This window comes from Colias croceus, chromosome W (assembly GCF_905220415.1).
Source record: "Colias croceus chromosome W, ilColCroc2.1".
Lineage (NCBI taxonomy): Eukaryota > Metazoa > Arthropoda > Insecta > Lepidoptera > Pieridae > Colias > Colias croceus.
Window position 1 is genome coordinate 1 of NC_059567.1, and position 72,089 is coordinate 72,089.

The following is a 72,089-nucleotide window of genomic DNA, read 5'->3' on the forward strand; positions in this document are numbered from 1 at the left end:
CGAGGTTCTATAGTGGAATGGAGATGGTGGAATAAGATTGTGCAGCTCGGATGCACATTCACCAAAGTGCAGCCGGTAAAAGATAGAAAGGCAGGCTATTCTTCTACGGTGTTCTAGAGATCCAAAACTTTTGGTTATTAGTTTAGGTTCGGCTATAAGTCTTTTCGCGCGTTTCTCAATTGAATCTAGAGCTTGAAGGTGGGTTTTTGCAGCGCCAGCCCATATGTGGCAGCAATATTCCACACAGGACCGCACTTGAGCATGGTACAGTCTGAGGAGTTGGTCAGGTGTGAAATATTGCTTTACTTTGGCCAGAATTCCAAGCTTTTTGGCAGCAAGTTGAGCTTTAGATTTAATGAAATGACCGTAATTAAGATTCGATGAGACGGTATTTAAGCGAAGCGGTATTTCGATCTCAAAATTAACTTTATGATGCTCCCTATACTCCCCTTTTTTACAATAATTTAATTCTAATATTAAAAGATAACATTTATTAAATAATATTGAGAAACTAAATCTATACATTGAACATAACACTAAACATGTAATATTTTTCATACAATGAGTGTTTAAAAATACAACTAGCCAATAGATGTTTAAATTGAACAATGGGAAAGTTTGGTAATAACACGTATAATATATTTTTGTAAGAAGAAATTCACGATATAATATTACGTATGTTAAATAAGGATGTATTAAAACATGGCTGGCCGTTACATGAATCATTAACGTAATAATCTTACAACGTTTGCACGATTTACATCTAACGCTATGTATAATAATAACATAATGAAATATTACAAAAAGAACGCGTAAAATACAGCTATATGCAAACCACAGAAACAAACAAACTGAAATCATGAATAGCGATGGATAGGTAATTACTTTTAAAATACATATTGAGTATCAGTAAGCCCGAACCTAGCTTTGACCAAAAACCTCATTTATATCGCCTTCGGAGGATATTAAATGGTATTTAGAGTGCTGGTCGCGTCTTGCATATATGTATATGGCCACGCCGGGTCCAGACATAACTCCAGCCTTTGGCGCGTTGTTGCTCTCGCGCCAGATGGAATAACCTACGGTTATTGCGCGTTAGGTGCTCGTTGATATAGAAGCGGCGCGGTTCACCCGCTACTAGCCCGCCGCTATCAGCGCCGCGGCGCACGCGCGCTGCACGCAATAACTCGTTACGCAAATGGTGCCGGGTCAGTTTCACTATGATGGGGCGCGGACGCCCAGATGATGAGCTACGATCGCTACTCATATCCAATCCGTTTTGACGACCGACACGATACGCATTTACAATATCCTTCTCTTCCAAAGACAGACCAATTTTATGTGCTATTGTTATAGTCAAATGTAATAGGTTTTCGCCTTTAGTTTCTGGGAAGCCGGTAATTTCAATATCATTCATCAGATTACGCTGCTCAGAATCGTTCAACTGATGCTTAAGAGATTCGATGCTTTCAACTATATCATTACTAGGTTGATTAATCGGATTGTTTACTGGGTAAACTGACTCCATTCGCTCCAATCGCTCTTCAAATCCGTCGAGTCTCTTATTGTACTCTGCCATAACCATTGTGACCTTCGTCATTTCCTGACGAAAGCTAGAAAGTTCGGTGCGCAAAAGTTTTATTTCCTCTGCAAGGGAGCTGGAGAGGGAATCATGGGCCTGCATCGGGGCGTCCACGTAAATATCACCGTTCCCCACATCTTGCGAGCGTTCAGGTTCCCCTGAATTAGGAGACGAGTCTTTGCATGTTTTGCATAACCATTTTCCATTGAGTCGTGATTTGGGGCTTATAGTTATACATTGTTTGTGGTACAGGTGACTGCATTTAAAACACTTAGCGCCATCTGTTGTCGGAGAGTAAAATTTACCGCAGCTAGGGCACTTGTTGTTAGGCATCTTAAACCCCGTATCGATCAATGAAGATAGTTATTAATTAGTGCAATAGATGGCGCTATACTTAATTTAAATCACTATTTTATTGCGTTTGCAATGAAATTTTCAGATATTATGTTATACAGTTATTGTTGTTTGATTTTATTCACTCACGTATAGAATCGATTAACTTTCTGTGATAAACAGAGATCACAACCACTATCCCCCGTAATTTACGCGTAGATTTATTTACTCACAGTCACTGCAGAGTTGTCGGTAGTCGTAAAATCAGCTGTTACTCAGCTGTTTTTTATTTACGCTTGTTAATCACTAATAACGTCTTCAATCACTTGGATAACACTGACTGTGATAGTTTTTATAGGATACTACTCAAAGAAACGCTTAAAAATACTAATTAGACACTTTGACTATTTTTAAAGTAAAAGAAACTCGGGAACCTAAACTGTCACTCCAACCGTCACGACTCGAATTCCCTTCAATATATTTCATACAAGTACCTTAATGTAAGGGAGGGTTTGAAGATATTTTTTTTTATATTTCTCGATTTATTTTTAAAAATTTATTTCGGCCATTTTACTCATTAGGCTGATAAGTAATTTCGATATCAGTTTAAAGTTTTTTGTTATCTGTAATACTTACGGAAAAATCGTCTGTGCACACTTAAGAATAAGAATAAGAAGGTAATGTTTATTTTTTACACCATATGAAAGTAGAGATTTCAATGAACAAAAGGCTCCCCAAGTTTTTGAAAAAAGCCGATATTTTGACGGGTGAGTTTTCGATTGAGAATTAGGTTGTTTTTTTGGTATTAATTCAAAATAAGGCGATAAAATAAATATTTTAAATCAAATAAATTACAGTGTATTTGGGACATAATAAAGTAACTTTCCACCAAATTTTAAAATAAAAAATTTAATAAAAAACTTATTAAAATAAAAAAAACCAACAACTTGGTTTTTTTCAATTTTTGACCTAAATTTTGAGGTTATGTGAAAAAATTGAAAATACAAAGGTTGTAGATCTTTTTATTACCTACAACTTTGCCGTTGAACTTTTTTCCGTAGGACTTGTAGTTTTGTCGGAAATCGCGAGAAACCATTTTTTATCTTAAAAGCTCCCCCCTCCCACTTCCCGAACTCGGATTGACCGTAATTTATTTTTCCTTTTATTTTTCCTTTTCATCCTATTGCGATTTTTTTTTGTTTCAAAAATTATCTATCCTGGTCTAATAGGGTACTTTTTATCGTGGGAAAACTATCCAAAGTCAATTTTCCACGCGGACGAAGTCGCGGGCACAGCTAGTATAAAATATTTTTCGCAACACACTTAATTACAATGTCTGAAGGTTTTAATTTAGAATTTTACAAAATATGCTTCCACTTTACCTCTAGTTTTGCTGACAAAGTGCGGACAACTGAGTATATCGTGAAAAGAGTGTTTAAACGGCTATTACCAGGAACTTTCTGGAAACTTGTAGGGTTGCTACACGTGACAAAATAAAATTCTCTTTTGCCTACGTCTATGTACTTTAATCTTATTTTACTAGCGCCTATTGGTGCAGTGTTTTACGTGTGAGCGTACCACCGAAGGGACCTGGGTTCGATTACCGGTGGACAGGATGAAAAAAATGTCTGGCAGGATACAGAAAGCTGATTACCTACTTTTCTTTAAAGAAAATCGATCAGTGAAACAGATGTATAAATTATGCCTCTTACCACACTAGTGACCGCGGTTCCTAACTTATATGTAGGTACTTTATACAGCTACAAAATACGAAATGTGTGAACCCTATTAAACACCAATAGCCAATAACGTTTCCGTCCACCACGGATCACCAAATGACCAATATCTCTTTGACAGAAATACAGTGAAATGCCAACACTGAACATATTCAAAATCAGCTCTCAAAATATAAATCTGCATCAAACGCGTAATTAAAGGTATGCTATACAGTTACAAACACACTCGGCTTGTTTGTAAAGCCTTAAATTGCTGGAAGCTGTTTCCGCTACGAGGTAAAATGCAATATTGATTTTGAGTATTTACTCGCTACGAATTCCCGGGTCAGTGTGAGGTGTATAGGATTCTAGGTACATATATATATTATGTAGACCGCCGTTATGATAATAATTTGGACATCGTTTCATCTTTTAAGTACTGACTTATTTTATAACGTAATTTTAATTTGATTTGTGTCTCTTATAAGGATGGTGTGTAAAGATAGCGTAGTGAAAACAAAATTGGACATACACATAACATATAGCAAAATGAGATGATAATTAATTAAAAATAAGGATAGAGCCATTACCTGTAATATTTTTACACTAAAAGCGAATACAGATAGAAACGCTCAAAAGATTTATTCAGACATAATCAGATTAATTATTTTTTCGTTTTATGCTTTTTATCATATTGTTAATGGACTATTTTTAAATACGTAAGCTTCTGCTTATAATGTACATATTATGTGCTTAAATTAAAAGTTACCTACAGTTATAATTAGATAATTAAATCGGGCGTTAGTGAAAATTAGTAGAGTCTAAATCGAAACTATTTTTCGGTATTCCTTTGGCTAATAGAAATAGTTTCAGCTTGCACACAATGTTACTTGTGTTCAAGGGTATAATCACACAAACAAGAAACACACAAAGTATAATAAGAACATTGAGATAACATTACCTCGTATGGAGGAGACACCACGAACAAAATCTGTGCGCCATTTTTTTACTCTAACTAAGTTTTAAAAATTATTATCTAGTTAGGTACTTACCGACGAAAGTAATTCCTTTGCACTTTTCCGTATTATTTGTATTATTTGTGCAATATCGTAACACACACGAAGGCATATTTGATACGTTTCTCTTTAAAACAAATAAAAAATGAGCGCGCAGTTACGCCATATGGCGTATGTTGAGCGGAACATAAGTGATGTAGGCGGTGTCGTCTCCATATGTATATCTCAATGAATAAGAATGAAATGCCTTACATAATTCTAGAAGGTTCTCTGTCATGTTTCGAGTACAATATGCGCCCACAGTTGAAGCATATTAAAATCATATCTTGTACAGGTTAAATAAATATATACACATAATATTATTCTAAAATCTAAAGAAATATCTCAAATCGTACCCTTATTACAAGCGACAGCCAACTGGGTCAAGTTCGTCTTAGAAAAATTTTCCACGCCCGTAAAGGAAATTTCTATTACAGTGATTCAATATTATTTATTGAATTGAAATTGAAAAACATGATTTCATTCGTTAGTTAGAATATAATAAAGCGTATTTGCTATTGTATACAACTACAAGAACAAGTCATAACTGCGTTAAAAACAACCGACTTCAAACTTGCTCTTGCAACATTTACAAATACAGACAAAAATGCTCATAAAATAAAAACCACTGGGCCTATCCGAATAAAATTTTTATGGGACTAGTTCGACACCATCCCGCATCGAACAAAAAAAGAATCACGTAAATCGGTTCAGAAACCTCGGAGTAATCGGTGTACCTACATACATAAAAAAAAACATACCGACCGAATTGATAACCTCCTCCTTTTTTTGAAGTCGGTTAAAAATAACATAATGTTTGTGTAAATAGTACTTCTTAAATGTGTCGTTAATCGGTTTTAATTATCTAGGGGAGAGGTTATTCATTGGTCTTGGTGCGATTTCTAAGCATCAATTTTATGTGGACAACATAGCAAAGATGTAAAAATGATTCAAAAAGGTAAATCCATCTACTTAGAATTTTAATATGTTCACATCATGTGCCCTTATAAATTTTATCACAACATAAATCCCACCCTTAGATCCCACCATTAAAATTAATTATAATCTTACATCGTCAATAGAGACCAAATTGAAAGATAACTCACACATACACCGTCTATGTGTGTATTCCCGGAATGGAGCTCACAACAAATACAATACTGAACAATGCAGCCAGCACGTTATTTTGTAACGCAAATTTTTACAAGGCAAATTCGCCCATATCCCATGCATGTAAATGCAACTTTCGCGTGTATAATTTGCACGACGGATTACGTTTTGGACACTCGTATCCAGGGTTCCTAGAATCAGGGAGGCAGATTCGCGTGCCTGGGGTTGCTATGGCAACGCCTGGGATGCATTTTCCCGGTCACCCCGTAGCTCACCTGTCTATAATAAAATTGTAAACTACATTATCGAATATGAATATTGTCGATATTTCGAGAGCACTCTGTTAGCTGGGATTTAAATATCCGCTATTTGATGGATTTATTTATTTATTTATTTATTTATTTATTATAGAATTTCCAACAAAGGACACAGTTCACGTTTATTACATCTTATTAAAATACATAATCTACTGTACCTTTAATTACAGGAAATTACAGCGTTCAATATTCATTACAATTCAATTACAATTTGTCATTTTATTAAAAAATGTTAGGTATATAACAATAATAATTAAAGAACCATTATATAAATCAAACAAGCATTACTATTACAGATTTTAAATTATATTAGTCAATTTAATAAAAATATTATCTATACATATAACAAAACTGCAGAAGGGTCAATTCAGTACATTAAAAATATTGAAAAAATAAAGGGTGTTACTGGATCGATACCAAACTTAAATATGTGATTAAAAAAAAAAAATTTGTCTGTCTGTCTGTATGTATGGATGCGCTAAATGATAATTACTTTGGGATGGATGTAGGATTATTGTGTATGTATGTAAGTAGTAGATAAGTACCTTATCCATTGTTTTGTTTACACTTTGACCTTTACATTGAAAGCGTATCTTGCCGTGACAATGGGTGTTATAACAAAGAACCCATCCTTGGATTTAATAGATGTTTTCAGCATGGTTTACAGCTAGCTTTTAACTTGCCTAGACGTTTTTAATTTTATCATAGGTTGACAAGGATCTAGTATCACATTAGCAATACCTTTGTGCAATTTTTAAATATTTCTCTAATAATATTATAATTGTTTATGATATTTCAATCTTAGAGTTGTTAGATTCCTATTGATTAACAATAATATTAGATTTCAGTTTCTAGCTCAGGTTTCAGAAAACGCATTGTTTTCTTAGTTCTTACGAACTTAGTCGGTTTTACTTTACAAACAAGTTTCCAGCCTTTGTCTATTCTTTTTTTGCTTTTCCGTCGAATATTTGTTTTCTCTTTTATATTTCTATCGATATCGAATTCACTATTGTTAAACTAAGATAACTGGAAAGTGCAGCGAAATTTTTAAATATGATATGGCTTCTTAGTATTTTAAGTATTTGTAATTATCTCGGGATACAGATATTAAAATTTCGAGCTGACTTGAGCTGGGTGTAGTGTTGTAACACTTGAAAATGCGTTATTAAAAATATCTTGCTAAAATATTAGTGTAATCTTTATACCTTACCTACGTTTTGTAATAAATACTAATAAGAATATAATATTTATTCAATAACTATATGGATTTCTTACCCTTATTTTTAACCGACTTCAAAAAAAAGGAGGAGGTTATCAATTCGGCCGGTATATATTTTTTTTTTTTATATATGTACACCGATTACTCCGAGGTTTCTGAACCGATTTACGTGATTCTTTTTTTGTTCGATGCGGGATGGTGTCGAATTGGTCCCATAAAAATTTTATTCGGATAGGCCCAGTAGTTTTTATTTTATGAGCATTTTTGTCTGTAGGTATTTGTAAATTTTGCAAGTGCAAGTTTGAAGTCGGTTGTTTTTAACGCAGTTATCACTTGTTATAGTATTATTTGTTATATACGTGTCTGAAATATTAAAGTTTCTATTTTTCTTAACTTCTTTTTATTGAGATTTGTTTAATAATAATTGTATCTAATTAACAATGATGATAGAATGTAACATCTAAAATGAAAAAAAGAAAATAGAAAAAATAAATAAATTAAGTATTAGTAATTAAAATTAAAGTTAAGAAATAGTGTATTTTTTATATTGAAAACAGCTATAAGTATGTAAACTATCTGTATCAAAACTTTTCTTGTGGATTGGAAATAAACGGGCTTTTTATTTTTTTTTATTTATTTATTTAACAATGAACTAATTGCAGTTGCAATATCACGATATAGATTTAATCTATCAATATTCAATACAGTACTAGTTATCAATTACTTCAGCAATTGAGCCGTTAATATTGAAACTCGAGTTGAACTTGCCTCCGGAACGAAGCTGATCTTACAATATTATGTGATTTACTGAACTGACTTCACTTATAAAGCCAGCTTCAGAGATTTCAAATTCAAATTCAAATATTTTATTCCATGAATATAGGTACAATACAAGGTGTTATACAATAATGAGGTCCAGCCATATCCTACCCGTCAAGGCATATGGAATTTATAATGAATAATTTTATCCTAAAGTTCAGTATTAAATATTAAATTATCAAATTCATTAATAAAAAAATACACATCAATAAGTCCTTAGTTATTATAAATATTAAATGTCAAGTGATTTTCATTAATATAGTCCCTTACACAATAATAACATTTCTGTACTAAAAGTTCTTTTAATTTAGATTCAAATGTAACTGTATATATCCACGTCCATGTCGTTGCCTTAGGTAATCTACTATACAATATTGGACCCATTCCAAAAATACTTTTAGAAAAGTGTCTTGTTTTACTAGTTAACATACATATTTTATGATTATTACGCTTACTTTAACACCTTTTGATGTATATTTTTATGTATAAGGTATTTTATATTCTCGGTCTTTGTTATTTTAGCTTACATAATAATATAAGCTAACAGGTTAACATGTTAGACGTTCTGATATTATATACCTAGGTGTTCAGTTCATCGTTTTTAAGTCCCTAGATATTATCTCTAATACAGATTATTTTACTTTTTATTCTATTGAGATATATCTATTGAGCTATCAGTCTAATCATCTATTCAAGTTGAAAACTATTACAGTACATTTACTAAACCTCAACGTATCTCTCAAATAGCTGGATCATTTTCTACATAATTTAATGTCTGCGTTCAGTTCCCGTCGAATAAATCTCGGTCAGACCATCGGTGATTTGTATCGATCATTGGAACAGAGTTATCACCACAGGGGAGGGCTCCATTAACAAGGTGCTAACATGAATGGGCAGGGGAAATACGAACCTCCGTAAGACAGTCTGGCTGTTAATATTTTATGACTTTAATGATTAATGGCGGTGTGTAAACGTTGTTTTCTCCATGTGTATGTGTGTGTGTGCTCTTGACATTGAGGTTTTCATTGCTTTATCACTTACAGATAATAAGAATGAAAAATAAGGGAATTCTGCTAGAAGAAAAGAGAGACTGACGAAGGATTCTCATATTATAAAGATATGAAAATACATTATAAGAATGGTAGTTTGGCAAAATAAATCTGCGTGATTTAATTTAACATTAATACATAATTGATTCATTTTTTCAATCTTCAAACGGTGCGAAAATGCACTCTCTTAGTGATAAATCAAACAATTTTACGATTCAATCAACAAAAATTTGCATCTATTTGATTGGCGATCTAAAAAATGTTCCAGGTGTCGGCGTGGGATTACACAATTATTTGCGAAGTAGCGAGTGCAAAGCGAACCGTAGAACATTTTTTGCAATCATTTTTTGATGGTTTCACGTTGTCTGTGGCGTTTGTACGTGCATCGAGATATTCGATATTTCAGCTAGATATATTAATATTGGTAGAAGATTTTGTAACTCAATCAGAGTGAACTGAATTGAATATTTTAAAGAGTTTCTTCGCTTTTGTTGTGCGAAGAAGCATAAATGAAATATTATTTTCATAGCAAATTCAGAACCAATATAAGTCATAGTGAATGTTAAAAGTATTGTATTTTAGGTGCAGCGTTGGTGACTCTATTAAAAGCTCTTCCTTTGTTCAGACTATAAATTCATTATTAAAGTTTTAAAACAGAGATTTCGTTATTGATTTTTGGTTTTAAATGATAGATCCGAGTCAATATCGATACTTACAATTTATTTTAAAATAAATAGAATCAAATCAAACATTTGAACTTTTCATTGAACAAAGATATTACTTACTTACATCTTCAGTCTTTCCGCTTAAAGTATTTTAATAGATCTTGTTAATATATGTCGAAAAAAAATTTTTTCCAGGAAATCAAAGAGACCGACTTGTTTATCTATACATTCATGTATAAAATATGGCATGTTGTCTGGCTGCGCACGAAAGCATGAGTAGGAACACAATATAATACTATATAGGTATATGGAAAGCCAAATCAAGGGTTTCTCCATAGTGACATCCCTTACAATAGTGTCTTGAAGCGTTGTGGTGTCAACCTTAAATTGAATTTTAGTGACGACTTGTAGGAGGACAGAGGACACTTGGCAAGTCCTAATTGGATGAAATTTGTATAATATTTTGTAGTTGCATAAAATATTCTTTTGTTTTCGTAAATATTAGATTAGTATACTTATTTTCGCTTAATAATAGAGGCATAATATGTGTTTTTACAAGAATATAAGACTCAAGTTTCAACTCAACTACGTCAGTGGCTTAGAAAATTTTTATGTGTAATTCAATTCAAATTAAATTATTATAATTATATATATTTTCTATGCATATGCACAAGGTGATAGTGCCTATAACACCATTGTATTATATACTATAGCTGTACAGCTACAGTAAAGTCACAGATAGATATTTAATTCACTGAAACAACAATTATTATCAAATTGCACCACCCCATACAAAGCTAATAAAACAACAACTAATACATTCGATAATCCCCACCATATTAAAAACGGTACATGGAAAAGGGAATTACGAACAGAGATTTGAGTCGTCAAAACAATACCCTTAATTGATAGTCTCTCTTTCTCCCACTGGGAGGGTGGCCGGTGGTGGTTGCCTACCTGTTGCAACAAGTTGCCCGGTTATACTTGCAAAGTTTTTAAACAAGCTTTTACACTAATAGATGGAAAATGAACGCAGATTTTACAAGGGATTAAGGATTAACGTTTTTGTAATTAGCGTGTTGAAGGATCATCGGGGAACAATTTGATTTATATAGAATTTTTATTTAGTATATTAATAAGTTTTTTTAATACTAGTAAATGTAGTATAATAGTGATGTTATTGCAATTATAATTGTTCGTGTGTGAAACGAAGTTCGCGCGTCATTTACAGATTGAAAATAGTTTTATTATCTGTGCTTGCGAAGCGTATAGCTCGCGCTTTACTTTTTTCCTTGTATTACATTCTATTCAATATGGCTGTCACCTGTCGATTGTGATACGGATACGATTAAACGATGTGAATAAATCTGCGTTTTAGTTCTCTGCCCAACAGGTTATGGGCCCAGTGTTGATTGTTAAAAGTGTTTTGAGTTTAATTCTACATAATTTAAAAGTAAAAGTTGAGATAAGTTTCAAAAGTATTCATACTTTAAGAAGACAATGGTACAGCGTGCGTTTAATTAGAAGATTTCGATTCGGCGAAAAAAAATAAGTACAAATACACAGTTTATTTGGTGTATTGTAATTGAAGAAATTACATACATATAAAATGGCAACGTCAATTAAAATTGAGCCTCTTAATGGTGATAACTACGACACGTGGAAAGTGCACATGCGCGCCATTTTGAAGAAAAATGATTTATGGGAATATGTTTGCGGGATGGTCCCGCGCCCAGCGCAATCTGATGCCAAATATCTGGAGTGGTCGAAGTTGGATGGAAAGGCCGAGTCGGACATTTTGTTAGCCGTAAGTCCAAGTGAGCTCATTGCTTTAGATGGTTTAGAAACATCCAAAGCCATATGGGACAAACTTAAATCGATGTATGAATCGAGTGGGCCTGCTCGCAAAGCCTCATTGTTAAAGAAACTTGTCTTAACGCGCATGCAAGAAGAAGATGACCTGCGCAAGCACATTGCAGATTTCTTTGACGCCGTCAAGAAGTTAAAAGAAATTGGTTTAAACATCATTGACGAATTACTTGCTATTTTGTTGCTTTATAGTTTGCCAGATTCCTTTTCTATGTTTCGTACAGCTATGGAATCACGAGATGATTTACCATCAACAGATATTTTAAAGGTAAAAATTGTTGAAGACTATGAAGGACGTAAATCTAAAACTATAGATCAAGGTGCAATGTTGATTAAGCCTCGTCATGTAAAGAAGTATACTCATGAGAATAAACACCACAATAATAAGTTTCAGATTGAATGTTATCGGTGTGGTGGTCGTGGATATATTGCGAGGGAGTGCAAATCTAAAAACATTAATAAAAATATTCATAATAACAAGTTTAAGCAGAGCGTGCAACATGTAGAACGAAACTCAGACAAGTCAACTATTTTGATGAGCACTACCGAAGAGGTGATGTTAGGTAATGGAAGAAACATTACTTGGTGTATCGACAGTGGATGTACGGGCCATATGTGTAATGAAAGAGACATTATTAAGGGATTTTCAAGGCTAGATTCAGAACTTCATTTAGCTAATAATGAGAGCATTAAAATATCTGGTACAGGCAAGGTGAGTCTATCTGTTGACACAGGCTGCGAAAAGCGCCAAGTGGATATTGAGAAGGTTTTATATGTGTCCGAGTTGAGAACAAATTTATTGTCCGTGGCGAAGATAACTGACCATGGTTTTGAAGTTCGTTTCAGAAAGAATGATGCAGTAGTCATAGATAAAAATGATCGGGTCCATATGCGTGCGGATCGGATAGGTAATTTATACCATGTAAGACTAAGTGAAAACAGTGCAAATAATGCTGAGGCGGTTAAAAAGCCTATAGATATGTGGCATGAACGCCTGGGGCACTTAAATGAACGTGACCTAAAAGCAATGGCTAAGCACGGCTTAGTAAATGGTTTGAATTTAAAAGATGGTGAAAAACTGTCAGAATGTGAAGTTTGTATAAAAGAGAAGCAAACATGTAAGTCCTTTTCTACTAGTAACATGAACCGTACAAGTGAACTATTAGAGATAGTACATACAGATCTATGTGGACCGATGAGATGTCAGTCTTTCAGCGGTAAAAGATATTTTGTAACTTTTATTGATGATAAGTCAAGATGGTGTGAAGTTTATTTTCTTGCAAATAAGAGCGATGTATTAAAAGCTTTTAAGGAATATAAAGTGTATGTTGAAAAATTTACAGGAAAGCAGATCAAAACTTTACAATCCGATAATGGTCGAGAATATGTGAATAATGATTTTGATGACTACTTAAAAAGGGAAGGAATCAGAAGAAGATTAACAGCACCATACACTCCACAGCAAAATGGTGTTGCTGAAAGGAAGAACAGAACACTTGTTGAGATGGCACGTTGTATGATGCGACAAGCTGGGAGTCCTCCTTCATTTTGGGCTGAAGCCATTCAAATGGCGAATTATATAAGGAATAGATGTCCTACTACTGCACTTAATGGAAATATACCATTCACAGTTTGGAAAGGGAAGAAACCCACTGTTATTTATATGAATATATTTGGATCGAAGGCATATTATAAGAATAAAGGTATTCAAAAAGGAAAGTTTGATTCAAACGCTGAATTGGGAATTTTTGTGGGTTATGATTTACAGTCAAAAGCTTATAGAATATATGATCCAAAAGTCAGAAAAATGGTTGTGACACGTGATGTTAAATTTATGAATGAAACTGCATTTAGACATGAATATAAAGAAATACTGGATGATGAAGAGAATATTACAGTCGATTTATTTGAACCGAATGAAAGTCATAAACAAGATGAGGAGAAAGAAATAGAACCCATAGTCCCTAGACCAAGAAGAGTGAGAAGAGATGACACAATGTTAAGAAAAGTACTTGAAGCTGAAAAAGAAACAGATGAAGATACAGACACGGTTATAACTAATAGAAAAAGAACATCAACTATGTTTTGGGAAAATTTAGTAGAACCACCTTCAAAAAGAGGTAGAGGAAGACCAAGATTAGCAAGAACAGGATTAAAAGTACAACACCAAAAAGTACCACACAAAGACAAAGAAATAGAAGATAGAGGCTCTGATAACAAACAAACAAACAAACAAAAATTCTTTATTGTGCACCACAGAGAAAAGTACAAATAAGGATACATAATATATAAGTAACAAAGAGCACAACAGGCGGTCTTATCGCTCAGACAGCGATCTCTTCCAGACAACCTGGTGGACAAGGAGACGCAGTGCATGAGTAATAAAAAAAACAGGGCAAGGTGCACTAAAACAGAAAAAAAATAAATAAAATATATACATATATTAATATAAGCATACAAATTTACATATACATACACATACATACATAATAATATAACAGAATAAATAGATACATACATAACTATTACAATTTTAATATATACATAGATATATAAATATACATACATAATATATAAAAACGCACACTGACACAACTGACCCTAAATTAAGTTAAATAGAGAGAGTGAGAAAGAAAAAAATAAATAAATTAAAATACCTAAAAATGTATTCCCAACTAATTGGATAAATAAAATTGCTTCAGTTAGTTTTTGAACGTAGAAAGAGATTGAGCTGCTCTTATGTCTAACGGTAAATCATTCCAAAGTTTAATGGCACGCACAGTGAACGAAGAGTTATAAACATGGTTGACATGCGGTGGCATTACTAGACGATGCTTATTAGAGGAACGCGTCGGGTTAACCTTAGAAACCAGGAACTCAAATCTCTCTTTTAGGTATCGCGGAGTTCTCGGATCAAACAGAACACAGTACAGGAGGTGAAGGATATGAGTATTTCGGCGAAGACGGATGGGAAGCCATTTGAGCTTAGTGCGAAACTCGGAGACGTGATCGTATTTGCGCAGACCAAACACAAATCTTATGCAGAAATTCTGAAGGCGCTCAAGGCAGTCTAGGTGGTATTCGAAGAGGTCAGGATAGCACGCATCAGCATAATCTATGATAGGTAAGAGGAGTGTTTGGACGAGCGCAATCTTAGTCGGTATCGGCAGAAAGTTACGTAAGCGACGGAGTGAACCAGCGGCAGCAAAAACTTTTTTACGAACCTCCTTTATTTGGTGATTCCAGGATAAACACGAATCAATCCAAATCCCCAGACATTTAATTTCCGTACTATACGGTACAGGAATCCCATCAACTATTACCCTAGGCAAAGTAGAAAGTTCTATTTTGGATATGAAGTATTTTGTACCGCATATTATACTTTGCGTCTTAATTGGGTTGACGTTCAGGCCGTGACTGTAACTCCAGTTGACAATAGTGGATACGTCGTCGTTCATTTTGGTTACAGCATTCGGTAGATCTTCAAACGAAGTGTGACGATAAATTTGAAAGTCGTCGGCATACATTTGATAGAGAGAAGTGATGTTGAGGTATATTGAATTAATGAATACTAGCTGTGCCCGCGACTTCGTCCGCGTGGAATAGCGACTGCATAGTAGTTACTACTTTACATACAATTATTTAGTAAACACGTACTACCATAAACAATTCATAGAATTGTTAATAGAATTTATTACTAATCTAAGCTAAAAAACTTACGTACTTTCCGGAAATCCGGGGCATTTTCCGGGGATATCCAGAAAATGCCTGTAAAATATCTGGAAAATCCCCCGGAAAATGTGTGAAAATGTCCGGGAAATACCCGGAAAATATCCGGAAAATGCGTGAAAATGCGTGAAAATGTTCGGGAAAAGCGTGGAAAATGCCTGAAAAATCGCCGGAAAATGCCTGAAAAATCGCCGGAAAATGCCAGGGAAATGTCTGGAAAATATCCGGAAAAAGCGTGGAAAATGCTTGGAAAATCCCCGGAAAATGCCTGAGAGATGCCCAGAAAATGCCCGGAAAATATTCAAAAAATGCGTGAAAATGTCCGGAAAAGGCGTGGAAAATGCCTGGAAAATTCCCGGAAAATGTCTGGAAAATGCCTGGAAAATCCCCGGAAAATGCGTGAAAATGTCCGGAAAAAGCGTGGAAAATGCCTGGAAAATCTCCGTAAAATGTCAGGGAAATGTCAGGGAAATGTTCAGAAAATGCCTGGAAAATATCTAGAAAATATCCGGAAAATGCGTGAAAATGTCCGGAAAAAACGTGGAAAATGCCTAGAAATCCCCGGAAAAATGTCAGGGAATGTCCGGAAAATGCTTGGGAAATGCCTGGAAAATGCCTGGGAAATATCTGGAAAATATCCGGAAAAAGCGTGGAAAATGCATGGAAAATCCCCGGAAATTTCCTGGGAATTACCCAGAAAATTCCCGGAAAATATCTGGAAAACGCGTGAAAATGTCCGGAAAAGCGTGGAAAATGCCTGGATAATCTCCGGAAAATGTCAGGGAAATGTCAGGAAAATGCCTGGGAAATGCCTGGAAAATATCTGGAAAATATCCGGAAAATGCGTGAAATGGTCCGGAAAAGGCGTGGAAAATGCCTGGAAAATATCCGGAAAATGCGTGAAAATGTCCGGAAAAAGCGTGGAAAATGCCACTTCAAATTTGCGAAGTAATTAAAGCAGACAACCAAAAAAAGAAAAAGAAAGCTAAAATCTTTCATATTAAATGTATATGGGATATTCATATTTCATATTATGTACTTAATGTATGGGAGGGTTTAAAGATATTTTTTTTTTTGATATTTCTCGATTTATTTAAAAAAAATGATTACGGCCATTATTAGGTTAAGTACTTTCGATATCAGTTTAAAGTTTTTTGTTATCTGTAATACTTACAAAAAAAAATCGCCTGTGCACACTGAACGATTACACCTTGTACATGAATGCCTTAGCAAATGTTCGCCGTGATTATTTAAATGATCATAATTTTTTTTATTAATGAACCAATTGACATGAATTAAACACTAAATGACAAAAAAAATTAACTACAGTTTTGGGTTCGGGATCAATTTAATAATTACACCTGCTAATATTTTTTTACATATTTTCATTGTATAAAATCGTAACATAATTTCCTTTATGTATTGTTCTATTAACACATAGATAATATCTTCCCAAGGTACTAAATTTTAATAAAAAAGTTGTTTTTGTTATTTATATCTAAAAAAGAGTATTTATATTAGACAGAAATAAACATAAAATTTTTATAAGTTTTATGGAAGCTGAATGTAATGCAAATGGGCAAATATAAAAGTAAAATTAGGTATTTAAAATAAATAAATGAAACAACTACCAATTACAGAAAAACTTCTTTTTCGGTTGAAAATTGCTGGATCATGAGTATAATTCTTTATCTCTTACCTTGGGCAGTCTGGAAGAGATCGCTAGTAAGCGATAAGACCGCCTTATGTACATACCGTGTTAATCCATTTGGTATGATTGTAAATATTTTACTTGGTGTGGTACGTATATTACCACACCAATTGATAAATAATATGTACTCTGATCCCAGTACGATCTGTACCGCGATAGCCATAACGATAATAAAACAATCAGATGACAGTAAAGCACGATTAAAAATCATACTTGTACAGTAGTTGTGAGTGCAATATTTACGTTTCAAAATAACATTTTTTTTGGTACTAAAACGTAGGTAGATTCTCACGCACGCACGCTGATACGTGGTTGGCTGCCCCTTTTCTCATTCCCGAAAAATATCCTCTAAAATTACCCAAGATTCTTCCAATGATTGTACCATACGTTGGAAATTAACTTTAGGCAACAATTGACCACGCGCCAGGATACTTATTTCTACTACATCCTCACGCAAATCGTTAATTTTTATGAATATTGAATCTGTAAATAAAAAAAAATGAAAAGATTACTTAACCTAATTTTATTAAAAAGCTACTAACAAATAAAATTCTACCAAGAACTAAAGTGACCTTCTTTGGGCGTTTAATATAGTCTTGTAAAAGTTATACATAAAAATAAAATTTCATCATTTTCTTATTTTGTCGTAACTTCAATTCTAATTAAAAACATGAGTCTAACTATATAATTAATTAATAAAGAATAAATATAAAAGCTACAACTTACCTTTTGTGGGAACGCAAGAAGGATTTTTAAAATGTCACAATTAACTGTTAATAGTGTCTTGTTTGACATCAAATAATAAACATCTACCCTCACTTGTAAAATTTTATTTAGTTTATTCACATAAAATATAAGCACCTGAAGTGGACTCTGGGAAGACATGGGTTAAAAAGTTAAATAAATAAGTACAATTAAAAACCCCACCAACATCATATTATTTAATTTTAATTATAAATTTGCAAGAAGCGTTAAACATGTAAATTGATTTGATTTTAATGAAGTCTCATAGATGGCGCTGTTTCAAATTTGTCTTTATACTACTAAGATTCATTAAACTGTTTCTCTGCCAAAATTACGTAAATGACGTAGTTTTTATAGTGTAAAGCTAGATAATAGCGTGGCTTACCCAAAAACAACATTTAAACATGAGTCTTTAGATTGTACGCTGTGTAATACACGGAATACGTTAGAAAAATAAAGGTTCACAGCTCCTCCCCCGGAGGTGATAGCATGATAATGTGTATATAAAAGCCTCACCCGACCTGTTAGTAATATTCATGCAAAATTTGAAGTCAATCTATGCGGTACTTTTCGAGATTAGCTCGGACAAATATACAGACAAACAGACAAACAGACAAACCGACAAACAGACAAACAGACAAAAATTCTAAAAACTATGTTTTTGGCTTCTATATCGATTATAGATCATGGATTATGTATTCTTTTAAAAAAATATTCAATGTACAGTTTTGACTTTCCTACGATTTTATTATATGTATAGATACTAAAAAGAAGAGGGGAAAGCACACCGCCTTGCGGAACACCAGCAGTAACATTAGCCCACGAAGAAAAAGAATTATCAACTTGGACACGCTGCTGGCGTTCCTGTAGATAACTACGAAACCAATCAATATCTGTTGGAGATATGTTAAGAGAACGCAGCGTGCTGAGAAGGATCTCATGGTCAACTGTATTAAAAGCATTACTAAAATCCAGAGATGTTAGAAGCGTTAGCTGTTTTTGATCCATGTGTAAGCGAATGTCGTCAGTAACTTTAACTAGGGCAGTAACCGTGCTATGACCGGGACGAAAACCAGATTGGAAAGGATTAAGGAGATCATGCTTGTTAAGGAAAGCGCTAAGCTGCTGCTGAACCAAGCGCTCTAACACTTTGGATAGAAATGGAAGGATAGATATAGAACGGTAATCGGTAGGCGTGGAAGGTTTAGAGCGTTTTGGTAGAGGAATAATGAAGGCATTCTTCCAAGCATTTGGAAAGGTATGTGAGGAAATTGAGTAGTTCAGGATATGTGTGATTACAGGAACAATAGTGTCTAGGATGGGAACGATCATATTACGGCTAATGCAGTCACTGCCAACCGCTTTCGAACTAATAGCTAATACGTTCTTCTTAACATCACAATCAGAAAATTGACTAAACTTGAACGGAGGATGTGTAGGAACAGAAATTGAGGCAATTTTATTTAAAGTACGCTCTTTAACTTTAGCGTCAAAATTATTAACATGAGAGGAAAATGCGTATTGAGACTATCCAGGTTTACGCATGAAGGTAAGGAATTATCTGGGGATTTACCAATGCCAAGGGACTTAAGGAATTTCCAAACTTTTGCGGGGTCGCCGTCCTCGACCGATTTGTGAATATGGCGTCTTTGTGCATCTCTACATAGTGTATTGCAACGATTTCGATTTTTTTTGAACTTTTCCCGAAGCATCTCACTATTGTCAGACCTAAGCTTAGATTTAGCCTTGGCTTTTGCAGCTAACAGGACTTTAATTTCCTCGGTCAACCAAGGAGCGGGCAGGTGTTTTAGTTTAATAGGTCGCAACGGCGCATGTCTATCAAAAAGCTCTATTACAAGGTTATTAAAGTGTTGAACTTTCTCATTAACATCTTGAGCCTCATAAATCACAGACCAATCGATTTCGGATGCATCTTTAATTAGACGATCTGGGTCAATACCACTAAAATTGCGCTGTAGGATGATTTTAGGTTTAGGCTTAGGGGGGCGGATTTTATAGGAAACAAATATGAGGTCATGGTAGGAAAAACCCTCGGCAGGACACTGTCCAAACCTAGAGATCTTATCGGGAGAGGAAACTAGTATTAGGTCGAGAAGGGATGGGGCACAATTCGGGAAAAAATGCGTAGGATTTAGAGGAAGTATGTGTAAGTTAAAGGAATTAATAATGGAACATAGCTTATGCGCGCGTGCGTCGGATTTGAGGAGACAGGTATTAAAGTCACCCATTAAAATGGTGTGATCATAAAGGGGAGTGAATTGGTCGAGGATAATATCAAATTTATCAAAATAATCAAAGGAAAGATGAGGACTGTAAAATACACCTAGGAGTATTTTTGAATGGGAGAGGTTTATCTCAAGCAGCAGATGTTCAGCTGCGTCCGCAGGCGGAGGTTGAGGAGAGGAGCTTAGGACAGAGTAAGGAATGTGTGAGCGAAGATATATAGCAACGCCGCCGCCTGTTTTCCCTTCACGGTCGTTGCGGATGAGGTGGAATCCAGGTAAGGAGTAGGAGCTGGAAGGGATGCAAGGCTTAAGCCATGACTCAGAGACGAGTATGGCATGGATATGAGGAGTTTCAAAGGATGCTAACAGATCTGAGTAGTGTGCCGGAATACTCTGCGCATTGATATGCACAACATTGAAATTTTGCTCTTTCTCTGATAGTGAAGAAGTTGGAGTGGCTATTGTTGAGCCTACGTCGTGGAGGTAAGTCGAGCAAACGGGTGCAGTTGATGAGTGGAGACGTGCCTTGGAAGATGAATTTCTGGCCCAAATTAAAAATGTAACTTGGGAAATGGTGCCTCGACCACCAAATCGAAAAATTATTGGAAGTCGATTTGTGTTTGGTTCGAAGACTATAGGCAAGAAAGTGAGACTTGTAGCAAAAGGATGTGCACAACGGCCAGGGGAGGATTTCCACGAGACTTTTTCTCCGGTCGTGAGATCTTCATCTATAAGAATTATAGCTGCCTTATCAGCAGAATATGCTTTTGATATACATCAGATGGATGTGGTTACTGCCTACCTGAATGGAACATTAGATGAGGAAGTATTCATGGAAATACCAGACCAACTTGGCAATGTTCTGTGTAGAATACTGTCTAACCAAAAGATTGGAACAAAGAGAAAGGTTATTAATGATGAGAAAATATTGGAGACAGCTAGACGTTGGTATGATGCTATGAATGAATGAATGAATGAATGAAAATCCTTTATTGCTATAGACATAAAAACAAAAAAACAATATAGACAATACATTTTAAAAAGCAAAAGGCGGCCTTATCGCTAGGTAGCGATCTCTACCAGGCAACCTTTACAGTAAAGGAAAGAAATAAAACAAAATGTGGGTGAGCAAAAACAAGGCAACTCAAACTAGAGAAATAGAATAAAATATTCAATAATGCACAGTATATTAAACTAATGATATATTAAAAGTATATTAAAATGAATGTGAGAATGGTGTATGTTTGTTAAAAAAATCTTTGTATGGATTGCGTCAGTCGGGGTTGCAGTGGCATAAGGAGTTAGTTCGAGAGCTTACTAGTATTGGATTTAAAGCAATGCCTCAAGATTCTTGTTTGTTTGTAGCACAAAAGGGTGAATGTATGATGTTGATTGCAATTTATGTAGATGATATTATTTTGGCGACGAATGATAATGTGTGGATGAAAGAAGTGAAGTTTCAGCTATCATGTGCATTTGAGATGAAAGATATGGGTAGAATAAATAATTGTTTAGGTATTGAGTTTACTCGGGATGAGAATAATAGAGTGTATCTTAATCAGAGGTTGTATGTAGAAAAAATTTTAGAACGTTTTGGTATGAGTGAATGCAAACCTATTATGACTCCTATGGATGTGAATGTTAAGTTAGAAAAACCTGAATGCATGAATGATGATATAATGAGTAAGTATCCTTATCAAAGTTTGATTGGTGCTTTGATGTATTTAGCCGTGTCCACAAGGCCAGATATCACATATACAGTTAATTATCTTAGTCAATTTAACACTAATTATGATAGTGAACACTGGAAGGCTGCTAAGCGTGTTTTGAGGTATTTGAAAGGGACACTTGATTATGGATTAATGTATGAAAGAACAGGTTTACCATTATTTGGTGTGGTAGATGCTGATTGGGGTTCAAATACAGTTGATAACCGTAGGTCATATTCTGGATTTGCCTTTATTTTTGCAGGTGCTCCTATCAGTTGGCAAGCATCAAAACAAAGAACAATTGCTTTATCAAGTACGGAAGCGGAATACATGGCTCTCTCTGAGGCAACAAAGGAAGCCATGTATTTACAAGACATGTTTGGGAATTTGTGTGTTGAGTGTGAGTGTATTACATTATTTAATGATAACCAGGGTGCGATTAAACTTGCACAAACCCGACATTACCACCCTCGTACGAAACATATTGCTGTTAGACATCATTTTATTAGAGATGCGTATGAGGAAGGTCTGGTGTGTTTAAAATTCTTGTCCACAGATCAAATGCCTGCTGATGTGTTGACCAAGGGCCTTAGTAGAAAAAAGCATTTTGAATGTATCAATAACCTTGGAGTTGTGGACATTTTTAAGGAAGGTGCACTCGCGACTTCGAGGGGAGGTGTTCGTGTGTGAAACGAAGTTCGCGCGTCATTTACAGATTGAAAATAGTTTTATTATCTGTGCTTGCGAAGCGTATAGCTCGCGCTTTACTTTTTTCCTTGTATTACATTCTATTCAATATGGCTGTCACCTGTCGATTATGATACGGATACGATTAAACGATGTGAATAAGTCTGCGTTTTAATTCTCTGCCCAACAATAATTAGTAATTAACATTTTATGTTAAATAAGAATTGTTCCTATTATATTATGTGTTTGTGCGCTAAAAATGCGCTATTTGTAAGGTGAGGTTGTTATGCAAAATCGCGTACTGTTTTTCAGGGTGTATGAGTGTGTTGTTTTTAATGCAGCTTAATCTCTAATTGGAGGTATTGATTTCGATAATAGAGTAGATGAATGTTTACCTTCATTATCCCGATTATTCGTTCCAATTAATTTGATTTTTAGTTTTATCGTGGTATTATTTGTCTCAATAACAAATATTATATATGCACATGTATAATACTTAAAACTTTTCCTATAAGTAACATGTAACAAAAATTTTATCTACCATAAACTAAACTAAATAAACAAATTTTTTACTAAGTACCTTATTTATTATGAAAGAAAAGCATCGTCTCTTGTTAAAATCCTCAAATTGGAGCTGCTGATTTTTCATTTGTTTATAGGTACACCTACCATTTATTCGGTAACAATAGTTGGTCATACAATATCTATGAAACAGGCACAACCCTGTTACGAAGCATACTGTACGTCATGTTCACTAGGATCATTTGTCAGTATACGCTGCCTGTATAGATAGCGTTATTGGAGAAACAATTCCATGTAAATAACTTGTGGTGTTTCCGAATTTCATGTCTTATTTTGAAAAATTCATAACACTGAAAAGCAAGCGTTATAATTTTAAGATAATATGGGCTTTGGATTGTTTTTTAATATGATTAAAAACCTTGTTATAACGAAGAAGAGTAAGAGAATGTGCTTTCACTTATAGATATTTAAGATTAATTAATAATATAATTGAATTTAGAAGATACCTTTTTTGTAGGCATTAAAACAAGGAGAGAGTATGTGCACCTTTAAAAAAAAACATGGGTAAGCCTGTATTCTGTAGGTATATGTGTATCTTTTTCATGTCGTCGGTGTGTTAATTCAGCTATAGGTACCGCTTGATTGCGATCGCGGGCTCACTGGTTTCCGTGTAACAAAAACCCCAAAACCAAAACCGAATAGCCCAGGGCATTTTAAAATCCCCTGTACCTACTATTATGTATCTAGAAGTTTTTGACGTGACAACGTCTTATAATTCGATAAAGCCGGCTGCACGCACGAAAAAACATGACTCATGCGGCGTTACCTCGTTCTGACTAATCTGAGGCGTTCCATGCAAGGCTTGAAGTGCGAGCGAGAGCGCGGAACGAGCGACAAAGAAGCACAATCGGACGTTGTCACGTTCATTATCGTTAGTAAACCGACTTTACAGATAACCAATTTTTTTGAAATTTTCATGGTGTGAAATATTACAACATAATATAAAATATTACACTATTTATAGCTTTAAATAGTCACAAATATAAAAAAAATAAAATACTATTATTTCTATCATCGATATTCCAACCTAAAATCCCAGTGCATGATAAAAAAGCAAAAAATATTAGCTATGCTTAATACAACCAACGTTATACGTATTTAGTATTGTTAACATGAAAACACGGATCAAATAGTTCTAGTATAATCTATTGTTCAGTGATCTGCAAATACGCAAAGCTAATTAAATGGCACTTAAATCCAATGTCGAACAGGTTACATGAAACATGATGTTACCAATAGCATCGTGAAATGCTATAGAATTACAACTAATTAGTTCTTGGAACGCATCTTACAGGCGTTCGTATTCCGCATTTGAAAGCGAAACTAGCTTAGTGTACGCGATACATTGCTGCATATATTAGTTCCTAGTAATTAACCTGAGACAGTTGTTAACAATGTACAGCGAACTGACAATTATTTCGTTTAAACTTCCTTGTTACGTAGATTAGAGAGCGGGCATGCGTCTTAATGATCTTAATGCTATTTACAAGTTGGATGTTTCAGAATGTTATAGCTAAAGTATTTACCTAGTTTCTTAACTATAAATGACGTATAACGGACGACAGTGTAGTAATAGTTAAACTATGTAGCTAATTTAATACGAACAAATCTTCCCTTAAAATGTGATTAGAAAAATAAGAGATAAAAATCCAACTAAGTTAGTTCTTTGCTTTAGCTAATAAAGTGCGTATTAATATTTTTATGTATGTGGGATGATAAGATGAGATGTATAATTAATTTATGTTTCTGAACGTGTGTAAGATTAGTTTCTGAACGATGATGAGAATGAAAGATAGACTATGAGTGAATCAATGAGTGAATGTGAAGTAGAGAGCGAATGAGGAATGATCTTTCTCTTTCATTGGGATCGTGGGTGAAGACTGCTGTTTCTGTGTTAAATTTTTTTCTAAAAATTAAGATTGTGGTCTGAAAATAAATCTCAAGAAGTTCAAAAGTGTTTATCATTTAGCCCCGATCCTACATATTGTAGGTGCTGTGCTGACGCAGGATTTTCGGCCGCGTCGCACAGTCACATAGCGTCGCCCCTCAGTTGTCCCATAGCTCGCGCCACCGACCCACGTTTTGTAGTTAGTGAATATAAATAGTATATTTTTGTGTAATTTAGAAGAAATATAAAATTTAATTGGCCGCTATCTTTAATTTCATCTCCCTACACACAGCTACACTAAATTGGTGACCCCGACGTGATCTCGACCGGCGTGATATATCGACGTGAGTGTGTAGTAGGGAGAATAAATATTCAAAATTAATATATAAATATATATATACGGACAACTCAAGAAGAAACTACAGGGCGGTGGCAGCGGTAAAATTTAAATAACTAAATAAAATTTAATAACACATAAAAGTACATATAAAAATTAAATATCACCATGGAACCGGTTAAAGAAGAATTTGCAAGTTTATCGTCAGTCTCCATTACGTCCCGCATCCCAGATTTTTGGAAGAAATCGCCGAAAATATGGTTTATTCAAACGGAGGCAGTTTTAACGCCACAGAAAATGTCAGATGAAGCGAAATACCAAATAGTAATTTCTAAATTAACGCCAGAAGTCATCGAGCAAGTCACGGACATTTTAATTAGCCCGCCGGAGACAGGAAAATATGAAAAATTAAAAAGAAGATTATTACAAATTTTTGAAGAATCGGAAGATCGACAAATAAAAAAATTAATTGGCGAAATGGAATTGGGTGATCAAAAACCGTCACAATTCATGAGGAAAATGCAAGATTTGGCGCGTGGACGAGTAACAACAGAAACACTTCTAGTTTTATGGCAAAATTTATTACCGCCGGCAATAAGAGCTGTGTTAGCCGTATCCGAGAGTAAAAGTGAAGATATTTTGGCATCAATAGCAGATAAAGTTATGGAGAGCATGACACCCTTAAACTCGGTATCAGCAGTTCAACAGTCCAGTTTAAGCAACAGTCCAGAAAATAATTTGATTGGTGAGATAGAAAAATTAAATAATCGACTGAGAAGATTGGAAACAAGAAATAATACATCAAATTTTAGAACGAGGTCACGATCCAGGTCAAGAGGTAGATTTCAACGTAATCAAAGGCATAATCCCAATTGGCTTTGTAAATACCATTACAAATATAAAAACAAAGCGACGAAATGTGTGAAACCGTGTAACTGGAAACCTAGTCAGCGTGAGAAACCAGCGGAAAACTAGCATCGGTGCAGCCAGCGACGGGTGCCTGCGACCGAGTCTACAGAAATAACCGTCTCAGTGTTTTGGACAGAAAGTCAGGACTAAACTTTTTAGTTGATAGTGGTGCAAATGTGTCCGTCATCCCGCGTAGTGTGGTGTATGGTAAGGTTTATGCAGAAGGTAATAAATATAAATTATTTGCTGCTAATGGAACGGAAATTAAAACGTATGGTATTCATTTTTTGTCTCTAGATTTGGGTCTGAGACGACCGTTCCGTTGGATTTTTATATTAGCGGATGTAAAGCAACCAATTATTGGTGCGGATTTCTTAGCTAATCATAAATTATTAATTGATTTAAACGGACGTAGATTGATTGATCAAGTAACTAATTTGAGTACTAAGGGAAATATCTCAAATTCTACTGTGCCCACTTTAAAAACAATTATGGAATGTCCATATTCCGATTTATTGAATAAATTCCCTGATTTAACTAAACCTATTTCTTACAAAGAGACGCCAAAACACGATGTTTGTCACTATATCGAGACGACAGGACCGCCGGTGCATGCGAGAGCGAGGCAGCTTCCTCCTGACAGGTACGTAAAGGCTAAAAATGAATTTATTGTTATGCAAGAGTTAGGGATTTGTAGACCGAGTAGTAGTCCTTGGGCAAGTCCACTACATATAGTTCCCAAAAAAGATGGTAATATTAGGCCTTGCGGTGATTATAGACGTTTAAATGCAATTACGAAACCAGATCGTTATCCAGTACCACGTTTACATGATTTTACATATATTTTGGGTAATAAGAAAATTTTCTCTAAATTAGATATTAATAGAGCCTATAATTCTGTGCCTGTTGCAGAAAATGACATAAAAAAGACAGCAGTGATTACACCTTTTGGTTTATTTGAATTTATGCGTATGCCATTTGGTTTGCGAAATGCTGCGCAAACTTTCCAACGTTTCATGCAAGAAACAGTTTTAAAAGGTTTAGATTTCTTATTTATTTATATCGATGACGTCATTATCAGTTCAGAATCAGAAAGTCAGCATAGAGAACATTTAGAGCAAGTTTTTGATCGTTTTAATCAATTCGGTATAACTATCAATTTTTCAAAATGTAGTTTTGGTCAGCAAAAATTAGAGTTTTTAGGTTATGAAGTTTCTACCGAGGGCATTAAGCCGCTCGAAGACAAGGTTAAAGCAATTTTAGATTTTCCTAAGCCTAGTACTATAGAAGAACTTAGAAGATTTTTAGGCATGTTAAATTTTTATAGATCTCATATTCCTCACTCGGCTGAACATCAGTCAGAGTTAAATAAATATCTTGGTAGTGCGAAACGGAAAGACAAAAGTAAAATTAATTGGAATAAATTAGCAGAGCAAAATTTTGAACAATGTAAGATCGATTTGAAAAATGCAGTTTTGTTGACATATCCTTCCTTAGATTCTCCATTGTCTCTTATGACTGACGCTTCAGATACGTGTATAGGTGCAGTTTTACAACAAAAAATTAACAATATTTGGCAACCTTTAGGATATTTTTCACGTAAACTTACGGAAGCTCAGCGTAAATATAGTACCTATGATAGAGAATTGTTAGCGATATATTTATCAATTATTCATTTTCGCAACATGGTTGAAGGGCGCGAATTAATAGTTAATACAGATCATAAACCGCTTTGCTTTGCATTCAGTATAAAAATAACTGCGTTAAAAACAACCGACTTCAATAACGGAAAAGTAAGAAATAAAAAAGATTTGATATTATTAATTACTACATATTATTTTTATGTGCTATTTATTAAAAAGGTTTGATGTCGGTGCATGGGCTTAATACTAAGTGCTTAGTGTTTGGCACCGACTTCAAACCTATTTAATAAATAGCACATAAAAATAATATGTAGTAATTAATAATATCAAATCTTTTTTATTTCTTACTTTTCCGTTTTTGAAGTCGGTTGTTTTTAACGCAGTTATTTTTATTTAATACTTTTTAGTGTATTTTTCAACACGAATCAAACGAGCCCAAACTCGATAAAGTTGAGTCAATATATTACTGAGTTCCTATGGCCACCTTCCGATTCCATCATCAGATCAGCTCCATGTCATGATAATGTTTCATCGCTATCCAATTTACATTCGTATACAAAATTTCAGCTCAATCGGTTACCGGGAAGTGAATCAAAGTTACTTGCTACATTGAAATTAAGTCATCGAGTACAGACAAAAATGCTCATAAAATAAAAACTACTAGGCCTAGCGGAATAAAATTTTTATGGGACCAATTCGACACCATCCCGCATCGAACAAAAAAAGAATCACGTAAATCGGTTCAGAAACCTCGGAGTAATCGGTGTACATACATAAAAAAAAAAAAAAAAAAAAAAAAAATATACCGGCCGAATTGATAACCTCCTCCTTTTTTTTGAAGTCGGTTAAAAATAGGTACAAATAGGGAAACTGCTCGAAGAACTAGGCAAATTACGTTTATTAGTGAGTTTTGTACAGATATTCGTCATGTAACAGGTAGGGAAAATATAGTCGCTGACACGTTATCGAGAATTGAAACAATAACATGTCCCACCGTGTTAGATTTCGCAGAACTCGCCCGAGCGCAGGAAACGGATGAACAACTTGCAGAAATGCGACACCGGTCAAACGTAAACAGTCAATTTACACTTAAGCGTGTTGCAATGTTCGATTGTAATAAACAAATTTATTGTGAAACATCCACAGATAGAATTCGACCATATTTACCTAAACAATTTCGACGTTTAGCTTTTGATGCTGTGCATAATTTAAGTCACCCGGGTATTAGAGCCACAAAGAAATTAGTAACAGATAGATATTTTTGGCCAGAAATGAATAAGGATATAGGAATTTGGTCTAAAACATGTATTAAGTGCCAAAGAGCTAAAGTCTCAAAACATACTGTATCCGATTTAGGAAGTTTTCAAGGCTCGAGCCGTTTTGAGCATATACATATTGATCTTGTAGGGCCATTGCCAATTTCATCAGAAGGGTTTAGATATTGTCTAACAATCATAGATAGGTACACCAAGTGGCCCGAGGCTTTTCCTTTAAAAGAAATTACTGCGGAGACTGTGGCAAAGGTGTTGTATGAGGGTTGGATTTGTAGGTTCGGTTGTCCCCTTAGGCTTACAAGTGACCAAGGTCGACAATTCGAAAGTAATTTATTTAAGCAGCTTATGTTATTAATGGGAATACAAAAGTTGCGGACCACCCCATATCATCCACAGAGCAACGGTGCAGTAGAGCGTTGGCATAGATCTTTAAAAGCAGCGCTTATGGCTCGTTTAAATTGTAATTCATGGGTTGATGAACTAGCAACAGTATTGTTAGGGTTACGCACAACTGTTAAATTAGACACAGGCGTAACTTCAGCTCAAATGATTTATGGCAGTAATATAAGGCTGCCTGGTGATTTTTATGACACAAGTAATATAAAACCGTGTGACGAACATAGTTATGTTGATAAATTGAGGTCGATTATACACAGTATGAAACCGGTACCTAGAATTAATAAATTACCGTGTAAAATGTTCATTCATAAAGATTTAATTGATTGCGAATATGTATTTTTAAGAAATGACACCGTACGGAAACCATTACAACCGCCGTATGATGGGCCATATCGTGTCATTAGTAGAAAGGATAAAACTTTTAAAATTCAATTAATGGACAGACAACTTAACGTTTCAGTAGATAGGTTAAAACCTGCATACGTTTTACCTGATGATAATAATATTGTGACTAAGTTCACAGGTAAGTCTGTTAATATGAGTGATAGTAAAATTAATGATTCGCTACATACAAAAAAGGTAATTAAAAAGGTAACGTTTGAGACAGACAAATCCAGCTGTAAAAATTATGTTACACGATCAGGGCGAATACGAAAAACGCCAAGTAAATTTATGTTTTAATCATGTACATAGCCATTGTTATTGCAACCATGCAAAGTTGCAAATTGTATGTTGTTGTTTTAGGTCACGTAATTCTTTGAATTTAAAGAATGGTTATATTTAAATATTTTATTCAACATTTTTATTTTCAAACTATATACAACTAAATATATACATTTTATACAATTATTTTTCTATATACAATATTTTACAATTTTACTATGGGATTAAATCAAACCAAGGAAAGTGTTGTCATTAACGAAAGTATTTCCAATGTTTCAAAGCTGGAAAATAAAATTAATATATTTGGAATCATAATAATTTTCATTGCAGTTATATTAACTATTTTTGTTTGTTGTGTTTTGAAACAACAGTGTATTAAAGTTGCTAGTAATTGGTTTAAAAAAGAAGTTATGAGTACTACTAGCTTATCTGTTCCTGAAATCAAGGTGGAAAGAACACGAGAATTAAATAAAGTTGTGTATTAACAAACGTGTAAGTTATATTTCTTTGTGTGTTATTAAAATTTTAATGTCATGACGTTCCATATATTGCATTGTTATTGTATCTATCGTCATAGTGTAAGAGACGGGAACAATTTTAATTATATTTTCGTATTAATTGTGAATGATTTTATTTGCATGTTAATGTACAAGGTGCATGATACCTTAATATTATACATTGCGTATTTTTTTTATTAATAATGTTACTTTACATTATAATGTTTGTGTGTATGTAATGTTATGTTGTTCGATCGTAGGACTTTATTAGATTGTATTGTTGGCAAATGGCCGCAATGATGCCAAGAGAGGACATCATAACGTTATATCAAACACCATGGCTGCAGACTAGTAATTTTTATATGTTAAGTATCTTTTTTAAAATAAATGTTCGTGTGTTTATAAAAATGTTTCACCGACTCCTGAACTAATCTTGTATTATGTTTCACATTGTTATTTTTTGTCTGTCAGCAGAATTGTTAGGGTTCGTTGTGCGAGTTAGTAATCTAAATAAAGATAATTTAATTTGATTTTGTTTAAAAATGTTCCACATTTTTTTTTTGAAAAGGGGGGAATATTGTAGGTGCTGTGCTGACGCAGGATTTTCGGCCGCGTCGCACAGTCACATAGCGTCGCCCCTCAGTTGTCCCATAGCTCGCGCCACCGACCCACGTTTTGTAGTTAGTGAATATAAATAGTATATTTTTGTGTAATTTAGAAGAAATATAAAATTTAATTGGCCGCTATCTTTAATTTCATCTCCCTACACACAGCTACACTAAAATATATTATAAAACATACCTTTTATCTAAAAGTTACAAGTCATGTTTAACACTAAAAAGCTTTACCTGTAAAGGCTGTGTATCCACCCGTTTTATTTGGAACAACAAGATGTGAACGTTTCCCTTAAATCAAACGAAAGTAACGGAAATTAGGTCTCCGGTGCACTCAGCCACCGGATGCAATGCAAAATCAATAACCACGTTATTTATATATTCTCTACTTAATCATTCAGAATAGGTTCGTCGTCAAACATCGTAATAGGTTCGTTTTTTTTTTCAGATTTGAATTCAGAACGTTCCTCTATTATATTGGTGTGGTTTTGGTACAAACTTTTTTTATTTTCCTGGCCACTTGTAAGATGTGTGAATAAAGTGTTTATGTTTCTTTTTTTTCTTTAATTTGTAATGATGTGGTAATGGTAATGAGCAAAGACGTTGTGTTAGTTTCAGTAGAAATAGTTGGAAATGGTTTTTTATAGATATAGATTTAATTAAATTAAGAAAGTGAATATTTATTATTTTTAGGGTTTATCTTATCTAGGTGTGAAACTAAAGATTGACTCTGACTTTTATTGGCGGTTGTCTTAAATGTGATTCATTTCTTATTCGTTTTGACTGAAATAAAAAGGTTTTCAGACAGAGCGAGTGGATTGAAAATTTACAAAGTTTAAACTTTAAAAGCATAATTATTATTTTGATGTGTAGGAAGATTGTTAGTTTTTATTTTGCTCTACAAAATATAAAAAATCGTGATTGAATTTCCTTATAGCTTATTGTTCGAAGCAGGGTATTTTCGGTCAAAACACTACACAGCTACGAACCTAAATGTAGACATACCTTTTGTTCTACGCTATACTAACTAAATCCCTCTCCGTTCTCTGAAAGCAATGCATTCAAAATTGCATTCTACGTGTATTTTGTTTAGGTTTAAAATGCAACAATATGCAAGCATTGTTCCCTTGTAATAGGATCCACCATTATTCAGATAGTATTACATTTTTTGTTACAATATAAATACCGCGCTATTCAATATTTGTAGGATAGACTGGCCGGGCGAACTTTATACAATATTGTGCGTTTTAATGAGAGCACCTAGTACTAGAAGACAAATAAAAAACATGACATGCGAGGCTTTATAAGTTGCATCATTGTAGGTACTTACGTTCACGTTATAGATGATAGATTAAAAATAATATCGAAATTAGTTACGTGTTAAAGAAATATTTTCTTTAAATTATGCAATAGTGAGAGGAATGTTAAAAAAAATATTTAAATGTTCCTATTCTTATTGAAGTATGAAATAAAAATCAACGAATTTCAGCAGTGAAATCAAAGGTATCAATACAATAGACATTAATTTACATCTGTATCATTTATAAGCTTTCTATAATTCTTAGAAAAATATATAATTTATTTGCAATATCTAGCTTCTACGAAGCGGCTCCCACGCTCTTAGAAGCTTTAATAGACTTACAGATATATTATATTGAAATTAATGTTTTTTTTTTTTATAAAATATAAGTCTCATAAGTAGCTATCAGAAGGAGAAGGTGGGTGTAATTAGGGAAAATACTGGACACAAGCTGAACTTAAATTCCTTGAATTTATCTTTTATTTTTGTTATTAATTTATTTCTGCACTCCTGAATGTGCGGCAAAGCCCGTTAAAATCTTCGTGTAAGTTTTAATTTCAAATCAAATACTTATTTCTCTTTAAAATGTAGGTATGCAATTAAAATTTGTTTAAATTTACGGATGACGTAATAAAAAAGAGGAGGGACGCAGTGGGGATGAGGTAGGTAGAATCAGCTATGGCCGCTAGTTATTTACAAACATTTCCCACCTCAATTCGAGGAAAACTTATACAAACAAAATTCATACTAAATTTTTTAACGAACATGAAATTTTAAATTAATATTTCCCTTTGTGAACCGTTTTCCAATAGCTACGTTCCGCGTATCGTTAATATGCATCCTACATACGGGTTTGCATTATTTGTAAATTCCATGGAATTCCACCAATACCAATGTAATGTACCCGGTATTAATTCGACTATCATTCGATGAAACTCGCCGGCAATATTATTATAGCTCGGATTTTAAATCAATTCGATTCCAATCAAACATCCTTTGAAACAGCGAACGCACTATTATGATGTTAATTTCTTTGCATGGAATGTTGTGATTCAAAGCGTATTATTGGTATTATCTGGCTTGGCGTATTGGAAAATTCCAGAAAAAAACAGCTAATAAAGCTTAGAATGGTATTGGCGTAATAAAATGAACGCCGGGATCACAGACAAATGGGAGACAAAACACCGGTGCAATCAAAATAAGAGGAATCTCTCTGTTCGTTTATTATCTATACTTGCATGGCAGCCGTTCAATTTAATTAGAATACCTATTGTAATAGCTCTATGTGATAATTATAATCGTGTAATTACATAGGTTATATGCGTTGTGCAATAATCAATTTCTTGTCACTAAATGGGGGGAAATGGGGGTTAAAATAATTTAATTTTCATGATTCAATTCAAGGAAATTTAATCAATTCCGCCCTTCAAATTATTTCATAATTGTTACTGGAATAATATAAATTTTAATTTTTTGACCATTCTAGGAAAATTTTGTTCCATCCGCGGCCATGCATGCAGATTTAATTATGAGTAATTTAATTATTTTATATAATGAAATGTGTCAAACGAATAAAGCAAAGTCCACACGATTTATTTTGAATATCTAATATAATATATTATAAAGGCAAAAGTTTGTATGGAGGTTTGTTACTCTTTCACGTAAAAACTACTGAACCGATTACAATGAAATTTAGCACCTATATAGAGGGTAACTTGGATTAACACATAGGATAGTTTTTATCCCGGAAATCCCACGGGAACGGGAATTATGTGGGTTTTCCTTTGCAAAGACGGGCGAAGCCGCGGGTGGAAATCTATCTAATATCTAATATCCCGGAAATCCCACGGGAACGGGAACTATGCGAGTTTTCCTTTGCAAACGCGGGCGAAGCCGCGGGCGGAAATCTAGTAATCAAATATTTCTCTTTTCTGTATATTAATATGGTATTAAAATAACTCTTATGTAGGTTATCCCATAAAGTTGGGACGTCCAGATCGAAACTCGTTAATAAACCTGAAGTTCTTCAACTTGGCCCTGAATTTCCCCTTTTTCTTCAAGCGCCCCATCCTCTGAAGTGTTCTTATTGCTGGTAGAAACCTGTACAGAGCATTCATCTCATCTCCCATACAAAAAAGGAACGAAGATTCTATGTAAGCTGGAATATAAGAAATTGTTCATATTAAATAATGCAATGTTATTAACAATACTATAATATAATAGGGTGTGTACTGTGTAGGGTAAAAGTTTCAGGTAGATATTGGAACACAAAAATATATTATGGTACTACAAGTTCACCTATCAATATCAAGCATTTTTGAAGTGAAAACTTCTTTAGCGGCGTTGAGCACTTTTTCTGAAATGGGTATAAAATCTTAAACTCGCGTCAGGACACGTGACCTGATCGAAAAAGCGTAAGACGGATGGAGAGTAGACAGCTATCCCCTCTCTACTACGCGCGTTTTCACTTCTGCCGGCACTCCCAGAGTGCAACCCGTCTTTTTTATTAATTCGTTATTACTCATAATGCACCATCTATCCTCATATAATAAACCCATTCAATGCATTTCGCATGCATTTGCAAGATTAGAAAAATTCTCAATTTTATCATGAAATACATTGTGAAAGCTAGTTTAGTCCGTACCGGGAACCATCTCCCTTTGAAACGGGCTTTTTCAATGATTTCTCAAAATCGTTGAAAAATAATTATTGCATATAATGGACACATAACAGAAACTATTGAGGTTTATGTAGGTACAATCAGTAAATACGAAATAAACGTTATAATATTATATATATATTATATAAAAAAGATATAATTGTTAAATGGTAAGACAGAGAGAGACAGATTTTTTTTTAACCTCCTGAGACCCAGGATTTTTTTTTCTTTCTTTTTTAATAAAAATTAGCTGCATCTGTTCTAATGCAATTATAGATATTCAAAAAAATGGAAAAAAAAATCTTTCGTGGAAAACTTGGATTTTCTTTATGTCATTTATATATTACAGGGGGTCCCAGTTCCAAGTGTAATAAGTTTATGAAAATGAAGAAAAACTACATGTTTTTTTAGTTATTATATATTTTTAAACTTGAAACCTAATATTTATTATTCTATCTATTGTTCTGTATCTATTTTTTGTAACTTGGTTCAAAGATAGGTATTTTTAGGGGTGAGAAATAACCAGTTCAAGTATTTTGCACCGGCGCGGCGGGGTATTTATATTGTCACGTCCACCCCTAGGTCTTATTTCTAATCCATCCTCTTGGTCAGCCTCCTCTAATGCTTGGTCCACGTCATGTGCGTCCCCGAAATGGTCTGCCAACAACTGAAGATGACATACATAGTGATGATTCTGTACTGACGTGACTCATACTCATTGGACGAATGGAAGAAGACTCATTTTCTGGTGTTTGGGCGGCTTCATCGGTATCATTTGGGGGATTATCTTCATCTCAAACATTTATTTATTCAATTAGACTTCTTCTAAAAGCACTTTTGAATCGTCATAACAGTATTAACATTTACCACCGATTCGGAAAGCAGTATCTATGGAGAAGAACCGGCAAGAAACTCCATAGGTCCATCATATAGGTCAATATTTGACTCATCCAGGTGTTGGTAGACCTCAGTATCTTATAATCCTTGAAAATTATAATAAAATCTGTAACATAAACTAAATAATGTCATATAGGTAATACATGGGGCCCTTGTAACCAATACCAATTTGGCAAGAATTGAGACCAAATGTCTTGCCAGTATGACATAAAAGAAAACATTCATATTTTTCACAAGTTTTAGATTTATCTTACAAAATAACTATTGCAGTTGCAGAAATAATATCTATTATAATTAGATATACAAAGATATACTGCAATATACTAATGGTTCCACTAAAAATGTAAGATTACTGACCACGTATTTGCCGTCGCACAGCCACCTTCGACTTTGAAATGAGAATACTTCAAATCACTGTCACTTATAAAACCAAAAACCGTTTAGTATAGCGGATGACATACCACTACATCGATTTGAGGTATTATTCCCGCATATACGCAAAAGATGGCGTTGAAATATTTTTTTATTGTTTATGTAATATATATATGACCGCAGGCCCCAGGAGGTTAATTCTTGTCAGTACATGCTGCAGCAAGTTTAGTTTTTAGAATTGCTCTACAAATATGTGGTCATGATTATTTAAGACCTATGACTGTCGCTAAGAAGCAACTTTGTATACCTCCAATCGAATAACATGAATCGAATGCAATAACATTGACAATTCAACATTGTATCATTTCCACTGTCCAATCGGATATTACACGCAATACCTGGCTTTACATGACCTCAGACGCATTGTGTACACAACCGAATCTCAATAGCAGGTAATATAGTATTGATATCCGATATCCAGCGCTTTGACGTCGACAGCTACGAACGTGTGTCAACGCAGCCGTCGTGCCTCGGGCTAGCTGTGCAGCCAACCTGCCCTGTGTTTGACTACAAACATGATGCCAATCACAATATTGATATGGTCATTTTTTAGCGCACTACCCTCAAAGGGTATGAAGTGAAGTTAATCAATAGTCGTCCAGGTATTCTTTGAGAGCTTTTTTTTTAAATCGCGTTCATTGTGCTATTTTTGTCACAAAGCGATTCCGTTGGCACCGGGATGGCAGGCGTAAATTCGGTTTTGACGGTGCTCAAATCAAAGGACATTAATTTTTATGTGTGCTTTTTCACGCCTTTCAATATTGTTGAAGGCTGAAGGCTTTTGAGTTGAAGGTTGGTTATTAATGTATTGTTAATATCGTATCGAGTAGGTAAATCTCAGTTAGATAGTAATATGCATAAAGACTTTTAAAACAAAATAAACTACCATCAAAAAGACCATTTAACATTTGAGTTTATTCTTAGAATAAATAAAGTACCTATAGAAAAGAGAAGTAAATTAGCAAAAAACTAAAATGCGTTTCATTATCGTCATTTTAGCGATAATTTTTAATTATCATTACGGAAAACGTATGCAATGCGATAAACAATCAACAACAGATAATTACCCATAAAATTATAAGCCTAAAATAATTGAGGCACAAATATCGAATACAAGTGGGCCCCGTGAGCTCTTGACATTGAACTTGAGGGGGACTTCGCGTGGGCTGCGAGACGACCCCTCATAAATATACCTGTGATGGTCTCTCCTCACAAAGGCCAGTGTTGGCCCAACAAATGATGGTCGATATATGTAACTGTTATGGCGATTATGGGCCCTCTGGGCAGGGTTGGCCCAACAAATTAACGTCAATGTTTGCCGCCATTACGATGATTACATAAATATCTACAATGACGGTCGGTCATAGAAATTTAAGCTACGATTCCACCAGAGAAGTGCAAGGAAAATGTCTCGTACAAGGTTGTCTGGATGTGCTGTGAAAATGTGAGGGGGTTTCCACCAAAGCTGTGTGAGGAAAATGTATGATGTAAGGATGCGTTGCGAAGCTGTGAAAATTGTGACATGCAATCAGCTTGACAATGCTACTGACTATTGCTCAAAATTATAGAAATAATAAAATAATATACCTTACACACCCACCACCATCCACCAGAGCTGTTATAACTAAGTCGAGGTAAATGAAGCGATACTATGGGTTCTTTACAAAGACATCCCTCGCTATGCATACTCGCCCATCTCTGGTGGAAACACAACCTTATTGTCTACACTATCGTGATTACCTTTACTCGCCCAACGCTGCCCATTATGAAGAGGGCCCATTATATCTGTACTTCGCTTCGTTAGATAAGGATACACTTTTAAGATCCGTTGCTTGGCAACGTTGTAGCAAAGCATTGATAACATTGTCTTGTTTGTTGAAAAATATTTTGTTTTGGCTACGCTGTGTAAGTACGTAGGAATTTTCTGTTAATTAAAAAGCTTTCTGTAATGTTATTTTTAGGAATTAATTAACTCAATTATCAATCTTTAGAAAATAAAAACAAAAGAATTGTCTGCGTCGTTTTTTTTAATTATGTCCATAGCAACTTATCCTACAGGTTGCTACTTAAATAGATAATTAATTACTAGCATAACTATAATATTACCTGAATAAGCCTGGCCATCCACAACTTTTTCAAAGTTTTTTGTTTTAATTTTTATTTCTTTCTTGTTAAAATGGAGATTTAATGGCGCTCTATCTAGTCTTAATTTAAAAAGCAAAAATAGTAGGTAGTCATGAAAATTGATTTATCCTCAAAATTATTCTTTTCTGCATACGAATTTGATAATTCTGATAAGAAAAAAGAAGAGCCGTACTAAAATAATATAAATGAAAATTAACCTTGTCTATCAACTATATTTTAAGCCTGAAATTTTAAAACGATTATAATGTATTTTTAGATAGAGCCCGGATGATGGACGTTGTATTGCCAGAAAAAGCCTTGATTGAGGTGAAAAAGGGATTAGGATTTAGGATATAAATTTGTATCTCGCAATTATGTAAGAGAAGACGCGATCGAAAAACATGTATTTATTTTAGAAAGAAAGAGATTTTACTACGCTATGTTTAATAATATTATGACACTTTTTATGGAACTTTATAATAGCTCAACTCAATTTAAAATGAAATTTCAGTTTAAATTGAGTTGAGCTTTTCAAATTTCTTTCAAGCTCTTTCAAATTCTACGTCAAACCGTTGATTCGAACACAAGTGCGACTGGTTATATTAAAATACCCTCATTAAGATGGTTTTCAAAAAATGTTTCAAGTGTAACAAAAGTATAACACGAAAGTCCCCTGGCTTAGAGTGTAGCAGATGTGAAAAAACAGTTCACGCTCAAACAGAATGTGCCAACCTGACAAACAAACAAATACAAGCTCTTCGTGCAACAGCGGGGCTGGAATGGAGTTGTGATGAATGCCAGAATCATACGCCGCGACGATCTTCATTCTTTGTTCCCTGTGAAGAAGATGACAATCCACACGCTGTAGTCGCCTCAGACATTCAAAGTAGCCCTGGAAACGTGGCGATCGATATGAAAAAGCTAATTCACGATATGAGTGCTCAAATGGAGAAACTCCTCAAGAAAGAAATTGAGCCGCTTCAACATACGCTTACATTCATATCCGACGAACTATCGGACACCGTAGAAAAGCTAACCGAAAATGCGAATAAAATCAAAGCCTTGGAAAAGAAGAACGAGTATCTTACGAATCAAAATAAAGGACTTGAACTGCGAGTCAAAGCCTTGGAACAACGCCTAAATGAGATAGATCAAAACAAACTATGCAACTCGTTGGAAGTATCTGGAGTACCCGTCTGTCGTGAATATACTGATAAAAGTCTTATAGAAAATCTAGGAGAAAAAATTAAAGCAAATAAGGAATGCATCAGAACAATCCGTAGGCTTCCCGGCCGTCAACAGCGGCCGAGTGTCATTCTAGTAGAATTAAAATCTCAAAGTGATCGTGATAACTGGATTTCGGCAGGAAGAGATTCTAAATTAAAAGTGAGGGACCTGAATATCCGTGGTTCAACTGATAATCCCGACAACCCTATCTACTTTCGAGAAGCTTTAACCTCCCAGACCAAAACTTTATTATTATAACGCTAAGCAACGTCTACGGGAATCCTACAAATATATCTGGTGCAAAGAAGGACGTATCCTCGCACGTAAGTCTGATAATTGTAAAGTGTCCGTTATTCGATGTGTAAATGATATTGATAGTCTGCTGAATGATAAATAAACCTAACGGTTCTATTATGTAGTGTCTAAAATGATGTATACAAAAATGTCCTTTTCTCACACTGATAAATCACGTAATATTAAAGAGGTCACTGAATTATTAAACTGTACAGATTTAAATTATTACCTCAAAAACTTACCGTCTGGCAATTTACAATTATTTTGCATACATGTAAACATTCGTTCAATGCTTAAGAACTTTCCTAAGCTGCTGCAAATCATCTCATGTACAAAACATGCCCTCGACATCGTTGTGGTTACGGAAGCTAACATTTCTGAAGATATTTGTCATTTATATAGCATACCTGAATATACAATGCACACACAACTTAGAAAAAATAAAAGGGGTGGTGGAATAATTTTATATATAAAAAAGCATTTAAAATTCACACGTTTCAACAGTAAATATAGTTCTTTTGAAAATATTTGTGGCAAATTAAAAAACAATCAGCAGTGTTTTTCTTTGTGTGCACTGTATAGACCGCCGTCTAGTTGTAAAACGTTATTTATCTCAGAATTGAACAATCTGCTAGCCGATGTAAGCAGTACAAGTACTTTTAATTCACTTTTTTTACTAGGTGACATGAATATAGATTTAAAAACCACAACAATGCAAAAAAGCCGCTATGTAAATTTGCTAGCTGGGTATGGGTTGATGTGCGGAATATCAGATTATACGCGTATTGAAATGAGACAAAAACAAATAACTAAATCCTGCATTGACCACATCTTTATACGAACATACACATCTGACCCGTACACAGCCGCTATTGATACTATGCTTGCCGATCACCGCGTTATCGTACTCGCTTGCATCGACACAACACAAACAGCACGTCATATACAGCGTGCTCCACCAAATAAAATTAAACAAGTACTGGATTATAATATATTAAATAATGAATTAAATGCTATTGACTTCTCACCAACAAACACAATGAATAATTCTAATAACATATTTGAATATATAACACAACAATTTGACAAAGCGTATAAAAAATCTACATTAAATAAAATAATACCACGAAAATTCATTCAACGAGAACCATGGATAAATACTAATTTAATAAAATTATGTGAAAAAAGAGACAAGCTTTTTAAGGAATGGAGACAGGATGAAACTAACGCACAGCTGAGACTACTGTATAATCAAACTCGTAACAAGACTAATAAAGCTCTTGAAACTGCCCGAAATCAATTCTATAGTAACAAAATAAAGGAAAATGATGGCGATCCTAGAAAGTTGTGGCAAGTTATACATAGTATCTGTGGAAACAAAACCCGATCAATCGACACACAAATTGTACGTGCTTTCACTCCACTAAACTGTAAAGAAATCGCGGAAAAATTCGCAATGGAATTTAAAAATTCAATTAAAAACATAATGCCAAATTGCAAAATTGATTTAGCTCTTAAGAGAAACAGTAGGCCGGTGGATGTTAGTATGCGATTTCAGCCAACCACTCACAAACAAGTACAACATATCATTAAAAACTTACATAATAACAAGGCTCCAGGCATGGATAAAATAAGGGCAATCGATATTAAGTCTATAAGTGATAAAATATCTGCCGTAATAGTAAATCTCATAAATACCTCAGTTCGGACTGGTAGATATCCGGATGCACTGAAGACTGGCATGCATAAGACCGATTTTCAAAAAAGGTGAAAAAAATAATTGTCAGAACTATCGTCCAATTACCTTACTTTCCTGCATTAATAAAATTGCAGAAAAAGTAATAAGCAATCAAATTCACTCTTTTCTAAGGAAAAATGATATTCTTTCTCCGCATCAGTATGGTTTTCAATCCGGCAAAAGCACTACGTCACTTCTATCAAACTTTACTGACGAGGTTAATACTTACCTTAATGATAAAAAGCATGTACTCGCCCTTTTCATAGACTTCTCGCGTGCTTTTGATACGCTAGACCATCGCAAACTCGTTGACCAACTCGACTATTGCGGAATAAGGGGCAATCTCCTTGAGTGGTGTAAAGACTATTTGCATGGACGGAAGTCTTGCGTCAGAATAGAAAACAGTTTCAGCGAAATGAGTAGCGTTGAAGTGGGTACAGCTCAGGGTTCGGTGATGGGGCCGTTGCACTTTTTAACGTATGTCAACAATATGAGTGACCACCTCAGTCATTGTAAAATGTTTCAGTACGCTGATGATACCTGTATCCTTATAAACCATGAGAATGCGAATTTAGCCCTTAAATTTCTGCAATACGACTTCGACAATATATCTAAGTGGTGTCATAATGCGGGATTAGTCATCAATGCAAATAAAACTAAATTATTGTACATCAAGTCTCCATATATGAAACAAGTTGCCTTGCCGCAGCTTATCTGCCATTGTCACTCATGCTTGCTTGTAGTCAGATCGAACCTGTGAATCATTACAAATATTTGGGACTAACTATAGACCATAATTTCAACTGGGGCAAACAAATTGAAGCCGTATGTGACAAACTCCGCGCATTCGCAGCTAAAATATATGCAATAGGGAACAGACTAACATACAAGGTAAAATTACTACTATACAACACTTTAGTTGATTCGATTATATCCTACGGCCTTAGTAGCTATGGCAGAACGTATAAAACTTATTTACAAAATATACTCAACCTTCAAATCCGCATCTTAAAACAAATAGTCCCAACTAGAATAAAAAAGAAATACGAAAACGATATAAGCAAACTTTTTAAGCACTGCAATGTGTTACCTATTTTCGAAAAAGTAGAAGTACATCTCTTAAAAGAACAACTTTTTAATAAAACATTTACTGAAAAAGTTACATCTCACAACCTTGGCACACGAAAAGTAACACAAAATAAATTATGTACTATCAGAGCCAATAACCGCTATGGCGAAAGAAGATGCTCATACATAATTCCACGTTTAATCAATAAATTAGATAATAACATTAAAAATAAAATAAACTGTAAAAATGTTAACCGTCAATTAAAATCATACTATATATCACGTTTATAAAGACTCGGCCAGCACAGTAGGTGATCGCAAAAAATTTTTTCCACAAGTACCCTATTGTACATCATATTTTTTCTGTTGTGTAATTTACTTGCCATCTTAATGTATTTTTCAATGTAATTTCATATGTAATGTAACAAAATTTTTATTAATCTATCTAGTATTTGTTTGACGTCTAGAATGCATGTGCACCACGATCAAATCGTGTCGATTTATGTGGTGTTTATTCTGTATGCCCAATGTATGTTTATTTTTCTATCAATAAATGGTTAAAAAAAAAAAAAAAATATGGTAGGTACTTTCGCGACATAGTTACCTAATTTTTTTTTATCTTTTTACAATATTAAATTCAGAAAGATAAGAAAAGAAAGTCGTAACGTTAATATTATCTATGAAATATCTATGAAATATTATCTATGAAATATTATTTATGAAATATAATGCCTACAAAAGCTACGGCAAATTTAGCTTTTAACAAACTTCGAAAATAGACTTAAATATTATTAATTTTTAATGGAAATCAATCTTTTAATAAATGTCGGTTAAAACCTATTCGATGCGAGAGTATGAGCGCTGACTGACTGACCTACTGTAAAGTGTGTTATGGTGGCATGAATCTCTTCCCGTATTTTGTTGCGTTAATTTTGCAGTTTGATCTATAACGTAATTGATAGGAATTTATAATATTGCATTGATATTTGATAGATATAATATAAGAATGCTCTTTTGTGTGTAGTTGTGTGAGTAGCTACATTTTAATGATAATTCAGTTTTTTAAAGAAACAACGACGTGCAAAAATTAAGTAAGACGTTGGACTAAATATTTTTTAATCCATTGGTAGTCTTTCAACGTCATCACCTCTTTCACAAATATTATTAAAAGCTCTACATATTAAACTACTATAATATTATAAAAACAAAAAAGAATCGTTACAAAAGACATGAATAATGAAATGAAATGAATGAATGAATGAAAAATTCTTTATTGCACACAAAAATACAAGATAACAAAAAAGAATCATACAAGTTATAATATGTACAGAGGGCGGTCTTATCGCTGTAAGCGATTTCTGCCAGACAACCCGAAAAACCAAAAGGATTACATATTTTATGGTGGTGGTGCAATACATTTTGGATACATAGTATGCTTTAAAATTGAATAAAATTAATAATAAATAAATATGTCATAAATAATACATATATATAAATAAATAGATACATATTAAGTAATAACTAATAACAAATATATATACATACATACACATATACGAATAATATAGTATATAATAGTTTAAAATCATGTTCAAAATCTATACAAACATTATTTCACACTTTACATACGTAGGTAGAACTTTTACTTTAGAAAAACACCAGTCTTACCTATATTGATATAAAAATCAAAACTAGATTTTAAAATAAACGAAGTCCATACTCACACGAGCTATGTGAAGTACTGCTCTTATTTTCCCAAAACATCTTACATTGAGCTACGTCCATAAAACAATGGTTTTTGAACATTAAAGCCGGTTCCCGGGCCACTATTCCGGGAACACCACAAACTGGGGCATAAGTGTCCGGAAATTTCTGAAATTTAATTAAATTATATCTATTTAGAAATAAATAAAAAAGAAATAAAGAGTATTAGTAAAATATCACACCAATAAAAAAGTAATTAAATTAAATCAATAAAAAAATACTTGAAATATGCAATTTTCGTTTAATAAAATACATCAAACAATATCTTAAAAAGTTGTTCCATTAGCTTAAATAAATATAAGAACGATATCTGCGTTTTAAATCTATACTCAAAGAGATAGATGATGCGCTATATGTAACTTTACATGTTCCGTTGGCATAAATCGGCCTACAAATTGTAAATTTAATTATTTTCAGATGTATGTACAGAAATATTCTAAAACATATATTGTTAAGATGCTGACAATTTACTTGATCAGATATTAACCGACCGCTCTAAAAAGAAATCGATTTTAAGGATTTTTTGGAAATTTTTATTTCCAAGGATTTTGAACATTTTTATCTACTCTTTTATTCAAATTGAGAATACTAGAAGGTCTAGTAATGTTTGAAATATCTTTAAGAATCTCTCGAAAGAATAATCTTATAAAATATATTTTTATCATACCTAATCGTACTTCAAAGTCCAGCCATTCGTAAGCAAAGTGAATAACTGTTATAATACACGAAGGAACAATAATATAGGATATAGGTAATATTGTCTTGGTATCTATTGAGAAAACAGACTTAAATTCAACGGAAAGTTCTAACTATGTTGGTTGTTTTTCCCTTTTAGTGTAACTGATGCGAACCCAGGGCAATCGCTAGTATAAGATAAACTATTTATGAATGAATGAATGAAGATTATTTTGATGAATGAATATTATTTGACTGACGTCGGTCGTCGTGCAACCGAGTGGAATTAATTTAATTTCAATCGTTACTATTTTCATAGAGAGCTAAGATATTTGGATGGCCATTATTTCATAAAATATTCAATATAGAGTATCGTAGAAAGGTGCCCTGGATGAGTTATTTCAAAAAGAATTTGAAACGCATTCATTTATAATAAGTTACATTATTTTTTTGAACTCTATCGAGAGTCTGTTTAATTCGAGGTCGAATTGAAATTTTTCTTAATCAGTTTTATTTCCTAGAGATGCAATAAAAATCCTATCTCTAAATACTTAATAATTTCACTGACCCACATTCAAATTTCCATCAGTAATTAAATCTCTTCTCTTTTGGATGAATACTGCACGTTTTACAAAACTTTATTCTTTATTCATTTCTATTAGAAGCGAACATCAAAACCTGTCAATAACACCTTTATTTAAAAATGATAGATAGGGAGGCGAAGAGGGGAGTTTTCTGTAATACTCGAGCGTGGCAGTTTAAGATATGAGAGATACCTTAGACCTAATAGAACAACCTTGTTAACTATTTAGCTCTATATGTAGTGACGCGCGCCTAGGATAGACGATCAGATTAGTAAAAAAAAATCGATAGTCTGAAATACTCGAGCGCGTCAGATGAAGATATTGTAATAATTAAATATGGTAACAAAATCAGTGTTTTCACTAGCGCCACCTGCTGTATATAATGTGTTATAAAAAATTAAAGTCAGTTCGTTCATGTCATGCTGTGGTTTTATTAGGTTATGGGCCCAGCTACGTATTTTTTTTGCTTTTTATAGTTTGAAGTTTAAAGTTACTGCTAGGTTTGCGATAATAATGACGACGAACTACTTAGCAAGTGTTCCAAAGTTGCGAGGACGCGAGAACTATGATGATTGGTGTTTTGCGGCTCAAAATTTGTTAGTGTTGGAAGGCATGGCGGCGAGCATCCAAAGCCAGTTGAAATCAACCGCTACTGCAGAGCAAAAAGTGGAAGATGCGAAAGCCAAGGCGAAGCTAATATTGTCAATCGACCCATCGATTTATGTTCACATTAAGCAGGCGGTCACAACATATGATTTATGGACTACACTCAAGAAGATGTTTGATGATTCCGGCTATACAAGGAAGATTGGTTTGTTACGAAATCTCATCAACATTCGACTTGAAAATTGTGAGTCAATGACGCAGTATGTGACGCAGATCATAGAAACTAGCCAGCGATTGCAAGGAACAGGATTTAAAATAACCGATGAGTGGGTTGGTGCATTAATGTTGGCGGGATTGCCCGAAAAGTATGCGCCTATGATAATGGCGATCGAACATTCAGGTTGTGAGGTTAGTGCTGACATAATAAAAACCAAGTTGATGGATATGTCGTCTGAAATTGGTTCTGTTTCCGCTTCCGATAGTGCATTTATTGCTAGAGGAACGCATAAAATGAGAAATGGCAACCCTAAAAGTAGCCATAAACTGTCAGAGAAGTCAAAGTCAGAAAATAAGGTTATTAAATGCTACAGATGTAAAAAACCCGGTCACTATAAAAATCAGTGTCCGCAAGAAGAAACAACGAAAAGGAAACAAACTCACGCATTTAATGCTATTTTCCTGACTGGAAAATTCAATAAAGACAGCTGGTATATTGATAGTGGTGCAAGTAAACACATGACGGCATGTAAACATAACCTCGTGAATTCGTCACATCAATACGAAATTAAAGAAATTATTATTGCAAACCAGACTAGAGTTCCAGTGCTGTGTTCTGGTGATGTCAATATTGTCACAGTTGTGAAAGATGTAGAATATGACATCACAGTGAAAGATGTTTTGTGTATACCAGATTTAACCACCAATTTGCTATCCGTCAGTCAGTTGATTAGAAGTGGCAACAGTGTAATTTTCGAAGAAAATGTTTGCTATATATATAATCGACAGAGAGAACTAGTTGGCCAGGCAGAATTAATTGATGGTGTGTATAAGTTGTGTACATTACAAACAGAACAGATACTAGCAGCAACAGCGATTGCATCGAGTGAGACTTGGCACCGGCGCATGGGACATATTAACAGTAACAGCTTAAACAAAATGAGAAATGGAGCTGTAGATGGAATATTATATCCAGACATGGCAGAAATAAATAAAACATCATGTGTTATATGTTGTAAAGGCAAACAAACCAGATTACCATTCCAGCAAAGTTCATCCAAGACTAAGGATTTGCTAGAATTGATAAATTCAGATGTAGCAGGCCCTATGGAAAACTTATCGATAGGGGGATCGAGATATTATGTTTTGTTTGTGGACGACTTCAGTAAAATGGCTTTTGTGTACTTTAGATAGATAGATAGATAGAAAACACTTTATTGCACACAAAAACAAAATTTACAGAAACGATATTATTATAATAAATGTACAATTTGGCGGCCTTATCGCTTAAAAGCGATTTCTTCCAGGCAACCTTGGGATATAGGAAAAATAAATCAGTAAAAAGGTAGATAGTGCATAAATACATACATATACAAGAAACTGTAATTATACATAGATAGATAACTTAAGAATCAAATAATATTATACAAAAACAAAGGAGAAATGAGCAGTATAGGAATACAAATATTAGAAGAGAGGAAAATAAATTTACATAAATAGAATATAACTAAATCAGCAAAGAACATAGACAAACAGCATTAAAGAGATAGATAGTAGTTCTTAACAAGAGTTTTAAAACTATATAAAGATTGGGCTTGCCTGATCGTTGTCGGGAGAGAGTTCCACAATCTTACGGCTTGTACGGTAAAAGAGCAATCGTAGAATTTGGAAGTGTGAACAGGCATACGAAGCGTTAGATTGTTGGAGGAACGGAGATTGAGTTCATGAGAAGACCCCATAAACACAAATCTTTTTTTCAAGTAGGAAGGAGTTCTAGGATCAAAAAGGATGGAGTATAATAAGGAAAGGATATGCAAATTCCGGCGAAGACGGATAGGAAGCCATCTGAGCTGTGAGCGGAAATCGGAGATATGGTCGAATTTACGTAAACCAAAGATAAATCTAATTGCAAAATTTTGAAGACGTTCCAACTTGTTAAGGTGCTCCTCAGTAAGGTCTAAATAGCTTGCATCAGCGTAGTCAAGGATAGAAAGAAGCAAAGACTGCGCGAGCAAAATTTTCGTGGGTTTTGGTAGAAAATTGCGCAGTCGTCTTAACATCGAACCAACCCCAAAGATCTTACGGCTTACCTGTTGTACGTGTTCTGTCCACGATAGAGTTTGGTCAAACCATATGCCGAGATTTTTAACCGTCGGACTGTAGTCAACATCAACACCATCGATAGTAATTGCAGGCAGGTCTTCAAAAGAAACCCTAGATATGAAGTGAGGACTGCCTATTACTATAACTTGCGTTTTCGTTGGGTTAATTTTGAGTCCATACTGATGAGCCCATGTCACAATAGCACGCAGATCTTTATTGATACACTCAACAGCTTGTTCAAGATGCTCAAGACTTGCATGGGTGTAAATTTGTAAATCGTCTGCGTATAGATGGTAGAGAGAAGATAATTTACAAGTTATTGAATTAATAAATACGCTAAAAAGGAGTGGTGACAACACGCCGCCTTGAGGTACGCCAGCAGTGATATCGCACCAAGTTGAAAAATTATTATCAACACGGATACACTGCCGGCGACCATGTAGATAACTACGAAACCAGTCGATCACTGCAGGAGATATATTAAGAGAACTCAGCAATGCCAACAATATATCGAAATCAACGGTGTTGAAAGCATTGGAAAAGTCTATAAGAGTAAGAATTGTTAGCTGTTTATTATCCATTGCCAGACGAATATCATCTGTAACCTTGACAAGCGCAGTGACCGTACTATGACCGGCTCTGAAACCGGATTGTAAAGGATCTAATAAGGAGTGTTTCGTTAGAAAAAGGCACAGCTGTTGCTGTACTAGTTTCTCGAGGATTTTTGAAAGGAAGGGCAGGATTGAAATGGGACGATAATCGGAAAAGCTGGAAGGGTTAATCTTTTTCGGGAGAGGAACTACATGAGCGTCCTTCCAACTATCGGGGAAGCTAGCGGTTGAAATGGAGAAATTGAGGATATGTGATATGATAGGAGTGACTATGTCAAGGATAGGTAGGATCATAGTACGGCCAATGCCATCACAGCCCAAAGCATTCGAAGCAATGGACAATATGTTCTTTTTAATATCACTGTCAGTGATCGATGAGAAATTGAACGGAGGAAAACTAGGGGTCGGCAAAGATGAAAGAAAGTTAATAGTATCAAACTTAGTGTTGCTCTCTAGAGGAGCAACCGAAGAAGTAAAGTGTTTATTTAATTGGTTCAGGTTGGTATTGAGAGGAATATTAGTATTAGATTTGCCAACTCCAAGGGATTTAAGAAATTTCCAGGTACTACTTGTGTTGCCGTTCTCAACAGATTTATGGAAGTGGCGTCGTTGCGCATCTCTACACATCGTATTGCAGCGATTACGAAGAGTTTTATATTTCTCCCGGTTGAAGTCTGAGTTGTTCTGCTTGAACCTTGATTTAGCTAAATTCTTCTTGTGAACAAGCGATTTCAGCTCATCAGTAAGCCAAGGAGCCGGAGCATGTTTCATTTTAATAGCTCTAATGGGTGCATGGACGTCGTACAATTTTACAATAATAGTGTTGAAGACATCAACTTTAGTTGTCACTGTGTCGGCAGAGAAAACGGGAGACCAATCTATTTTTTGTGCATCTTCACATAGACGTTCTAAGTTCATATCACGAAAATTACGCTGCAGCAGAACCTTGTGCTTCTTTTTAGGAGGACGTAGGAGGTATGACAGGAAGATTAGGTCATGAAAGGAAAAGGCGTCGGCGGAACATTGCCCGTGTTTCGAAACATGGCTAGTGGAAGAAACAATAATTAAATCTAGGAAAGAAGGATTACAGCCAGGAGCAGAGTGGGTAGGATTAAGAGGAAGTATGTTTAAATCACAAGAGGAAACAACAGAGGAAAGTTTATGACTACGGGCATCATTTTTCAAGAGACAAGTATTGAAATCACCCATAATCAGTACGTGTTCATAGAGAGGGCGTAGGTTTTCAAGGATAGTTTCAAAGTTATGGAAATAATTGACAAGGAGAGAGGGAACATAGAAAACACCTAAAAGGATTTTTTTACTCGAAATATTTAATTCCAATAGGATATACTCGGCCGCGTCATCTGGCGGTGGCTGAGGAGAAGTGCTGACGATAGAAAACGGTATGTCGTTGCGTAAGTAAATAGCAACTCCACCCCCTCCACGGCCGGTGCGGTCGTTACGTATCAAATTAAAACCAGGAAGGGAATAGGCAACGGAAGAAAGGCAGGGTTTAAGCCATGTTTCAGAAATAAGAAGGGCATGGATGGGAGCATTGGAAAAAGATGCAAGCAAATCATTGAAGTGGGCCGGAATACTTTGCGCATTTATATGGATAAGATTAAGGTTGTTAGGAACATTGGAAAAAGTGGAAGCAAGCGTTTTGTCGAGTGGTAAATACTCTGTGCTATGGAAACTATCATTGAAGCTGTTATTTGAGCTGGATAAAGTATGGTAGGAATCACTGCAATCTGTATCATTTAATAGAGCAATATTTGTAAATTATATTTAAGTAAGTATAATAAATAAATATATTATGTATAATATACAGAAAGAGAAAAATATAAAAGTAAATTTGAATAAAGAGAAAATAAAATATAAATAAGAAATTTTCCTATACCCGCCAGCAGCATTTGAAAGTAATACATACTTAAATCACATAAAACATATTAATGGAACGTTAAAAAAAAATAAAAAATAATAATAATTCACAAATGGCAACAATAATTGAGTTGACAACTACTAACATCTAGTCTATATCTGACAGGTGACAGCTCACAATCACAACAATGAAATGACAATTGACATATTTTGACAAGTTAGTTTGAATTAAGAGAGATACAAAAGTAAACATGAAAGTAATTAAAGTAAAGAGGGTAAAAAGCTAAGAGGTAAAATACCACAGATAAAATAATTATGAAGTGAACGAAATAAACAGATCATGAACAAAAGAAGCAAGAGTGAAATTAAAAAGAAATATAATAAGTACCTAATGGGTGGTATAACCTCATAGATTTGAAATTTACTTTTACTTTTTAGGACGCCTCGTTCGAGAGCCGGTTGTCCCCTTGGTATCTTTAGTGTTGTTGGATGTTGCAGCAGATAGCTCAGTGCTATCACAAGCGATAAGATCAAGGTCCTCGGATGAAACAACTCTGTGGCGAACTCCATCAGAGGTCCGGATGATAATACTCCCCTCAAGCGTCCAACACCTTGGAATACCAAACTTCTTGCGTGCAGCCATAAAAGTGTCATGCCTGGCTTTTGTGAGATACTCAGATATGGTAATACCCGTGTTCTTGAAGCAAGTTTTAGAGAACCAAACATGATCCCTCATTGGCAGACTTTTAAATTTGACTACAATAGGCCGGGGCTTATCGGTATTGCCACGACCCAAACGATGACAGCGACTAAAGCTTTCGGGTACAACATCAGGTTTTTGAAGCCGGTCAGCGAGCACTTTAGCGACCAGTGCAGCGGTATCTTCTTTTCTCTCCTCAGTAACTCCATGCACAAGTAGCATTTTGTGGCGAGATCGAGTTTCCTGCTGGTCGGATATTTTAAAAAGTAACTCAACTTGTGCGTGCAAAGTCTTCAGCGAGGTCATCACAAAAGAACGGAATTCATAAAATTCAGAAGACACAACTTTATGAAAGCAAAAAGTGAAGTTTTCAAATATTTTGTTGAGTTTCAGTCCATGGTTGAAAAACAGAAAGACAGAAAGATAAAAATACTAAGGACAGATAACGGAGGTGAATTCTGTAGTCAGGAATTTGAGAAATACTTGAAAAAGCAAGGAATTGTCCACCAAAAGACAAATGCTTACACCCCGGAGCAGAACGGTCTATGCGAAAGAATGAACAGGTCCATCGTAGAAAAGGCCAGATGTTTGATTTTCGATGCTGATTTAGACAAGAAGTTCTGGTCAGAGGCGGTAAATACTTCTGTATATCTAAGAAATAGATCTGTGGTTACGGGACTGAACAACAGGACACCATATGAAGTCTGGACAGGCCAGAAGCCAAATTTGAGCCATTTGAGAATATTTGGCAGCAAAGTAATGGCACATGTTCCAAAACAAAAACGTTTGAAATGGGATGAAAAGGCCAAACAGTTGATATTGGTTGGCTATGCTGAAAATATTAAGGGCTACAGAGTTTATGATGAAACAAGCAATACCGTGACTACCAGCAGAGACATAGTTATCATGGAGTCTTCAAATGAGTCAGTAAAAGATACTATACAGATACCAGTCGTCTGTAAGTCTTCAGTGGAGGAAAGCACAACAAAAGAAAATAAAAGTACAATCTCAGAAGAAGATAATGATCAAGATAAGACATATATTCCAGATGCAGAAGCTTCTTCAGTAAGTGATTCTAGTGACAGCTTCTTTGATGCCACTATAGACTCAGACATTACCTTGGTTGAACAAGAAAAACTACCAAAACGTACAAGAAGGCAACCAGACTGGTATACAAATCTGTGTATTGCAGAATGTGAAAATATTGACAGAGAAGTCACGCTTGATGAAGCTTTGAATGGCCCGGAGAGTGTTTTCTGGAGAGCTAGCATGAAGGAAGAATTGGACTCTTTCAAACAGAATGAAGCCTGGGAGCTCGTGGACCATCCTCAAAATAGTTCGGTAATTCAGTGCAAGTGGGTGTTCAAAAAGAAATATGACAGTGATAATAATGTGCGGTATAGATCTAGATTAGTGGCAAAAGGTTTCTCTCAAAAGGCTGGAGTGGACTATCATGAAACTTTTTCCCCTGTGCTTAGATATTCCACACTAAGATTACTGTTTGCATTAGCAGCTAAATTAAATTTAGATGTCACCCATCTCGATGTAACCACCGCTTTTCTTAATGGTTTTCTGAATGAAACTGTGTATATGAAAAAACCTGTAACTTTTGAGTGTAATGATGGTGAAAATAAAGTGTTAAAATTGAAAAGAGCTATATATGGCTTAAAGCAATCATCTAGAGCTTGGTATGAGAGAGTCAATGATTACTTGATTAGTTTAGGTTACAAAAAGTCAGAGTATGAACCATGTTTATTTTCAAAATTTAAAGATAATGTAAAAATTGTAATTGCACTATTTGTTGACGACTTCTTTGTATTTTCAAATTGTAAGAAAGCTACTGAACAGCTGGTTCAAGAATTAAGTAGTAAATTTAAAATTAAAAATCTTGGTCAAATTAGAAAATGCTTAGGTATAAGAGTTAAAATTGATGAAACTAAGATAACATTAGATCAGGAAGAATATGTTGATCAATTGTTGAAAAGGTTTAATATGATACATTGTAAAACTGCAGAAACTCCTATGGAGGCAAATTTAAAATTAGAGAAATCTTTTATTTGTAATAATAATTATCCATTTCAGCAGTTGATAGGTGGACTTATGTATTTAGCGGTTCTTACTAGGCCAGATATTGCATTTAGTGTTACTTACTTAAGTCAGTTTAATAATGCATATAATGAAACCCACTGGAAGCATGCAAAGAGAATTCTAAAATATTTAAAAAAGACTAAAAGCTATGGCCTTGTCTTTTGTAAAAATAATCTTTCTATAGAAGGTTTTGTAGATGCTGACTGGGGTTCAGATATTACTGACAGAAGGTCATATTCTGGTTTCTGTTTTATGTTGTCAAATACTGTTATATCTTTTGAATGTCGAAAACAAAGAAATGTAGCATTATCCAGCACTGAGGCTGAATATATATCCATGTCTGAAGCACGTAAAGAAGGGATTTATTTAACCCTTAAATTGTCACCCCTAGATAACTTGTGTTTATAATGTCCAAATTTGGAGGATGTATTGGAATTAGGATAGAAAAGAGGAAAATGAAAAAAAAAATTAAAAATTTTTTTTTTTTCTATTGTTTTCACTATGTCACATAAAACGGACATTGCCAATTATATGTACATGTTCGAACCGTCACATATAATGGACATTGCACATTATTACTGCAACCGTGGTACATGAATACAATGCACTTTTTCAACTCGGTAATTCAAAATTATTATCTAATTATAATTATGGACGATCTAGAATATGCTTTTCAAACATCTGTCTTAAAATGTTGGTTAAAACTTTAACGATATCGTTAAAAATAATGGATTTTAAAAAACGATACTGCTAAAAATCACAGCCTAAGAATATGCTAAGAATTGGAATAGAAATAGTATTACATAGCCTGAGAATTTATCTAATACACCAAGAAAGTCCTCTTCCCATTTCTTATATTGTACAGATTGAAATGTGTTTGCTTCATCGTATGCAAAGAAGTCGTATACCATGCCTGAAGTACCAAAACTAACAGGAAATTTAAATCGCTTTTTTTGGATTCCTTGGCATATATTATATCCATTTTCTGCCAGTTTTTTAATTTGAAAGGTATTATTATTTAAATTTTCAAACATTGGTTGGTATTTCTGGTAAGTAACATGATGCTGTGGCTGAAGAACTACTGAGAAGTAAGGAAGATTCATCTCGCACCTCATGTAATGGCTGTAATTCTGCAGCAATAATATTTTGTTGATGGTAAAAATTCTGACTTTTTGGGTTTTCATTGTGTCTCAAATCAATATGTCGTATAATTCCGAAGGTATGGTGTTGGGGGTAAATGATTGACACTGTTATCATAGTGAAATCACTCCTGTAGGTCTACATTTCCTTCGAAATCGACATCTCAACTCAACACTAGACTCTTCAGCTTCCGCCAGAGGTAGCGAGGGAATTTTTTATTGATTGCCAAGTCATGCTTCTGTAAAATATAATAAAAATAGAGAAAAATATATCAAAATGATTCCGTTGAAAATGGAGGGCCTTATTGGCAACGTCCGTTTCATAGGACATGTGAAGAATACCCTAGTATATACTCCAAGTTGTCAACGTCCGTTTTATGGGACATCGTATATAAACTAATATATGTATACAAAATATTGTAAAATATGTAAAAATTATGTCAAAATACTATACTTACAATCGTATTCTAACAAATAATATAACATTATAAGCAAAATAGCCAAAATACTTACAGTTATTATCAATTTTATCAGAAGAGTCAAGAGATCCGTTTTTTGCAATTTTCAAATGGTCACCATTCGCGACTGTACATGGCTTTGGTAAAAAAACCTGCATGTACGCGAAGGACATAGCTAGTTCCTTCCCAATATACCGATTAGCGAAGCTTAGGTCTGCCATAACAGCGCCAGCACGTGTGTAAATACTATGTCCTTTATAACGGACGAAATCAATTTAAGGGTTAAGAAATTTATTGTTTGAAATCGTTGGAGAATTGGATCCAATTGTTTTATTTAATGATTGTCAAAGTGCTCAAAAACTAGCATTGAATCCTATTTTCCACCGGAGATCAAAACATATTGATATTAGATACAACTTTGTAAGAGAGGCTGTAGCCAATAATTATATAAAATTAAGCTATTTACAGACAACTGAAATGCCAGCAGACATTCTTACAAAAAGTTAAAATTCTGTTAAACATTATTATTTTATGAAGAAGCTTGGCATTTTACCTGTTAATTAAAATATCTTATCCTATATCATTTTTTGATTTTGTTAAGTGGCGGTAATAATTAAATATGGTAACAAAATCAGTGTTTTCACTAGCGCCACCTGCTGTATGTAATGTGTTATAAAAAATTAAAGTCAGTTCGTTCATGTCATGCTGTGGTTTTATTAGATATTGGGGGTTGATTTTAGTGTTTTAAGACTAAATTTAACTAATCTGACCATAAGTTCTTGACGCCGCCGAGTTATAGGGTCGCGAATTTGTAAAAAAAAAACGTTAATCCGGCATTCTCGAGCGCGATTTTTTTTATTTTTATTTTGAAGAATATAATCTAAAACTTACTAAAAACACAAAATCTGCCGGTTTCCGCATGACCGGAAGTCTGGAGGAGCCGTTTCGTCTTCTAAAAAACGCGTTGCAGCATATAAGTTGCGAACTTTACTTTTTCCAAAAAAAAAGTTTAATTAAACAAAAAAGGTAATTTTATTTTACAAAAAAAGGTCTCTTTTCATTTTTGTCCAAAGTTAAAACTTTTTTTACTTGAAGCATCATAAAAACTCAAACTCTCGGTTTTTTGAGTATATCTCGAAAACTGAGGGTGGTAAGAAAAATTGATATGAAATAACGATGATTAAAAAAAAGAAACCCACAAACCTTTTTCGGTCAGATTAAGAGAACCCACCAACATTTTTGTCAGATTAAGAACATATGCTTTCAGGGTACCGAGATAAACCTCCCCTATGAAAATCTGACGCGCTCGAGTATTTCAAAAGGACTTTTTTTTTCTGCATTTTCAAAAATTCATCGTAGCTTATCGTCATGCCGTAATCGTCAGTTTTTTTAAGGGGAGCTTCCTTGGGGCCTACTTAGCACCCCTTCCAAAAATCTGACGCGCTCGAGTAAATTTTTTTTTTGTGCATTTTTGACGAATTTATATGCCTAGCCCCACCACGCAAACCGGCAGATTAGTATACCGTTGTTATCAGAGGCACTTGGGGCATACGTAGTATGAATATCTGACGCGCTCGAGAATGCCCAAGTAACTGTTTTTTTTTACATTTTTGAAAATCCGTACACGCCAAACCCACCGCTAAAATGGTTTTTATAGAAGCTTTTCTTTTCGAAATTATTTTCTCTTTCGATTTTGATAAGTCTCGACGACGCCGTTGAATTACGCCATTTAGCTACCTCGCCTCCCTATCTATGATGTACATGCGAAACAAAAAACCCATTTTTGCCACAATCCATAGAAGAACAAAAAACATTCACGACTGTACGTGACCGCTATGACGGCTAGAGATGGAAAGAATAATTTCAATTTTTTGAATGATTTTAAAAAAATTTTGGAAAACTAACTTTTTTAATTATTGTAACTAACTTGTGTTGTAACTTTCTGTACGTATAGGTATATCGTATCGAATATAGGTTTACAATACACATTATACACGTACTTTAATCAGAAAATCGAATGTTCAACCCAAATTGAACTTGTACGTGAATCGAAATAAAATGAAAATATCGTCCAAAAGTCCTAGAATTTTAAAGTTAGATGACATCATCACGTGACTACCATTGTGGGCCATTACCTTAAACTCACATGGAACGTCTTTGTCCCCGTAGTAAAGATAAAATTAGTATGATTAAGTTAAATATTAAAGTACCTACAGTAAATATTGTAATCATGTTGGAAAAAAAAAAGAAATTACGCGCTTTTTCCCTATTGAAATAACATTAATTGGTAAGCTTACCTCCTACTTCATCTTTTACATCTTAAAGATCACATCACAAAGATCATATTTATATTAATAGATTTATAATGAGCAACATACCGTTGGGCACTTGTGGTAGCATGACGATAGCGTAGGCTGGTGATAAGTATCATTTTTCTTTTCTTTGGGTATATCAATCAAAGGTACAAATATCTTGATTGGCCCAGCGTTCTTTATCAACCTACGCCTTGTGTTGAGAGGATTCATTTCTTTCATCGGTAAATCGAAAACATGAGTCGCGGCAAAGAAATTATCAATCGTATCATTAATATCAGTATTTTTCCCAAGCATTGCGCCATTTATAATAACCAAATTTCTTATACCATTAATTTGATCTTTGATGTTTCTATTAATATAATTTAATTCTTGTACATGAGTGGTTTCACTATAATTTAGTGCTGACTTACAAATAAATAAATCTGTTAGAAAGAAATCTGTGCGTTCTTTACAATTTACTTCGTATAGTTCACATTTATTGCGAAATAATCTTATTCTATATCCCGGCCCGTCTTGTCGTATACCACATACTTCTTTGTTTTCAGTATTATTACAATCATGAGTTACACAATTATTTTCAAGTCTATCCATAATACTGCCATTTAATTTTTTAACATTATTGGTCCTGTTTTCATTCGGAAAAGCTTCATTACAATATTCCATATTGATTATTCCGTAAGCTGAAATAAGAATAAAGCGGATGAAATTTAAAAGGAATCGAAAATTTAATATTATTTTAACTGAAAATTAATCCCAAAAACGTAGCGGTAACAAAAGCGCTGATATTTCAATGAAACTTGCAGTATTCGGCGCAGAATATTTACCAGACTTGAACATTTTCCAAATTCTCATATTATTATAAAATATGAAAAGAGATTATTTTACGTGGGACGGGACATCAAAAGAATGATTAAAACTGTATTAAATACAATAAATTTTGTTTTAAAGGTTCATGTTACGGACAAAAGTTGTCTATAGTTAAATTTACGCACTTTTAAATAATATTAATGTTATAATATTGACGGTTACTTTAATAAACACTTTATCTATAATAACTATAGGTAACGACTCTACGTCATTATTGAAACCTAGTCTTTGTATTTAGTTTTTTAAAGATTTTTTATCTTTATATGTAGATGGAAATGGATTTTTAAAAGTTGAAAAAAAAAATGTTTTTGCAAAGAAAATCAACAATTATATATACCTACTTTATACTAAATCACTTTACAAGTTTACAATTTCATTTATTTTTAATCAGAATCAAATCAGTGATTTCATCATCTCTTTTTAAAACATAATATTCATGTTATTTTATCTAGTGTTTGATTTTACGCGAGTATCATCACTAGGTACATAGTATAAAACAAAGTCACTTTCTCTGTCCCTATGTCCCTTTGTATGCTTAAATCTTTCAAACTTCGCAACGGATTTTGATGCGGGTTTTTTAATAGATAGAGTGATTCAAGAGGAAGGTTTTAGTATACAATATAGTGCGAAACGTCGGGATAATAATATAATGAATAAATCGCATTTAAAATCCGTTAAAATCTTTAATTTCTAAAGGTCTATGTTTTCATCATGGCTCTATTTAGGTAATATAAGCAATATGCATCATGCGCTTCAATTTTGTCATAGCTAATTTAATTTCGATATTTGGTGTAAGTAGATTTAATCCGTCTGGCTTTAATAAATCCTAATGGAGACTAAAAGGTTTTTGTTTTAGGTTGTTTTTGCATGGACAAGGGTCTTAATTCGTGTTATGACTTTTTTCTTATTGTGTTTTGCAGTTTTGGAAAAGCGTTTTACTCGAATGAAAAACAGTTATTAATTGAATAATAGCACCTGGTTATGTCTGATCCTTTTTGCTCAATATAATTTAGATACTTTTTAATGTATAAACAATATAAAATAAAAATGCAATAATATAGTTTAAGTGTTAGGTTCAGAACAATATGTGAAATCGATATATTTCGTCTATACAAAATAGGCTTTTATATTTTATTGAGTTGGTACATTGGATTTACGCTCCATCGGAGTGTGGTTTATTTGAACAACGCTTTTAGTTGTTATTCAAATGTTTGAGTAGATTGAACATTAACAATCAAATGAAATAACTAGATACTAAAGTAAATTGTGATCCCACCAAAAACATAAATGTAAAAATTGGAGCCGAGTTCAATCGTTGACTTAATTTGCCAAAAAAAGAAATGAGATCTAAATGTGTGCCAAGTTCTGCAGACAGTCCAGAAATTTATTTACAAAGATGTATTAAGTTCTTAGGTTGACTGAAAACTCAATTGTTTTATTCCCTTAGAGAACAATGTTTATTCCAAAATATAACTTTCTTAATTTGAATAATATAATTATTTTCACAAAGCAAACAACTAATGACCTATTGAACCCCATAATTTGATGAGGCTAGTTTTTAGAACCTCACAAAATATAAACAGTATGTAAAACTAGCCTCATCAAATTATGGGGTTCAATAGGTCATTAGTTGTTTGCTTTGTGAAAATAATTATATTATTCAAATTAAAAAAGTTATATTTTGGAATAAACATTGTTCTCTACGGGAATAAAACAATTGAGTTTTCAGTCAACCTAAGAACTTAATACATCTTTGTAAATAAATTTCTGGACTGTCTGCAGAACTTGGCACACATTTAGATCTCATTTCTTTTTTTGGCAAATTAAGTCAACGATTGAACTCGGCTCCAATTTTTACATTTATGTTTTTGGTGGGATATCATTACTTTTTGTACAGAAAATTACTCTGCAAATTTGATTTACTTTATAAATATAATACTTTTTATATACGATTTTTTTTTCTTGCGGTTTCTCTGTATGGTTTGTTTAGTATTATTTTCTATATTTTCTTGTATGTTATGAATGTCAGCGCACATTGCCCCGTCATTATCTGCAATTTTTTAAACTCGTTTTCTGTTTAAAAGATTACATGATTTTCTAAACATCCAGCGTGAATTTGTACACACACTATTACCAAGATGCAAAGATCGTTGTAGAAGAATCGTCGCCTTACTCCATGACGTTACGGTATTGCCATGACGCGATCTTGAAATTTTACTCTAAACGCGCCTAAAGATGTTTCACTCATATTAATATTACGCAAATTAAATCATTTCGACCTTCGACGAAGCCTTCTTCCATTACACCATTTATGGTAATTATTTTTGCATGCTTGTATTGGCTAAACATGTTTGTGCTTTATTAATATAATTGTATCACCATTGAATACCATGTTTAAAGCAAAATAAAGGTTTTATTTATTTACTAGCTGTGCCCGCGACTTCGTCCGCGTGGAATAGCGACTGCATAGTAGTTACTACTTTACATACAATTATTTAGTAAACACGTACTACCATAAACAATTCATAGAATAGTTAATAGAATTTATTACTAATCTAAGCTAAAAAACTTACGTACTTTCCGGAAATCCGGGGCATTTTCCGGGGATATCCGGAAAATTCCTGTAAAATATCTGGAAAATCCCCCGGAAAATGTGTGAAAATGTCCGGGAAATACCCGGAAAATATCCGGAAAATGCGTGAAAATGTTCGGGAAAAGCGTGGAAAATGCCTGAAAAATCTCCGGAAAATGCCAGGGAAATGTCTGGAAAATATCCGGAAAAAGCGTGGAAAATGCCTGGAAATCCCCGGAAAATGCCTGAGAGATGCCCAGAAAATGCCCGGAAAATATTCAAAAAATGCGTGGAATATCCGGAAAAGGCGTGGAAAATGCCTGGAAAATTCCCGGAAAATGTCAGGAAAATGTCTGGAAAATGCCTGGAAAATCCCCGGAAAATGCGTGAAAATGTCTGGAAAAAGCGTGGGAAATGCCTGGAAAATCTCCGGAAAATGTCAAGGAAATGTTCAGAAAATGCCTGGAAAATGCCTGGAAAATATCTAGAAAATATCCGGAAAATGCGTGAAAATGTCCGGAAAAAGCGTGGAAAATGCCTGGAAATCCCCGGAAAAATGTCAGGGAATGTCCGGAAAATGCTTGGGAAATGCCTGGGAAATATCTGGAAAATATCCGGAAAAAGCGTGGAAAATGCCTGGAAAATCCCCGGAAATTTCCTGGGAATTACCCAGAAAATTCCCAGAAAATATCCGGAAAACGCGTGAAAATGTCCGGAAAAGCGTGGAAAATGCCTGGATAATCTCCGGAAAATGTCAGGGAAATGTCAGGAAAATGCCTGGGAAATGCCTGGAAAATATCTGGAAAATATCCGGAAAATGCGTGAAATGGTCCGGAAAAGGCGTGGAAAATGCCTGGAAAATCCCCGGAAAATGCGTGAGGAATTGCCCGGAAAATGCCCGGAAAATATCCGGAAAATGCGTGAAAATGTCCGGAAAAAGCGTGGAAAATGCCACTTCAAATTTGCGAAGTAATTAAAGCAGACAACCAAAAAAAGAAAAAGAAAGCTAAAATCTTTCATATTAAATGTATATGGGATATTCATTATTCATATTTCATAATATTATGTACTTAATGTATGGGAGGGTTTAAAGATATTTTTTTTGATATTTCTCGATTTATTTAAAAAAAATGATTATGGCCATTATTAGGTTAGTAACTACTTTCGATATCAGTTTAAAGTTTTTTGTTATTGTAATACTTACAAAAAAAAAAATCGCCTGTGCACACTGAACGATTAAACCTTGTACATGAATGCCTTAGCAAATGTTCGCCGTGATTATTTAAATGATAATAATTTTTTTTATTAATGAACCAATTGACATGAATTAAACACTAAATGACGAAAAAATTAACTACAGTTTTGGGTTCGGGATCAATTTAATAATTACACCTGCTAATATTTTTTTACATATTTTCATTGTATAAAATCACAACTGTTCTGTGTATAAAATCGTAACATAATTTCCTTTATGTATTGTTCTATTAACACATAGATAATATCTTCCCAAGGTACTAAATTTTAATAAAAAAGTTGTTTTTGTTATTTATATCTAAAAAAGAGTATTAGACAGAAATAAACATAAAATTTTTATAAGTTTTATGGAAGCTGAATGTAATGCAAATGGGCAAATATAAAAGTAAAATTAGGTATTTAAAATAAATAAATGAAACAATTACTACCAATTACAGAAAAACTTCTTTTTCGGTTGAAAATTCCTGGATCATGAGTATAATTCTTTATCTCTCTAATTCTTCTCTTTCTATATTTGTTAATTATACTTTCTTTTGTATATTTATTACTACTTATATTATATTTATTCTATTAATTTTTGTTTATCTCTGCACATAGACGTATTATTTTAATTGTTCATATTTATTATTTATATGTATTTTAATATTTTATTACTGTAACGGAGGTCACTCTGATTATTGCGACAACATTTAGGGGCCACTGAAAACCAGCGCTGTGCGTGCATTTCTGTCGTACAGTATTTAGCTGAGTTGGTCACCCTTTTTCGAGGACATCCTACCGTGCAAATTTCGTTTTATTTTTTATTTTTTCTCTTTATTATTTTACTTTTTTATTGTTTTGTTTATCATGTTTTTAAGACTTTGTTTGATTATGTCCTTGAAATAAATGTTTTTTCTTTTCTTTCTTTCTTTTCTTTCTCTTACCTTGGGCAGTCTGGAAGAGATCGCTAGTAAGCGATAAGACCGCCTTATGTACATACCGTGTTAATCCATTTGGTATGATTGTAAATATTTTACTTGGTGTGGTACGTATATTACCACACCAATTGATAAATAATATGTACTCTGATCCCAGTACGATCTGTACCGCGATAGCCATAACGATAATAGATGACAGTAAAGCACGATTAAAAATCATACTTGTACAGTAGTTGTTAATGCAATATTTATGTTTCAAAATAACATTTTTTTTTGGTACTAAAACGTAGGTAGATTCTCACGCACGCACGCTGATACGTGGTTGGCTGCCCCTTTTCTCATTCCCGAAAAATATCCTCTAAAATTACCCAAGATTCTTCCAATGATTGTACCATACGTTGGAAATTAACTTTAGTCAACAATTGACCACGCGCCAGGATACTTATTTCTACTACATCCTCATGCAAATCGTTAATTTTTATGAACATTGAATCTGTAAATAAAAAAAATGAAAAGATTACTTTACCTAATTTTATTAAAAATCTACTAACAAATAAAATTTTATCAAGAACTAAAGTGACCTTCTTTGGGCGTGTAATATAGTCTTGTAAAAGTTATACATAAAAATAAAATTTCATCATTTTCTTATTTTGTCGTAACTTCAATTCTAATTAAAAACATGAGTCTAACTATATAATTAATTATGTATAAAGAATAAATATAAAAGCTACAACTTACCTTTTGTGGGAACGCAAGAAGGATTTTTTAAAATGTCACAATTAACTGTTAATGGTGTCTTGTTTGACATCAAATAATAAACATCTACCCTCACTTGTAAAATTTTATTTAGTATATTCACATAAAATATAAGCACCTGAAGTGGACTCTGGGAAGACATGGGTTAAAAAGTTAAATAAATAAGTACAATTAAAAACCCCACCAACATCATATTATTTAATTTTTAATTATAAATTTGCAAGAAGCGTTAAACATGTAAATTGATTTGATTTTAATGAAGTCTCATAGATGGCGCTGTTTCAAATTTGTCTTTATACTACTAAGATTCATTAAACTGTTTCTCTGCCAAAATTACGTAAATGACGTAGTTTTTATAGTGTAAAGCTAGATAATAGCGTGGCTTACCCAAAAACAACATTTAAACATGAGTCTTTAGATTGTACGCTGTGTAATACACGGAATACGTTAGAAAAATAAAGGTTCACAGCTCCTCCCCCGGAGGTGATAGCATGATAATGTGTATATAAAAGCCTCACCCGACCTGTTAGTAATATTCATGCAAAATTTGAAGTCAATCTATGCGGTACTTTTCGAGATTAGCTCGGACAAATATACAGACAAACAGACAAACAGACAAACCGACAAACAGACAAACAGACAAAAATTCTAAAAACTATGTTTTTGGCTTCTATATCGATTATAGATCATGGATTATGTATTCTTTTAAAAAAATATTCAATGTACAGTTTTGACTTTCCTACGATTTTATTATATGTATAGATTTATTTATTTACACTGAAATTAAAACTAAACTAAACACTCATAAATAAAGAATAAATAAATGTGAATATGTAAAATATAATATTATTTTTAACTGTACGAGCAATAAAGGCAATATTTTTATTACAATTTTCTTTTATTTTACGTTTAATAACAGTTTTGAATAAAGAAATCATGCAATCGAAGTAATCCGCCCTAGCGATACTAGCGCGAGTGAGTGTGATGTCAGAGGCGCTTCGAATCTACAGATGTTTCGTCCTAAAATATGTAAACTTCAATAATCTATATCTCAGTCATTTATTGATGGATTTCAAAATTTTTTTCGGCCACTGATTAGTTTTGATCTATTTTTTAAGACTAGTAAGGTAAATATACTATTTTCTTTTTTTTTAAACTTTTCCATTTTTCCATACAAACAAAATTTATGTCATTGAAAAAAAAATTAAATACAAATAAATTCAGTATTTTCTGATTTTTTCCTTTGTACACTCACTATTACCTAGTTGATTACAAAATTTGAACTTTCTAGGTCATCTGGAAGTGGGTTAGGTTTTGTATATGTCTATAAGTCAGTCAGTCTTAAAAATTGCGATTTTTGGATATTAATACCTACGCAACTGTTTCATCTGTATTTATGAAATTTAAGGTTCTTGTTTATCTTGAGGTCTTCTTGATATGTACCAAATTTGGTTTATATAACTTAAATAGTTTTCGAGTTATAAGGGGGTGAAAAGTGGCTCGAAATGGTTCGTGTAAATATACACACGGCTGCTGCTCGCCAGTTCTCTTCGCTTGAACTCGGCTTGACACGCTGCCGCGTGTCTAGATATCACTACTTAATTAAATTTACTTTATCAGCGTAGGTAGTTTTATCAATAAAATAGTTATCCGCAATAATGTCCAAGGTTTGTTTAACCTACCTTATTTCTAAAAATCAATAATCTACTGAAAGGAAAATCTAGCGTAGAATAGATAATTATTTTTACCGATTTAAACCCACATTATGTATTTTAGATTCACCTCATATTAAAATAATAGCGCAATAACATAATTCATCCACTCACATATTTTATGAGCTTTTAAACGCATTAAAATTTAGTTTTGCTAAAATATATTACGAGTTAAACTTGTTGCTGGGAAAGCGTCTTATTCTACGCGAATGACGTAAGCTGATAAAAGCCACTTGAATACATTTTACTGTACGTAGACTTCTTAGAAATAAACTATGAAGTTATAACATCTTATACAATGAATCCTCGCACATCAGTGACTTTTGTTGACATGTGTAAGAGAAAGATTTTTAAAAAGTCCCGTCTAATACTGGAAAGTTGAAGAAAGAATACAAGAACTACGTAGAATTCTGTAACACGTGTTACACGTTTTCTCGTGTATTCTTATTGTTTGCAATGCATTGTGAAAATATATAGATAATTTTTCTTTAGTTTTATTGTAGACTAGCTGCTCCGCGCGGTTTCACCCCTATGGCTCCACTCCTGTTGGTCGTAGCGTGATGATTTAAACCTTATAACCTTCCTCGATAAATGGGCTATCTTACACCGAAATAATTTTTCAAATCAGACCAGCAGTTCCCGAGATTAGCACGTTAAAACAAACACACAAACAAACTCTTCAGCTTTATAATATTAGTATAGACATTTAGAAATTGATTCATTTGAACCAGCAGTGTCCAGTAAACATTTAACATTAATTATTAATTTTTATACGTATTAGATAATAATATGTGGTATTAATAAATTCGTTAATTTACGCGCTCGCTCATTCTTACGAGCGATATTCACAATACCGCCAAATATTTACATATGCAACTCAATCAGATGTTTATTGATTGGCAGAAACTATGCCAGTGGTAATTTTATGTATCAAGCAAAGGGGCCGGGCGGCTTACACAGGTCATACACGACGAGACACGAGGGGGAACACTTTAGAGTTTTTTATTGTGTTATGGGTCTGCAGCCGCGGGCTCCCTGCTAACATAGTAGGTACATTCCGCGGCCAGACCAATATTGCGAAAAATGGAAGCTAGGTATCCTAATTTATTAGCGTAATATCAATGAAATCAAATCAAGCTTTGTAACTCGAACACTTAATTGAATTAGACTTTAGAATGCATTGTCATTCGTAATAAAAATTGATATACCTACCGATTTGGAAAGCAATTTACCTACCTATAATTTTACATACCTATTGAAAAATAATTATGAGAAAGAACTATTATATTATGCAACCACCGTTTTTTATTTTATTTATTTTATTTATTAGCCTTAATCAGACACAACAATGGTAAACAATATGTGCATATAAAAAAAAAACTTAATTAAGACTCTGATGAGTCGACATCGGCAGATTGGTCTGTTTAATTTGGCAAAGGCCTCCTCTATTCCTTTCCACTCTTTTCTGTTCAGTGTTGTCCTCGTCCATGTTTTTACCGCTGTTGCTACGATTTCGTCTTCCCACCTTCTAATCTGTCTTTCACATCCTCTTAATATATGGCCAGTCCATTCCCATTTAAGCTTCCGTGTTTAACATATCACATCTTCTACTTTCGTACGCTTTCTGATTGTTTTATTCCTTACTCTGTCGATTTTCCTAATATTTAACATGCTCCTTTCCATAGACGTCTGGCATGTCCTTATTTTTGAGTTTTGCGCTTTGGTGAGTGACCATGTTTGGCAACCATATGTAAGAACTGGTAATACACATGTGTTAAAAAGCTTCTTCTTAATGTGTACATTTGTTTCCTCATTTTTCATTATTTCTTTCAGTCTCCAATAACTTTTCCAAGCAAGACCAATTCTTGTATCTATTTCTTTCGACATAACATTATTTATGGATATCTGTTGGCCTAAATAAGTGTATTCTTTTACATATTCAATGGGTTTACTGTTTAATATAATAGGAGATTCCGTAGCGTTCGTCATGATTTTAGTTTTTGTTATATTCATTGTGAGGCCGACTTTACGACTTTCCCTCTCTAGGTCCTCTAGCATGCTTTGGAGATGAGTACTTGATTCCGCGAATATAACAATATCATCGGCGAAGCGCAGATTGTTTAGGTTTTGTCCATGTATATTTAAGCCATATTGATCCCAATCGAGTTTTCGAAAGATCTCTTCTAAGACCGCGGTAAATAATTTAGGGGAAATAGGATCTCCCTGTCGTACGCCTCTGTTTATTTTTATTTCTTTTCCGTGTTTTTCTAATTTTATTTTCGCTGTACTAATTGTGTAAATATTTTTTAGAATTCTGATGTATTTTAATTGAACTCCTTGATTTTTTAAACTTCGCCAGATGCATTCGTGGTCGATTGAATCAAATGCCTTGTTGAAATCAATAAAACAACAGTAGAACTGTATATTGTATTCTTTTCAAAAATCTGTCTCACTGCGTGTATGTGGTCCAGCGTCGAATATCCTGCACTGAAACCAGCCTGTTCTCTAGGCTGATTCTCGTCTAGATTCCTGGTTATTCGACGGAGGATGATCTTTGCGAATACTTTATATATATTAGACATCAGGCTAATGGGCCTATAGTTGTTGATTTCACTCTTATCTCCCTTTTTGTGGAGAAGGGTTATTGACGAGTTTGCCCACTGGGTTGGTATGGTTTCCGTGTCCAGTATGTCATTAAAGATATATTGCAGTATTGGTGCAAGAGCGCTTTTACACTCCATTAATAGTGCATTGCTGATAGAGTCTGGTCCGGGAGCTGTGTCAATTTTTTGTGTTTCTATAGCTTTGATTATTTCTTCTTTTAGTATTGGTGGAACAGTTTCGTTGCTCTGTAAGTCAGTTTCGTCGGTTTTAATTTTTTTGGAATACAGATCTTCGTAGAATTTGGTGGCGATGTTTAATAATTATATCGTATCTTTTGGTCTTCGTCGTGTCCGTTCGGTCTTTCATCTTTGGTATCCAATTTGTTTTATCTGTTATAAACTTAACAGCTTTTTTAATTCCCCCTGTCTTGACAATATGTTTCTCAAATATTTTTAGTCTAAAACTCTTACGATCTTTTTTCATTTGTGTTTTGATCTCTTTACTTAATTTACCTATTTCCATTCTTATGCTTCTAGATTTATTAGGTATTTTTATTAGATTTAACCGTTTTTCCAGAAGTTCGTTAGTTTTTTCAGATATTGTCGATTTCGTTTTAATTGTTTTTTTGTTTCCAGATTTTGTTATTAATATTTCATAGAGCATATCATATTTTTGTTGAGTATTATATTTAGGTCTTGAATAAAGGTGGACTTCCGACCACCGCGGCTCCGGCGTCACTAACGCAGCGACAGTGACGCGGCGACAGAGCGATAGTATTATACAGTACGGAAATGTATGATGGAACGTTCGAGCGCAGCGTCACTGTCGCAGCGACAGTAACGCTGCGTCAGTGTCGCGCGGCCGTAGCGGCCGTGCTATGCTCGCGCAAGCACTGTCGCGTGGCAGGCTGCAAAAGCACGTTGTTTTTAGGATATTATCGAGTTATTTTCGAAAGAATATCTAAAAAATGGACGTTAGTAACATACTTACGCACATTACGCACATTACATGCAATTTTGTACGATTTAAGTGAAACGGGCTACAAAAACCAGCCTAAAAAGGATTCTATATTATTTATTTCTATATATCTATATTATTTATTCTATCTATATGATTCTAATAATATTTTTTTAATTTTTCGGTTCATTCCTACTGTACCGCACAACCGTCAGGTATGGACTAATAACTGTGACTGACGCCGGAGTCGCGCTGCTCGGAAGCCAATCTGCGTCTAAGCCGCTGCGACAGTGACGCAGCGGCTTAGACGCTGCGGCCGTTGCGATAGAGCCGCGCTGGTCGGAAGTCCACCTTAAGCGCTCCTTTCAAAGAATTTAATTTATCACTAATCGTAGCCGTTGATGTTGCGTTAATTGGCGTTCGAGTTTTGACTTTAAAGGGGCGACTGTTGTCTGAACCTGACGATGTATTTAGACGTGCCCGTATCATTCTGTGGTTGCTATTGAAATTAAGATTTGCGATAGTACTACAGTCTTCGAAGGATTTCGTTTTGTTTGAGAGAATATAATCGATTTCGTTCTTATAACGTCCATCCGGCGATACCCACGTCCATCTCTTTGATATTCTTTTCTTGTATAGACTATTCAGTATTTTTAAGTTATTTTCAAAAGCAAACTCCAATAACTTTTGCCCGTTTCTTGATCTTTTACCTTTGCTGTGAGGACCTAGGATGATGTCTTCTCCTGTTCTTGAATCTCCAACTTGAGCGTTGAAATCTCCCATGACTATGCAATTTTTGTATGTGTATTCATTGATGGTATTGTTTAGAGATAAGTAGAAGGAGTCAATTTCAGAATTAGACGATTGCTCAGTCGGGGAATAAATCTGAATAATAGACCAAATTTCTTTCTTTGGCGGAAGTCTTATTCCTAGTTCTTTTAATATCGCAATTCTTTCTGAAACGCCAACAAATTCCTTGATAAAGCTTTTAAGTTCTTTTTTTATTAAAAAACCTACTCCGTGTCTTCCAGGTGTTTCTCCTTTGTAGTACAAAAGAAATTCGCTGTGTTCTTCAATAGCCTCACCCATTCGTCGTACTTCACTAAGGCCTATTATGTCCCACTTAATATGTTGGATGGCTAAAATTAATTCTTGTAAACTCTCATCTAACCTTAATGATAGCGTATTAAATGTTGCTGTTGCGGCAATAAGGCTTGTTTTTGCATAACCCGTGTTTTCGTGTTGAAATGAAACGTCTTTCCTCTATTGAATCTGTTTTATTACTGACTGATACACTAGTGACTTAGACGTCAACGTAGTTAATGAAAAAACCGAACATACCGCCCACCAAAGGACTACACTAGTCCTTTCAAATAACAATGAAATTAGCCTCCTTTACTTACAAACATGCGGCATGCTGTATGAATTAACAAATAACACCGTAAAAAGTCAATATATACCTTAAATTTGAATGTTACATACATTACATACATATTACATAGAACATTTGTTTACGACACTATAATTTTGACTTTAATTTTTAATAAATTTATCAAATACACATCATAATACATCTTTGCAAGCTTTGTTATTTGTTATATTTTAGTTTACACACAACTTTATACATTTTTATGACAGTTTTATATTAAATATTTATGTACCTATACACATAACAACAATACAGATAGGTTTACATTTTACACTTATACAATTAATCAAATACACATACATATACCATAGCAAAAGAACAATTACATGCGAAATGAATTGACTCGCTTGTTTTAAATGATTAATTGATATCTGTATTGATAGGAAGATAACACAATTTAGATACACTTCTTTTTATTACACTATCACCGCTCTTAACACTATAAACCCTAGTGAAACCGTCTGGCCCCGGGTGTTTGGCAGTGATACGCCCTAATGCCCATTTGCCAGGTGGCAAATTAGGTTGTTTAATCAAAATAACATCACCTACTTTAAATTCATCATTCTTCTTCAACCATCTAGTTCGCTGTTGTAAACTAGTCAAATATTCAATTGTTATTTTCATGTCTTCTTTATTCTTTTTAAATCTCAAAAATTTCTTACAATAAGCTATTGTTTTCAATAATTCTTTTAATGTGTCAAATTCTTCAAACTTTAATGAAATTTTATCTTGTATAGTGTTTGTTAGTGTGACTGTATTAATAGGTATCTTCTTTTC

The 72,089-nt window shown here is 34.0% G+C and overlaps 2 protein-coding genes across 3 annotated transcripts in view; both read right to left on the reverse strand.

Moving 5' to 3' along the window:
• Window positions 1-13,960: 13,960 nt before the first annotated feature.
• On the reverse strand, window positions 13,961-59,335 carry LOC123704913. Of its 2 annotated transcripts, none has more exons than XM_045653405.1 (3): window positions 58,308-59,335; window positions 44,829-44,976; window positions 13,961-14,083 (listed from the first exon to the last, which is right to left on the reverse strand). In XM_045653405.1, the coding sequence occupies exons 1-3, from the start codon at window positions 58,905-58,907 to the stop codon at window positions 14,058-14,060; spliced, it is 774 nt and encodes a 257-aa protein (XP_045509361.1). In that variant the 5' UTR covers window positions 58,908-59,335; the 3' UTR covers window positions 13,961-14,057. The 2 variants fall into 2 exon arrangements, with proteins under 2 accessions (XP_045509361.1, XP_045509360.1); XM_045653404.1 differs by lacking the exon at window positions 13,961-14,083 and adding an exon at window positions 34,524-34,823.
• Window positions 59,336-71,145: 11,810 nt separating this feature from the next.
• Window positions 71,146-72,089, reverse strand: part of LOC123704911 — a 4,162-nt gene continuing 3,218 nt past the window's right edge. Inside the window, exon 3 of the mRNA XM_045653402.1 lies at window positions 71,146-72,089. This exon is cut by the window's right edge and continues 61 nt beyond it. Coding sequence (XP_045509358.1) covers window positions 71,673-72,089 — 417 coding nt within the window. The 3' untranslated portion in view covers window positions 71,146-71,672.

Excerpts from the sequence above, each read along its gene's own strand:
- LOC123704913 (XM_045653404.1), bottom strand. The coding sequence starts at position 58,907 with ATGGAATATTGTAATGAAGCTTTTCCGAATGAAAACAGGACCAATAAT. Across the intron at positions 44,977-58,307 it reads GCTACCACAAGTGCCCAACG|AAATTTCCGGACACTTATGC; the intron begins GTATGTTGCTCA and ends ATTAAATTTCAG. Across the intron at positions 34,824-44,828 it reads CAGTACTTCACATAGCTCGT|CTTACATAGAATCTTCGTTC; the intron begins GTGAGTATGGAC and ends CTTATATTCCAG.